This window comes from Anopheles merus, unplaced genomic scaffold (genome assembly GCF_017562075.2).
Source record: "Anopheles merus strain MAF unplaced genomic scaffold, AmerM5.1 LNR4000173, whole genome shotgun sequence".
Classification (NCBI taxonomy): Eukaryota; Metazoa; Arthropoda; class Insecta; order Diptera; family Culicidae; genus Anopheles; species Anopheles merus.
Window position 1 is genome coordinate 1 of NW_024427753.1, and position 68,654 is coordinate 68,654.

Consider the following 68,654-nt stretch of genomic DNA (forward strand, 5'->3'; position numbering starts at 1 on the left):
AAAGTAGCTGCTGCCGTCGTCCCCGGACACTATTAGCCACACTGCCAGCGCTTTCGATTGCAATTTAAATAGCATAAATGTAAAATTCGTTGATTACTACTCTCGTCCCGATAGTCGCGGCACGGTGTCGAGCAATTTACCTACAGCCACTAGCACCGAAATGGAAAGCTCCGTGCTTGGCCTGTGGATCCCGGCCTGTGGATCGTAGGCATAACATTTACAATCCCACTCCTCCACCAGGGTTCGAGTGGAGTTTTTATTATTAATTAAATTTACAAAGATAGCACCGTCGGTGCGATGGGAAAACCGGGTGTGATCGTGCACTTGCTTAAATTAGAGCATCGAGCCGAGATGCATTAGGAGCGGATGGAGAGGGGGTGGCCTCGGGTTGAGAAATGCTAAAGACTGTCAAATTTGTCAGCACCCCATAACCGGAAGGAAGCTGCAGAGAGTTGAGCTGCAACCGGGCGGTGAAACCGGTTGCAGCATAACGCAAGGCCACTGACGGTGCAACACACAAACGCTTCAAATCTCACGCGCTTACTTAATGCCACCCGTTGGACATAATTTATACGAAACAGTTTCAAATCGCACACCCGTCGACCCGGACGAAAACGTAACGAGCCTCCGGAATCCCGCCCTCCTTCGCCGGCGCACCCCAATCGGGTATCGGGTTTAATGAAAACTGATCGATCAGTTTGGCAGCAGTTGAAATCGTATCCACTCCCTTAGGGCAGCTTCGAAGGCCGCCCGTTTGATGAAACAACTTTAAACGAGTTGAATGAATATGGATATACACTCGCACACATACACATATAATAAACACACACACCATGCGTAGATAGAGGAAAATCCGGCGTCAGGCTATCTGTCGTAATTTGTGATGACAATCCTTCCCTTCCCGACCACCGAAACCGACAGACCGGTAGACGAAAATTAATTAGTTCCCGCCCGTTGTTTCGGTACCGTCTTACAGTAGCCCTTCTCCGCGCTGCAGGTGGCACAGGGTGGAGCCCCTCCTGCAGAGCCAAACAACCATAAACCATAGCGTGATGATCGGCGATAGAAATGTTTCGATGCATTTTTCATGTTATTTTTCTCTCCACTTGCTTTTTTTTTTGGGCGATGGAATCCACTGGCTAGCCAACACAAATGATGCAATCGGTGAAAGGGGGCACCATATTAGGCTGCCATTGCTACTGCTGTGTTGGGCTAAGTGACATTGTGTGATTCGAGCCTACGAACCTCTCGGCAGACTTGGGTGTCAGTTTTCTCCTCCTCGTTTGGCGCCTCGTTTGTGCAGGTCACCATTATGTACAATTAATAAACACAACGATCGGTGCGATCGCATTACCGGTGGTGCCGAAAGCAGGCTTGTTAATGGTTTGTTGCAGTAAGAAATATTTAAAATCGATCGAATAACCTTACGCATGGACGATTAACTAATTTAGCCTCAATATGGTGAGCCCTCTTTCTCTCTCGCTCGTCGGCACAGCTTACAAGAGGGGGCAATTAAAACGCCGCCGAACATTATTCAATTACACCGAGCTGATGTGAATACGTGCAACGAGACGTCATTTCGTTTGCCAGCCTCTGCCTCCTGCGGTACGCCTTGGCCAACCGCACTTGCCGACGATCATCCAAAGCAACTCAAGATGGGCTCCATCTGCGCACCGCCAAACCTTCGGGCCGCGCGTAACTACCATGTGAAGCTCATCCTTCGTACCCGCACGCTGGCATAGGTAGGTTAATTGTGCAACCACACGCTCAGACCCATGCTCATCATTATTATACCCATCTCACACGTGCCGCGGGGCTAATCTTGCGCATCACCCGCTTCGCTACGGATCGTCCGCAAGTCGAGACCCTTTTCGTTCGCTCCCATGCTCCCACGTGCGAAGGAAAGGCACCAAAAATTGGCCAGCATTATTTAATCGCTCTGTCACCGACTCCTCCGTGTGGGGTTCTGGGCCATCAAGATCAAGCTCCACAGCTCCGCACGGCGTCGAACAGAAAACTGCGATCGCGATCGAAGCGTCTGATAGCTTTGCAAATCGAATTAGCTGCTGCAACACGACGCGCGGCCCGGACCAGCGAACCAGCGACACCTGCTAGCCGAAACCTGCGCTGTTAACCTGGTTTCGGGTGGATGAGCCCGAGCCAAACATTGTAGCATAGCCGAAATGGCACAAAGGCAGACCAACAGCAGAAAAAAATCAAATCGCTCCAAGTTACTCCCACTCTCGCGTGCCTATCCAGCGCCATGCTCGGCAGGGGTGGTGGAGGAATGGGCAACCAGCGTTGGCGGGCCTGGGGAATTTGCGATCCTCAGCCAATTGCGCTAGCGTAATCTAATTAGAAAGAAATGAAATTGTGGCTTTCGCGGTCAACACGTTTCGTGCGGGCGTTTCGAGCGGAGCCTTTAAAACGGGCCGTACTAGATGAGTGGTGGTGGACCACAACTGGTTCGTTCCAATGAGTTCTATTGGTTCACCTGCGCGTAGAGGTTGCAAAAGTACGGTGCGTACAGCAGTGGTGCAGTTTGGAAATGGTGTTTGGGCTGTATTTTACGAATTTCTGGCGCTTTGCTAACGATATGGGGGGCTCTAACGGTTGTTGCAGAGCTCGAGCGGTTGTTGTTAATGGTGATTGGTTTGCTAATTTTAGTGAAATATTTTTAATTAAATTTAGGATTGCGGGACAATAGAGGAGCTGCTGTGCGCACTTCTTGAAAATTGAACGATAATTCACGTAACAACCATTTTCAACCCGGGCCTATCAGAGCTCTTTGTGGCTTCAGAAATAGTGACTGATTTTCAGCATCGTGTACATAGATGATTGATTTCATCTTCTCTCCAAAAGCAAGACACTAAATAGCATTTTTGAAAACGAAAATCGATCGCATAATCAATTGCCAATGGTGTGTTGGGGAGGGGGGTTGGTGCATTGAAACAACAGACATGCATAAGAATGCAAATAAAAACACACCCACAAACAAACGCACCGATGGGTTCCGATCTACGATCGGTTTCACCAGCTACCACGCACCGTATCGTCGAATTGATATGCTGTTGCGCATAAAATAATTGCTATTTGCAACAATGCACGCAGCCCATAATTGCAACCCTTAAACACAACAAAAGCCAATCATTTCATTACTTTCACCGTTCATTTCGTACAGCTTGCCTATACACCGATTCCCACTATGCAATCACCTGCTTGGCATGATATTCGGTGCAAGTTTAAGTCAATTTTACGTTTATCTTTGTAAAAGAGCTGCACTTGACTTTGTACACATTGCCCACTCTGTCACAAGATCCACATAATTTTCTCCCGGAAAGGCTCTTTCGCACACAAAACTTTCGTTTTGACTGTAAAAACACACTCACACACGCGCACATACACGGGAGTCTGGAGATCACGTCGGCGAGGTCAGAGTGTGTGATTTATTTACTTACTCTCAATCGTCCACTGGTTCCAGTGGAACGTACAAATATCCACGACAGTGCGCAACACTCTGTGCTTACCTGCGAAAAGAAGCAGAAACAAATGAAACGCCATTAGAAAGATAGCTAAAAACCGATGCGGATGACAGCTCCACAGTGACTGGCCGTAGGTAATGATCGTACCGCCGCCCTTCCACGAGCGCCAACTACACGGGCTTTCATGTTCCGTGGTATGTTTCAAGGATACCGGGATGCTCGACACTGCACAAAGCCGGCGGCAATGTCAACTACAAACAAGTCTGGATCCCGATAGCTTTCCAGCTGATGCACGCTTCTATCAACGTTCGCAGCAGCAGGTACAGGTACGACCCAAGTCCCATAGCTCCACCACTGTATGCCCAAAGAGCGACCGTTCAAACGACGCCTCCGATGAAACGAAATTAACATCAGTCAGGGAAGGAGAAGGCTTTCACCATGTGGCAGTCGACATTGATCAGCCCGGCGCTGTGTAGAGTGAAGTGAAATTACACATTCATTGCAACGCGGAATGGTGTTGATGCGAGCGAACCGTGTGCCTTATGAATAATCCGCGACCGGAACCGTAGAAAATGCATAATTGATTGGCATTAGGTACATCGATTAGCCATCACAGTCGGTTTGATTTACGCGCGAGACTGTTGCAGCTTTAGTGGCAGCAACTCATCGCTCAAGGCAGATGTAAAATAGAAGAGAAAAATCAACCCTATCCCTACGCAGGGTGGATATGTGTTGCAGCATAGCAAACCAACATCAAACGTTCTGAAACAAGCTATTAATAATTGTAACGGAAAGATTTTTGCCTCCACTCAAATGATCAGTGACCTGATAAATTATGCTTAAACCAAACACTCCGACGCAATTGCACATTTATACGACGCCTGAGCGTTTCGACCGAAGCCTTCTATCGGTAATAGAAGTTTACCCATCAATTATGCAACTGGACGATAAATTACGTTAGCTGTCAGGGTAAAACAGTTTTCCGATGCGGCTGCTCATCACTGTCCGCAAGGATTCATTTATAATCTTTCTAATCCATTCTACCGTACACGCGCTCTCTCTCCCTCTCTTTGCAATCTTCCTGTCGCTCACTACACCTTCTATTGATTTACAACAGAAACAAAACATACTAAACCGGAACAGTTCATAAATTCATCAACCACACCCACGGTGCGACCCTTTGTGTCCAAGAGGCTCGGATCGATCCTTTATTTTTAGATCCATACACACTCAAAGAAACACACACACATACACTCGTGATGCCACGAACGCATTGGAATGGGTCATTAAAAGCTACCTCCTCCCGGAGATGGAGTAACACCCACATCCCGACCGAGGGGGATGCATCCAAGGAACAAAACAGTAAATGGTAACCGCTAGCAACAATGTTTGTTGACGTTCAGCAGTCCATGGCGTTCTATTGGCCCGTTCCTCCATCGTCTATCTCCCGCCTTCCACGCGGTTTGCACATTCCTTCCCAATCTTTCTCCAAGCACGAACAAATTTGCAATCGATAACTGCCGATTGATTGATGACCGCAGCCTTAGCATCCCCTTTCGAGGCAGTGGCGGTGGGTTTTGTTTTTAGTTTTTCTACCCTCCTTCTAAAAGCCTGTCTGCCCTCATCGCCCTGATCGTGTTGGCCATTTGTTCGCAAAAAAAAAAACACACACACACACACTCGATAATGATGACGAGCGGGATTTATCGACACAGAAACAATTTTCCCATTCCCGAGGTCGCATATGCAAAGCGAACCTGGAGCCTACAGGAAGTGATTGGCGCGGTCGAAACGCGCCGGCCAACGCCAGGGCCCTGGCCCTGAATGAGGGTCAAACCCAAGTTTCCGGCCATTTTCACCGTGACATTCACCCGCGCCAATTGCTACTGGTCGAGCGGGCAGAGTAAACGGAGCGAACCCTTCCTGCCAGCCCGACCGCTCTTCGCACCTACCTTGGCGAAATATAGGCCACGGAGCCATCGTTGGAACATCATCTTTGCGCGCTGCAAGAGCGGGTCGGGCGCTCGATGGAGGACTTCGCTAACGGCAGTCGTCGTCGAGATTGCTTTCTTGCCAGCGCGTGAAGGATACTTTTAGCGGACACCTTTATTGCTAGCACACATTTTTTTTTAGTCAGGCAGCGCGAGCCACGGTGCTAGAGAAACTGCGCCGTATTTCTTCGCCGGGTAGGTTGAAACAGTACGCACAAACAAATGGACCGTCGCGTCACTACCGGAATGCTCTGCTCCTTGCGAGCCACGACAAACTGATGGAAATTTTTCGGGCGGCTCCAAACGTCAAACTGCTGCGCATGGCATTCTGAGCAAGTGATTGTTTTTATTCGCTGGTTCGTTTGTATAGTATTTCCATGGCAACGTTTGTTTCATTAAACAACGATGTGTTTGATTGAACCAAAGCCCGGTTAGTTTTGGTTTAAATTGGCCGTTAAGTTTTTTTCCAGATGTTTCATTGCTCATAACAATGCACATTTGGTATCAAAAGCATAAAAATCTTGACAGCAACAGGGCGCTGTACTTCAACCGAAAGGCAAACGAAAGATTTCAATGCGCCAGTAAGCTGCAAAACGATAATAATCATCTCAAGGTGACGCTCTTCAACCCCATACCAACGGGAAAAGGTCGAGCAATCGATGAATGAACTTTAACAGTCAACCCAACAGTGCAATAACCGTTTTTCACTCCACACGATAACAATCTTGCCAAGTGTACGATATTGACCTTAAATGGTGCGATTTTGACCATTTACCGTAAGCGGGCGGCAACGAACCGGGCCGAAAAATATCCAAGCGCCGAGGTGGTGCCTTTCCAACAATGTTGCTGCGAAGCTGCTGTCGTTGGAGCTGGTGGACCTACAGGCTGAAATGGCAGACAATGTTACTGGGAGAATGTGTACGTTGTTGACATGCTCGTTTGAACTGTAGGTGGATGTCCTAGTTTGTAAGTCTAGTACAGTTTCACACAATGTGCAGCAATGTCTATAGCGATCAATCGCGCTGCAGTCACAAACACTAGCAAACAATTCAGTTCAAGAAGCTGTTTCAACCGTTCATCGAACGAATTACAAGCAATTGTTTCATGAAGAATTGAAATAATGACCATACGCAGAAGGTCTAAAACAACATAAAAACTAGGGATTTTGTACTATTCTCAACCATGTGTGTGCATGATACAGTATACTCAAAACGAGCCGACGAGCCCTAGTTAGTGAAACCGATACGATACACGTTACCCACGAGACATCGAGTCTCACTGCCCTACCGTCAGCTCCAGAAATGGTTTCAAATGTCAACTGGACCATGCTCTCCCGGTCTACCTACCCGTGCATATCGATCACGTCACGGCGTGGTCGAAGTTTATCTTTCACACATTACGGTTCAGGCTTCACCATACCGTTCCGCCCAAACTTTTGCCCCGTGCCAAGTCACACAGCACAGCGTCACTTGCAAACCCCAAGCCCCAAGTTGCTCCAAGACAAAAGCCCCCTTCAAGTGTACCACCGTTCGCAGGGCTGTCGTGACCCAAAGGTGGCAACGTGTTCTAGCGATCGACGGCCTACTCAACCTGTTCGCCCTTCCTCTGTGTTGTAGGTCCTCAGATTCGATTTTATTTCGATCGTAAAAGGAGCACACGCATGTGTGTGTGACTGTGTCGGCATGCTACCTCGCCATTTAACTTCTCGCGTTGTTGGCGAGAAGTCTTTTTTTAATTATTTTGGGGGAAAGTGAAAGCTGCCAAAATAAAAAATATCAATCCTGCCGAGCGCCCATTATGCTGGCAGGCTTTCTGGCCGTACCGTTGCGACTTTTCGCAATTCATCTCCTTTTGCTTTCACCAGCGCCTGAAACTTGCCAAACAAGTGATCTCGGTCCATAACCGAGCTCACACACACACACACACACACACACATACACACACTTTCATATACACGGTATCATACGGTTGGGTTCACGGATGATTGGAAGAAGGCGACTTGTTGACCACCCAAAATGAGATTCATGCTACACGTACGGGTAAACTATGCACCGAGCGACTCTATGATTGGGTTAGACACAAGTAGCATTGGACGGTCGGTTAGGGTCACTTGGACTTTCGCATGCAAAAGAAAGTTCAATGAACCACCCTCACTACCTGTGTGAGTTGACATTGGATAAGTCTCAGTTGGTGTGGGATGCGGTGAGGCGCACAGTTTAGATTCCGACATAAACTATTCGATGCCATGCTATCCAACTGCCGTTATATCTTTTACATCTCTCAATTAGACCACCACTCAGACCCACTTTTCAACCATTACCATAGATGGTGTTCTGCGGCAGACGACACCATTTGATTCGTTACACTTTCGATAGAGACAACAGAATCAGCTAAAAAACCAACACCGATCAGTGCAAGGTGCTGAAAGATATGCCATTGGGGCATACGCACACGCTCAGCAGAAATGCGAGAGTGGCAAGAACGTACCAGCGCCACACTGACCCCATTGGCTTTATTTGGTAGGTTGCTGATGACACACTACACCAAGCGCGGTCCCGTCTTCTAGCTCTCCGACATTGCTTTGTTCGATAAAAGCGACCGTATCATGTGGATAGGTGTTAGGCGAGGAACTGAAGATGATAATGCCCACCCATCCATCCATCAAGCCAGCCATCCATCTAGTCATCTTCCTACCTAAGCATGGCAACTTGTCGTTTTCCGCCGGCGATCATGTTTCGTTATGAGCTGCCAGCAAGCAGTAGGCCCGGGTGATGTATAATCACATCGTGCGCGAATCGATCACCGTGAGAATCGTGTGGAATTTAACGCCACTCGCCCGCCAGGTAGGTTCCGTTCCAATTCAGTACAAACGAACCGAGATGCCTGGTGGTATTCCAAATGGCTGGAATGATAAATCGATTACCCGCAGCAGATGCGTCGACGATGCCCAATTTCTTACGTAATTGTGCGATCACTATCATGTCGGATTTTTGGGAAAGGGTTAAATTCATGGTGTGATGAAACGGTTCCACCAGTAACAGCAGGTGTCGCTATGAAGATCGCAAGCCTCCACCGATCGCGCCGACTGTCATGTGATCTTTGCGAGAGTGATCGAGCAAAAAAGCTTACTGAATCTTCTGAGCGTCTCGTCAGCATTAGACGCATTGGCCATTGAAACTGGCACTGACGTTTTTCATACGCACGAGTGCGTTTCCGAGCTTGCTGAGGCTGTTTGTATTAACGGGATTGTTTTATTGCTCTACATTGCTTCGACATCTAAAACGCACCAAGAAAACCAGTGATGGCAATTGAAACTGGAGTTTGTCCTCCGCGCACACCTCTAACGTCCTCCTTGCCGCTCCATGCACTCGTCTACTGGCGAGCGAGGTAACGTAACGAGGTTACTCGCTTGTCCAGCATCGAATGCATCCGTCACTTCGGAGTCTCCGCATCGGAGTTGTACGCGCGCGAATAAGCTAATGAAGAGTGAGAATTGTTTTTACCTTGCATGGCAAAGCGTGAGAAAATCGTACAAATTGTCTGCTGTGGCCACGGAGAGCTGTCGCAAATGCAGGGAAGCTTCGTTTGCTGTTTACCAGTGAGCCACGTCTCAAGTTCAAGTTCCGCTCGTCGCTGGAACGTATCAATTACCGAAAATCAGATATTTGTTCTGCTAATGGAATCGATGCAAACATTGAAGGGCTTTGCGTGGTTAGAAGTGGCATGAATTTTGGTTGCAAATTATTCTTCCAATCAATTTGTAGTCAGCACACACAAAAAAGTGCGTTTGAAGCATGACACAAGTAGCAGATCAAATTGTTGGTTCGATCTCACGAAATTTTGGTTTTGAATTCTTCTTTTCATAGTGCCAGCTATAAGCAACAATTTAACCGTATAGCCAACAAACTCTCACTGGCTGAACATGAAGTGATCAGTTTCCTTAAAACATCCGAGCCATCCATCAAACGATCGCGTGGAAGTCTCCAACATCCTAACATAAATGCTCACCGTCCCATGAGTAAGCGATCCGAAAGTGTTCGCCAGCACCAACGCTCTTAGCGTGATTCTAATCGTGCCCATTAACATGACTATAAACAATTAAAACGTCTTACAATTAAGTTGTTGCGGCTGTTCGTCTTGTGGGTAGGTCCCGCGATCGTGGTAAAACATTTCATCGCCGTTCCCATTCTTCCGCTCGATTTTCCGTTAAGATTCCGAGCCCGTGGGCATCTTTTGTGTAGAAGAACAGTCGCGACCCCAAAAAGCCCATCGTGACTAACGAAGGTATAGTTTCTTGAAGTTTTTAAATGAAAGCTAGATCACACAAAGGGGTTTCTTCCGACAGAGCCAGAACTCCTTACGTAACACACACTAAAGCATCTGTGTACGATCACTTAATGAAACGTTAATGAAACTGTGGTGTGTTCAATTGTTACGTGCTTGTAGCGTCCAGTGGGTTTGCTGGTGTGATGCAACCGCAATGCATGTTCTCAGCTTTTAGTAAAAATAGATATGTGCTGTAAACTTCTAATATACTGAGTGAGTAATGCTATGAAGTTCATTTGAAGTTCAACCGCTTGATTCTCAAGATGTACAGAGCGTTTTTTGCAATTAAGCCTCAGGCTAGTGTAAGTAGTTGACCGTACAGTAATAATGACTCGGTAAGACTAGATCATCTATTCCGCCCCCTTCAGAACGGGAACGAATACTAATTTGAATACAATCAGAATGATGCCCTCTTGTTACCTGTGCGACAACCTAGAACATGGAAAGTGTTTTAATTGTAGATCAGTGTTTGTATACAATGCGTTGCATTATCTAACAACATCAACGGTCCTTTCAATGCTAAAAATAACCCCTACACAAACACACACACACACACACACACGTCTGCATTACCACACCTAACTACGTATTTCAGAAGAAAGGTGTTTTTGCACTGATCAAAGTGAAGGTAACAAACGCGCTCAATGCAACCAGCCACATTACATCAAAACACCTTTAAAGGTCAGGCAAAATATTAATCAGCAAACGATCATTTGCACCACACAATAAGCCCCGATCTGCCAAAGCCCGAAAAAATAGTACCGCTCCAACATATCACAACAGTGAAAGATCACACAGTTTCGGCATCGACCGAGCCCGTACGGTCCATAATGTCGCCGCCGCTAGATCGTCGCCGTCCGCCGTCGCCGGCTTTGATCGCGATCGATAGCTGTCAAAGAAAAAAAGCGCCCGGAGTGCGATGTCAAAATTTGCAGTGTATGGAAAGTATCCATTCAGCCCGGCTACTTCCCTGCCTGGCCGCAATATACGACCATTCGTCCATCATCGCGCGCGCGATGTAATTACGTGCACTATAGTGACGGTGGACTCAGCCCAGCGAACGATAGTAGATCCTGCCCTCGGACCGCGAGCTGGAAACAAGTCAATCAACTCTCTCGAACGCGCGCTCGCTCGCTGGCGTTGCGCTAATGTCTAAGCTAATAACTGCCACGGTTGCCTGGTCACAGGCCCGGCATCCACTTCGTCAATAGGTCAGTGGGCTTTCACCGTGGGCCGTCGAGCACCGGGGCCCGATCGGATATGTAAATAGGTCGGAACAATTTGTTTTACTAGACGCATGTGGTTTCCGTGCCACCTTGCCCTGGCGGAAAGGATCTACAGTGGAGATGACTTCCGATGCCGACAATTGTGGCGTGCAAGCGCCACAAAAGGGTTGCTTTTACTGCGGCTCAAGAAAAAGGATGTTTCATCGTCTCATTTCCATCTCGGACGGCTTCCATCGGCACCGTACATCGTGCAGGCTAATGCACTGTTAAGGTTTAAATTGTAGAAAAACATCGATTATTTATGGGAATTGTCGCGGTCGGAGAAAATGGGCTCCGATCCATATCAATACACACGACACGCTGGCAAAGGGCCGGTTAGGGGTCGCTGTCAATCGTAGGGCGGCCACATCACCCCGCAATGCGAGCCCTTGGGTGGATTTTCTAAAACGCCTCGGTGACTGTGACTGACGAGCTACTCCTACCGATGACACTGACGGCAGGGCGGCGATGCTGCCTTTTGATCAGAACCATAAATTTGTAGCTTAACCGATTCGGTTGCATTGATTGTGCCGGTGCAGTGGGCACCATCGGCGCGCGTTCGTCTCACCGCATCACGAACGTCAGCATGTGAGTCGTTTTCTCTAATACGAAACGTTCGTCAAGGTTTGGTCAGCAAAGATGACTTTGTTGCTACGTGACGTTCCTCGAGTGGAATCGATTAACAGACCCCGTATATGTGCCAATTTAAAGAGGCAATTCGAACGATAATGTAAAACATCGGATCCACGATCCATCCATTTTGCAGTAGAACAAACGTGTACGTTTTCAGGAACATTAAGCGCCAAATTCCATGATGAGAAATGAAATGAAAAGTGAAATTATGAAGCATAAAACAAAACCAAACATGCACCACCTTTATCCATTGTACCCTGCCGGCCATTGATGTTGCGCACGGCACGATAAGGCTAAGCAAAAGGGGCACATTATTTGTTCACTTCATTGCATTGGCATCGTGAAACCGCGCAAACCTCCACGGCATGATAAGGCTGGAGAGAAGCGACCGTTATGCTTTATACCGCCGTTCGTGTTTGATTTCCCTTTCGATGAATCGTTCGATGTTGCGTTCGGTGGGTTTCGGGCGGATCAGCTTCGGGTGAGGGAACTGCGCTGGAAAGCTTCATTTTTGACGATAAAGAAAACCGAAAGCTACCCAATCATTTTGACACTTTCGTTTTCATGTTTATCGCTCTCAATATTGGCATCATTCCTTTTTGGGCGTGCCGTTTCATCGGCGGTCTTGATTTTTGTGGTTTCATTTTCATGTTTTGTTTCACAAAATACAAAGATTTCTATTGTTTCTTATCATCTTTGACAAAATCGGGTTTAATTAACACACCAGCACGAAACAATAAACGTTCCCAAAAAAGTTTAATTTTACCGTTCTACGTTTGCGAATATAATCCAAAACCAGCATTTCTAACCTTCCTGTTTGAAAAGATTCATTTTCCTTTATGTACCTGTTTCTTAACGATGTTGAATGCTCACCTAATTTCGTTGCGAAAACTAACTGCACCGAGGGGAAGTCATCAAGGAAGGGAAAGCTCGTGCTTCTCCTGCCACAGCAGATAATTGAGCAGGTGCTGAAAGTTTTCTTACGACTTAAAGTTCTCACCGTTACTTTCCTGTGTGTGTTGTTTCGGTGTTCGTATGTATTTTCTTTATTTTACAACAATCCATTTAGCTTCTCAGGTTCCCGAAGGTCTGGATGCGATCACGGGAATGACACGGTGCAAACGAAAGAACCGACAATCGTAAGATTCCCTCCCTTCTCCCCCCTCCAACTCCCTTGCATCGATTGATCTTCCGATGATGATGATGATGAAACGGGCGCAAATGTTCACGCAATTAAGGTTAATTAACAAGTTTTTAGTAACGCTCACGCGTGTTCATAATTTTTGCTTTTCTCTGTGTCGGTGATTTGACCACCTCCCATCGTAAGAAACATGCTCAACACAGGAGTGCATAAAGCTAGAGGCCGCGTACTGAGGAAGTGAAATGGATCTATTAGCTAAGCAGAAGAACAAGTAAACTAAGGGCACTTAGAACTTCCCTTTCTCCGATGCAAGCACGCACTGTTTAAATGGGAATCCATATGCTTTACGGAGCCAACCGACCCACCGACATTGCCCACCAATCATCGGTAAGCGCAAAAGCTTAATTGAACTTCCCCGCTGCAAGATAATCATTAACTAGAAGATAATCATTTGCGTTAAAGTACCGCAAGGATGAGATCGGCCGAGAGAATGGCTTGTCTCGGGTAGAACCTTCACACCGCCCCACGGGGGGCGTAAGTGCCTGTCATAAACCATAAATTATCGGGCATTAGCAAACTGGGCAACCGGTGTTGTGCGTAGTGTTGGCAGGATTTTCACCAAAAGATGTTCGACCAAGAGGAAAAAAACAGCACGTTTTCCCCATTGGTAATAAGAATAGGTGGAGTTGAGGTACCGACCAAACGGCTAAAAAATCCTAAAACACAGCCTTAAATGCGCAATGACCGGAGTCGCTGTGAGCAGTGTGTTTGGGGCGGCGTACATGTGTGTATGACCTACTTGTCGAATTTTATGGGAGTTGTCCATCGGTTCCCCTTACCAAATGTACAATCCCTCTGCGCCGAAACCCGAACCAAATCACGCCCTTACCGCAGGCAACCGGGCACCCCCAAATGCACTGATGGATCGATAGGCTAACGAACGTACCGGCGCACGCAAAGACGGGAGTAAAAGACCTAACCTCAGAACCAGCTGGTGATTAAGCTGATTGTGTAACGATGATTGTTTTGTTTTGAATCATGTTGTTGTTGTTTTTTTTTTTGCAACTTCTCGCCCATGAATGAATGGGTAAGGCGAAGGGATGTATTTTTTTATTTTTTCTTCCACCAACTTAACACACTCTTTTCGTAGACGGTACGGGCGCTGCTAAATAGTGCCAAAAAAACCGACCCCACATGAAAAAAGCACACACGCCAAACGGTACATGGAACGGTGCACGCCTTTGTACGATGCGGTGCCGCAGCCGATGCTAAATTGATGGCTGTCAGAACTTGAACGTACGGAGCGGAACCTGGGACGGAATTTGCTTGATCAGCACCACCAGCTGGGGGTAACCTTGAGCATGTTAAAGTTTTGTCATAAATCTTGCCTGCCTGGCCAGCCTGGCTGCTAGAACACACCGGAGTGCGGGATTGATCGGAACGCTTACACGCTTCTTCTGCCCTCCTTCCCGCTGTGCTGTGGCCGAGGTCAAACGGTTAAAAGCCAAACGAGCATATTAAACGGCTCATGTTTACACTATCTGATGTTTTAATCACACGCATTTAATAAACATTACGCAGAATTTTCGGACGAATCACCTACATGCTATCCTTGTCTTCGTCTGTTAAATTTAGCCCCAATCTGGCAGTATTTTTTATGAATGTAATGGATATGTAATGTATATTAGAGGAATAATATTAAATGCCTATCTTTCCTTTCTTGTTTAACTTAAATATTTTCAGAATTCAGGAAGTGCAGCTGATATAAGTAACAACTGTTTAATGGGCTAACCAGTTTGAATTATAATTATCGTTCGCAAATTAATGTCAGATTTAAACATTAAAATTAAAACGATCTGCTTCAAAGCTATGAATCTTTTGACAATTATATACGAAATAAAAACGTATTGTAAAATGCGGGACTTAATGCGGGAGAAGAAAAAAAGATATCAAAATTAGCATGCTACTACCTACTACAACTGCTACCAGTGCTAATATTTCACCCTAATCGTAATCAATATTGCATCAGTTCCCCAAATCTTTTTCGATTATGTAATAATAATAATAACACTACCATCAACATGTTTTCCCTGCTAATTGGCTTCGTTCAAGACGCTTCGATCGATGCCACTTTTATTACACCTTCCCGAAAAAGGCACCCGAAACACCGCGTGAGAAAATTTCTCTCACACCCCGATGATTTCACAGGGAAGGCAGCTCACACACAAAAAAACTCCCGTTTTCTGACACTGATAATGTGTAATGCATACACGCTCCGCTGGATATGTAATATGCGAACGTGCTTCACACTCACATTCCCGTTTTCGGTGCGTTATGATGCCTTCAACCCCCCCCCCCCCCCCCCCCCCCCCCAGTGGAAATCATCCTACCACCGGGCCCATCCCAAACTCATCCATCATAATTAATAATCCTAATGACCTTTTCCGGAGCGCTGGGTGGTGCAATCGGAGGAGTGGTCCAAGCCTTTTCTATCTTTTTGCGTATTCGGCACATCAAAATCCCCAAACGCTTACGCTGCTCCAATAGCTGCCCCTATCTCCCCTTAACTTTTGCGAGAAAACGAGTGAGAAATGCATCAAGCAAACCTCAACGGACCACAACAGAGCAATGTCTGCGTTTGTGCAAAGCTAGTACTGCACGCATACGGACCTGCTATGTTACAGTTTTTTTTCCGTTTGGGGTCATTTGAAAGTATGCCAATGAATTCGCCGCCAAGGTTTGTGGAGTGCGAGAAATTGTTTCGCTTGCTTTTTTTGTTTTGGTTTTCGGCATCCCGGCACCTATATAACCGTGACCGAATGTGCGGTGACTTGTTCTTTTTGTGCCTGGTCCACACACATTGCAATCAGCGGCAGGTTTTGAGGTGCACGTCTATGAACCATATTCATGCGGCCGGTGGTGGCGTTGAGTTGGCGAAGGTGTGCCCAGACAGCTGGACCGTACGAAATTAGGTCTAATAGATGCTGTTAATGTGCTAATTTGTGCCTCTCTAGTGGGTACGAATGTTTGGTGAACATTTTTGCGGTATAATTTAAGGATAAGAATTGAATTAGGTATTTATAATGGTTGAGTTAGGTTTTGGTAACTGCAAGTTTTCATCACTCTAAAACTTTTCTTTATCATGTATTTTATCATTCTCACAAAAATGATTGGCTTGAATATGCTGAATAAAATTATTAAAATTAAGTCGAGTTTTACTAAACAGATTTCAAACCCAACTTTATAGATATTTGACCAAGACATATTTTGCAGCTAATGTTTATTTATTGGAAATAAAACTAGTTGGCCATTTTCAGAGGATTTACATTAAACTTCCACTAGACCATTTGAAATGTTCAACGAGCTAACACTAGTCAGGCATACAATTAGCCATACTTTTTTAACAGAAAACTTATAAATCATCTGATCACCTTATGCACCTTTTGAAAGCTCAATTTGCCACGTTGCGCAATACATCAGCGCACACACGCCCCGTAACAAGTGTTCGAAATTCCGCCACACAGCCAAAACATCACCCACATTTCACCTAATGTATGCCCTCTGGACAAAATGCATACCTTGCACCTTTGCGGATGTCATAACTGCCAAAAACTCACTTGTGTCCCGTTTTTCTGGTTCTGCCCGTTCCTCCATAGCCTACCGTCGAGGCCACCAGGCACAGGCGTCGTAGTTTGGCATCTTTACCTGGTCCATTTGCAAGCGATATGCTGGCTCTACTGGACTGGCTAATGACAACTTCATTGGCCCAAAAGAACCGTGATCGAGCCGACCGATCCATTTCCATGCGCCAGCCGTTATTTTGCACGCGAAAAAAACGTGAGTGAGTGCATACTCGTGCCTGTAAGATTTCATCCAACTCACATAACACCTACCACCGCATTAAAAGATACGTGCCGCGGTCGAACGAGCGGAAACATTAAGGCATCGCAGCTCGTTTGCGAATTTGTGGGTGCTGGGTTGCGGCAAAAAAGCCAAAACATCACCGTAAAGGCAACCTCTCTGAACCTAGAGGTGCACCACAATTAGCCTAATGAGATACTCGTGAGAATGGGGATGTCGGAGGGATCTTTGTGCGGCGTCGAGTTGAAAGGGCTGTCGCCCAAACGTTTTTTTTTTTTCTTTCTTTGCATAATTTATGATCGTCTATCATTTGACACCATCTCATACGCCGCTAAACTATTTCCTGGTAGTGTAAGTCGCTAATCGTTTGTTCGTGAAACGGCTTCATTTGCCGCAAGCGCATTACCTGCCACGGCTTCTACACAGTCCAGAATATCTTTCTCGCTGACCAACAGTAACCTCACTACTAAATACATATTCCCAACAAACGTCTCGTGCTTTGCAGTTGCTTCCAATCTGATCAACAAGGGCTGCACGGTCGATCTTGTCGCAGAACGGATGCGTAAACAAAAGCGCTATAAATTGTTATTACCTTGTTGTTGTTTGTGCTTAATTGTAGGTAATTCAAACATGAACGCTTTCCCTGCGCCTCACAAAACCAATCTAATGCTCCGGAAAGCAAGGTGAACGGTTTGTGACGTTTCTCGTCCAGTGCCGCGCCAAATCTTTCCCATTTTTCACTGCCACCCGAATCAGATGAAGCTGTAAACACGCTTCAACCTCTCGTCGCCAGCAGTGCCCGTTGTTTGTTTGTGTTACTGTGCATCCATTTAGCCGTGGCGAATAAAACAGCAAAGGAGAGAAGCTCTTTTGAATAATAACTGCGCGCGTTAATGGGATATCATTCGCACTGGTTTTTTTTTTTTCATCTGCAACCTGCTTGCCGTCACAGTTACAGAATTTGCTGCAAATTATGAGTAAAACTTTTGCCACAGCCACCGCTTACAGAGCCATTGTCAAGATCATGAACACCCAGAGCGCAGGGGCAAAAGTGTCTCACCGTTAGTAGACGGCCGTACAGAGGTACGGCAAAGGGTAAATGGGAAAATGTTATTTGATTTTCCAACACAAACATGACGGAAATGGTGCTTGTTTAGGGGAATTGTTTTGGCCGAAATTATAGGTTTGTAGGTGAAGAAAGTTGATTGTTTTACTGAGCATGGGGCTTCCGAAGACCTCAGACGGTTAGTTTGGAGTTACTTGGAGCCACCGTTTGATTTTCCTTTTATTTTGTGTTGGCTAGAGAGTGGTTTGGCTAGTAACACGTGTAGTTACATGATTGAGCTTGAGAATGCCACTATTTAAATTTAAGATTAATTATACTGATTATGCCATATTGTAAATGATATTCTTTATCAACCACTTTTATTCAGAACGATCGAAAATATCTAGAACTTTGCCTCGTTGATCTTCTTCGTTTGGCTCAGCAACCGTTGTCGGTTAAGGCCTGTCTGTACCACTTGCACGGTCTATTTGGGGCTTGAACCCATGGCGGGCATGTTGTTAAGTCGTACGAGTTGACAACTGTACCATGAGATCGGCTATTGCGTCATTGTTATTGCTTATATATCAACAAACCACCTCGCCAGAACGACATATTTCTATATTTGTAATAATTTTTGAATAAAACGAAACAAAATTCAATTTTCTTGGTAGACAGGTCCGTTTTAAGAGTGAGAGCACGTTCTACAAAAAAAATCTGTAATTATGATTACCACTTTTGGCTCAATAAGTTTCTACTCGTCATAAAGAAGCAATACTAAACACAAACAGTTTAGTAGTTACAGATAATGAAATATTCATAGCCTATGTAGCTGATGTCTATCATACTTTCCATCATCACGTTTGTAACTGTTATGAACAGACATTTGGCACCACCGGTTTGTGTCTAACGACCCATAGGTCCCTAGAACCATCACTGCACCTTGCACGACATACCTGGCGAAAATCTGACCCCGGAGGCATATTTTCAATGTCATAATAAGGCTTTGAACCCTCCCACCTATGGCACCAGGAACATTTTGCAAACCATATAAAATAGCTCACCGAACAGTGCAGTAGTATCAAACAGTCAGCGTTCACAGCCAGCGAAACACATCGCATTGCAAACCAATCTTTCTTCGCAGTAGCAACAGCACTCCCAAGCTTATCATCATGAAGGTGATTTTCGCAGAAAACTAGTGCCTCAATCGTAGCCTCAAATAGCTAACACTTGTCGTTTTCTCTTCACAGGTCTCCTTTGTCATCATTCTGGCTCTGGCGCTCGTTTCGCTCACCACTGGTGCACCGCTGCTTATCACCAAGCACGTCGTCAAGAAGGCGCTACTGAGGGGTGCGGTGCTGCATCATTTCCACAAGGGAGCAGCGGCCAAGACGGTACATGAGGTGCATTACGTCGCAGTGCCACCGCCGGTGCACACCGTTGCCCACGTGCAGCCCCTCGTGGTGCCTAGCTCTCATCATCACGGCTACAAACATTACTAAGATTAGTGCATATTCACCTTAAGAAAACACTGCCAATCAATAGAGTGCCAAAAAACTAAGCAAGTTTACTTTTTAAATTGTGAGTGTGAACGATGATGAATAAATTGACAACTACTTTTTTCTAAATCCATGTGTATTGCCACCAGCTTCTACAGTGATGATCTCAATAGAAATTGTGTGTATTCGTACTGCTTACGTCCATCCGGATGGAAGTCATAATGTTTGTCACTTGCTTCCCTCAACCTTCGTCACGCAGGCCAATTAAATCCTTTCACTTTTCCCTCATTATGCAAAGTTGACCACGAAACGCGTCAATTGAGTGGCTCCTGCACTCGATGGTTGTGGGTGTGTGGGGATGGATGGGAAAATCTAAAGCAAAAGCAAACGAACATGGGACACAAAAACCACAGCTTCCCCCAATTACCCGTTCACAACGGACATCGGAATAGCTGCTAGTTAAGCATGTGTCCTGTGATGGTAAAAACTACATCACAGAAAGCAAACGAATGACTTGCTCGGAAATAAACATGTTCCGAATGGACCAAAACACATGAACAAACGTTTGGGAACTCTGCCAAGCTAGATGAAAGATATGCTTTAAGTTATGCAACTTGTCACTATTGAGACCTAAAATAAAACAACAGAGACTAAACTCAATTTAAGGGCTCGGCACCTACAATTGCTGCGGGTATAAAACAGCCCCCTAAATGGCAGAGCATTTCATCGCCACACATTGTTATCGAAAAACTAATCTCCAATTTTCTGATTGCCAGTGAAGATAAATTTAAATTAATTAAACGTTGCCTAATGGTGATCAAGCAGGGCGCATTTAATAAGTGCTCCCTTTTTGGTTGGCACTCAAAACAAACCCGAAGGTTGTCATCAAATCCGAGTGTAGAAAGGTTCCCAAGAAACCTTTTTTGAAGAAAAAAGAAAAACAACACTTATCTCACTTCATACAACTCGAGCAAAAAGAGCAATAAATTAACAAACGTTATGTCATTCATTAGGGGGACAAATTGTTTCAAATGCTGAACGCGCGATAGATCAACGTTCGGTGCCGGTGAGCTTCCCATGGACACCTGCAATCCAATCAAAGCCCCATAAAAAGAACACACAATGGCACACACAGCATTAAATGCTCCTAACATCCTGCCCACTTTCATATAAACGGTATGGATTTTGTCTTAATTTTCTGCACCATCATTTGTACCCCACGATCGTCGGCACAATTCTCATAGCCTTGCGCCGTTTGGTCCATCGGCTGACGGCCGGAATCGCTTCCCTTGCAAGGTTTCATCGATTGCATCGCAATGGTCACCATTACTGGTTTCCTGGCCCTGGATCAACCGTGTTGTGGCAATCGATTTTCGGGCCCACCTTAATGATCAGCACCGTACATCACCTGCAGTTTGCAGGTGGGCTTTGCACCCAACAATAGGCAATTAGTAAGGTCACGTTCTTGCGATGGCTTGAGAACTTTCGGTACGCGTTAATCAATAAGGTTAGATAATGGGGCTAGTTGATCTTCTTTAAGTGTAGCTGACGTGCTAAAGCGCTCATTATTTCGGTCCACAGCTATTGACTGTGCCATTAATTATTTTAAACTAACAATCAAATGTGTTGAAAAGCACATCCATGGCATCGCAACCTTACAAGACTGCTAACCCCAAACGTACATACCACCGACCGGAAATGTGAACCTTTCTGTGCGCGTGTGTTTGTGCTTTTATGCGTTCGTGCCACAAACCATGGCAGTAAAACTGTTTGCAATAAAGTTACTCCCACCAGCCAAAACGGGAAGACCGATCCGAAAAAGCCTACAAAATTGGGCTTGGAATATGCATCACAACTGTGCGGTGTGCATCTGCCGTCGGCGTGGAAACACACTTTCACCCGTACCGCTTGCATCGTCTGTAGGTGTTAGATTATCCCCGATTTTGACACTGCTGGCTGCTGAAACGTTTTAGATTTCTTTCAACACTCCCGTCCAATTTTTAATTGGTTTGAAATTCCATATCATTTCTCCCTTTGGTTTGGATATGATTTCTATTGTACCTCGTAGCAGATTACGCAACGCCGCTTGTGGTGAGGACCAAACGAGAAGGTTCGAACCATTTTGAGAAGCCCCGGGTATATCTCACCTGGAAATGAAGTAAGAAGAAGAGAAAAACAATCACATTAGTAGGATAAATAAAGGTGCACTGTTTCAGAAAAGAGATTGTTTTAGATACGAAATGATCAATGATGTGCTTTTCAAATATTTTAAACCGATTAATGCGAACGAATCAAAAGACACGAGTCATCTAAAACACCAAAAAACCAAAAAGCAAATTCAGAAAACGTCAGATTTTTTACTTTTAACACAAAAATGGCCAACATAATTTTATATAGGGACTCATGACCCAAACTCATTCACTCAACTAGTATAGTTTTATAAAACATGAATGTTGTATTCATCAGAAATATTGACATTTTAACAAATAAATCATTTTTCTAGAAGTTAACTCATAAGAATATTGGAATTTTTTATCAAAAAATATCACTAAACATAATCCTTTGTTACCAAGATGGAGATCCTTCGTTACCAAGATATTGCTGAAATGAGGATCTCTAATAATAACCACTTTTATATTTGAAGCCAAAAAGCCGAAATTTCAGCCAGCTCAGTGGAACTATATTCATCATCCGGGTTGTTTCCATTTGACACCTATGTTCCGTCATATTGGATTTCATCATTTGCGGAGGAACAAAGATGCATTTGAAAATAATTTTTTTTTTCTTAAAATGAGTTAATAGTTAATAATGAGAGTAATACTTTTAATGTATTATAAAAAATCGTTTCAAATTGTTTTTATCATCTCTTGACAAAATAATTTTGCTTCAGTAAAAAAATCCTTGAAGAGCTCCCACAAATCGGCGTTTGTTACATATTTCCAGGCTGAGAGGTTGAGAGTTGTGGTTTGTGTGAAGTGTGTTTTTTATGAAGTTTTGACATGATTTGAGTCTTCAAGTGTCAAACTCCATATGAAATGCTGTGAAATCCCCCAAAGTTAGTTTTGCATACTGTTACATTACAATACGCTTACTTCAATGTGAATTTTACAAATAAATACTATTTTTCTTGAGATATACAACTATACATCATATTAAACCACCCGATGGATCATATCCCTACATTTATCAGCTTTGAATCGACCATCATGCCAATATTAATATTAATACAATGAGCAACCGAAAATTTTTCACCATTTAATGTTGCTCCCTTTGCCAGTCCAGTCCTCAACACTAGCCACCTGCGACTTCTTGCACTAACTGCAGCGATACGATCATTCCCGCCTAACGGACTGTACACATCCGAAAGGAAAACAGTTCGTTGTGATCGAACATTAACATCACCATCAACGATCACGGTGTACCTCCTCCCGTAACGCTTCTCCCCTTCCGACCCTTAGCTTCGGGAGACTTCCCTGGCAAGCTTGAATGCACCGTACCGGAATGTTATTAATAAACCAATTACAATTACATCTAGTTATGCCGTTATTGGTGGCCGTGCCTTTGCGCCATCCAATTGTACCACGGTAGCATCGGCTATCGGCTTGTATCTCGCCCTCTCGGTACTAAAACCGTACATCGATAAACACGCACCGAACACACACGCCCAAACGGAGCAGCAGTACGCGAATGTTGAGGCATTTATCCCATCCTCCACCGCGCCGGCGTGCAATACCGTCCGGTCGGTCGGCATGCCTATCACTAGCAATGGGCTTGCAAAATCGCACCAAAATCGGTTGTAATTTTGTAATTATCATTTTCTAAACTTTCCAGTTTCACTCACACAGAGAATTTCATGTTGCGCCATGTTTTAGCCCAAAGATTTGATCGTAATCCGTCTAATTTCAGCCCACGAACGATCACCTTACACCGTGAATGGTATACATTGTAGCGCTAGCGACACACACCCGTTTGGGCAAGGGCTTTCGTGTGCAAGAGCGCACTTTTCTCCGAAGCCCCGTCACCCCCGTCTCGGGGGTAATCTGTCCTTCAGCACGCACAAACAAGTGAGGTCAGTTCACGCAGGAGAAAAGCGGTCACCATTTCCCCCGAAAGCGCACGAGCACGCACACACACAAACCCACACAAACACAGTCACCCATTGCTATGATTCCACACACCCCCGTAACGCGACCGTTTCCTCGAATGACCTCGCGTGTACTACGCTGCGCAGCTCTATTGTTTTGGAGGAGAAGGCGACGAACTTCAGCCCTTCTGGCCAATCATGACTATCACAAGCGGGAGGGGGTGTTACCTTTACAAAAAAGAATAATAATAATGTTTTTCAATTATAAAACTCAACCCGTTCGCCCCAACCGTCCACACGATTGCGGTCAGAGACGGCCGACCTATTTGGGAGCAGCTTCTTGAGCACATCACGCGACAACCCTCCCCTGGTGCAGTGCCCCGGGTTTGGTCCGCCCGGTTTCCCATTCATTCCACGAACCTGGAGTGTTTGGTATGTTGGGAGGTGTTTTTTGTCACTTGTTTTTTTTATTGTCCACTTCCCATCCTCGTTTGCTTATTGTTTTACGTTTAATTATGTACACACACAGACATCCCTCAGCAACCTTCGCTATCAGCTACGAACCCTCGTTGCAGTTGGCGCGCGATTCGAGGACAGTGACCGGGGTAAGACTTGAGTACCTCGCTAAAACTTTGTCTGTGAGTGTGTGTATGTTTTTCTTTCCTTTACTAATGTGCACATTTAATGCATTCCATATCGGGATATGCACAAGGTTCCGCATTTGATGTGCTCAATTGTTGACACGGCCGGGAAGGGGCTCCCCAGCTTCGTCCCAGGACGCGTATCTTGCCAGCCGCCTGCTTGGATTGTGGAACGTGCGGTGCTCGATTTGGATGGGTTGGACCACACCGCAAGCCCTGGCGGGGGGACGTTCTCCGATGGCGCTCAAGATGTTTTGAAACCGGGACACGCTCCAGCAGAGACAAAGCAAAATATGCGAATGAAAATGAAATTGGCGATAGAAACACAACAGCATTGAAAAAAAAACTAGTCAACAAAAAATACAGACATACCCCCACACACACAGATCGACTTTGTTGACGTTCTTGGGTGTAACTATTTTGTATGATCATGGTTCGCTGCACACGCAAGAGGGAAGGCTGATAAGCGGAAAACTATTAAGTGTGTGACGCATATAGTTCGTTTATTGTTTGATTTGTAATATTCCTGATATAAAATAAAAAAAAATCCTGAAAACCACTTTTTTCTTTTTACATTTATTTGTGTTTACATTGTAATAATTGACATTCATCGTTTGAGTTTACAAATTATAATAATAATTATTATTATTATCTTGTATTTTTATTATTATTGTCATGATTATGACTAAAATCATAATATTTTTATTACATATTACATATATTTCGACCATACAAATCAAGACTCAATCAATTAATAATGCAAAGTTTGTTTTTTCGTCTAAGTCAAACGTCGGTTTCCCTTTTGTAAGTCCATACCAGAATGCTCCCAACAACCTATCACATGGCTTAGAATCGTCAATCAGTTCCGACCTTGGAGCGCCCAACCACCCATTACCACGGATCACTGACTTTGTGCGGTACCACTCTTTGTCGCATCAAAAATAGCAATACCAAAGATGCGCTACCCTTTTTCCCATGCACAAGTAGCCCTCAAGTGTTGCCGTGCATAAAAAAAAACCAACCGTCGCGCATTTTGCGCTTAAAAATAAATCACCCGTGACCACGGCACGTCCGTAGCGAATCACACACCGCGCAAAAATCATAACCGATCAGCATACGCAAAAGAGACGCGATAAAAACTGTAAGCATCCATAAAAGGGTATGTTTTGCGGTGCGGTACGTTGCACAGTATACTTACACACACGTTGCATAAGAAACACGAAACCCTGTGATCTGCCCGAAGGTACCGGAGGGAGGATCAGCAAAGGATAAGGATTAACCTCTGTAATCCCATTTCATCCACCCCGAACGGTGAGACGAAGTCGCTTCGGTTGCATAACTTTCCCAACTTTCCCAATAACTTTATTAATTGAGCACACGCTTTTTTTATCACGCAGCTTTCAGCAAGATCGATAGAGAGAGGAAGAGAGCGAGAGAGCGAAAGGTTACAATCGCAGCCATACGCCGCTCGTTACGGTTGTGTCCTCTATTGTGCATGCCGGATTCAACCAGATTTAACCGAAACACTTGCAAAAATTCGAACAAAAAACAACACACACGACAAATTAACACTAGCCTGCCACAACACAACAACCGAAAAAACACAAAACTAACAACAACGAAAAAGCTTCAACAACTTCATCAATCAAAACGATCGAATCGATTATCGGTGCGAGCCGGAAAAGAGAAATTGTCGATTTGGCCCGATCGTCACCCGGTCACCCCCAGCACACGGTGCGCACGGAAAGAGCAATCCGCACGACAGCATAACTGCGCATAACTGAACGTAACCAATGAGCATAACAATTTTATCCACACTTCAAGGGGAGGAAGCGTTTCTGCCTCGCTTTGTTTTGCAGCACGAGCTTCGGCTGCGATAACTGAACGGGACGAATCCATTCCATTCCCCTCCGATCGCTCCGTCAGTTTCCAATTCGATTGGTATTATTTGGGACCAATCGAAAATTGCAGCTCCTTGCGCTGGAGCAAGGTGCGGAAAAGGTAAAGACGTTGTCTTTACGAAACGATCAAGCCCGCACCACCCGCAAATGATAGTTGTCAATTAATTGCGTCTCATTAGAAAAGGCTTTCGTTTGCTTGCGGCAAACAATGAAAAAACCTTTCACAGGCGCGAACAGCTCAATCGATGTGGGCTCTGCTGCTGCTGCTGCTGGCACCACCTTACACCACGGGAGGATAGTATTCGGGGTTCGAAATTACATGTAATTGATTTGTCTGTGCGATCGACGCGCTTTTTCTCGGTCCGTGGAGTTCGGGAAGAAAAATCAGGTCACACGTGCAGTCAAGACTCACCACACACAGACACACACACACATGTACAAATGACAATCTTTTATGTGTTGGCTCCCGAAGCCGGGTTTGTTCCTTCCGCCCTTTTGCGCCGGCGGTCTAAGCATCAATCATAGCGTTCTTCCCACACCGATGGACCACCGTACACCCCCCACAGGGCATAACGATCGCAAACGTGCTCACGATGTCGCCGCACAATCACTCCAGGAAATTCCATCCGCGCGCGCGCGCCCGCTCACACTTGAAGCTGGACACAATCAGGAACGATGAAAGTGCAGCTTTTCAACCGTGCGCCAAGTCCGCCGGGCATGGCCTTTTTGTTTTGAAATGCTTCTTCGCTGTGTGCGTATGTGTGTTCTTGTTTTAGTAGGGGAAGGGAAGAGAAGGGAAGGAGTGTGTGGAAGCTGCACGACAAATTCCGGAACGCCGTCGAACCGTTGGCCAATGCACAATGGGCATTTGCCGGGATGAAATTCAAAAAATCAACTTTTTAATAGAGCAATTCCAAACAATAGGTTTTAATACTAAGGGTTAAACTAAAAAAAATACCACATATGAGCTCTTTATCTTTTCTGGTTCTCTAGAAAAGACCTCTCAAAGTCGAGATTTGTTAAAAAAAACGCAGAAAAATCTTCACTTTTTGGAAAACTTTGAACCTTTGTAACTTTTTCAAATATGAACCGATTTTGATAAATTTAGACATTTTATAAAGGATATTTAGTACCCTTTATAAACACACGAAAAATGTTTGAGTTAAGTTAATTTTATGCAAAAATATACGATAATAACTGAAGAAACCTCCTGAAAATTTTCATTATTTAATTTTTGACTTGATGCCATTATGAAAGTGGCGTAGAGTGGCGTTGTCTCATATTTGTCACATAATAGTGTAATATATATACTATCAATCTGTGAAGAAATATTCTGCGAAAGTTTGCGAACGCGAATTTTATTCAAGTTTTTTCACATCAACTTTTTCTAAAAACAGACACATGCGTAACTAGGCGGCTCCATAGGTGCCTAGTATAACGTATGTCGTGTTTTCTACAAAAAATATATTTTACGTGCTTCTGATCAACTTTTATTTCAATTACGATGCTGTGTATCTTAGTTTCAGCTCATGTACTTATCTTATATATAAATTTCTATTCTAACCTAACTTTATTATTAAATATAATGAAGCAAATCAGAACCAAATACCTTTTGGTCCTACTCCAGATTACAGACGGCTGTAAGGAAAATAATTCCAAAATTATATGCATAGCAGGAAAATGTTATGAATGCACTAGCATCTATTGGCATTTTGGGAGAAGAAACTCCCAAAAGTCATGATAAACTAAATATAAGGATAGAGGGGAGTATGCTACAAAGAATAGTTTGCAAGAAAAAAATGCATCCAGAAGGACATTTTGTATAATGAGCTGTATTCCTCTGATTCGTTAATCAGTTCAATAACAGTAGTAAATACTGAAGTAAATACTTAGTTTGTAGCTATTGTTGAATTTTGATTTTTTCAGATAGTTGTAAAACCAAGAACATCAGATTTTTATTTTTATCATCCCTTCTGAAGGCAGTTCAGGACTTGGAAAAGTATTGGATGATATTCAATATTGTGATATCAATGCCCAGGAAAATGTGTAATTCCTATTTTTTTAACAACCGATTTAAAATTTTGACCTTCAAAGACAAACAATATGTGCTGCTTTTCATGACGAATTAGGGAACTACTTTATTTCAATGTACCTGCTCTAAATAATTATTTAAATGCCTTTATTAATGTCTTTAGAAATGTGAATTAGACGTTAGGAGCTTGTAATACCTTCCACCTAAGTTGTGTATGTAAATTTTCAATATTTGTACTACGTGTGAGTAAAAGTGATGAGAATTAGCTACAATTGTCCTATACAAAGCGGAAAAAATTATCTTATTCAAAATTATTATGTTTTGTTCATATATTATGGAACATTACAGTATATTTTAAAATGGTTTATACTATTAGCAACAAATAATACAAGAAAAAACACACAAAATGAATAAAACTAAGCAAAGATCCCTTAAAACACTATTTTAAGTAGCGCCACCTAGTGGTATGGATACGAACTACGTATAAAATGTTATTTACTATCATAATACTTTACTACAAACGATAAAAACTAACAATTTCTGCAAAAATAATTTTATCCCGCAAATTGTTCTAAACTGCCCATTGTGCAATGGCCGGGATACTGGTGTTTTGGGATGTGCAAGTGCTCGAACTGGGTTAAAGTTATAAATAACAACAACAAAAAAAGCTGGGAGAGTGCCACTGCCGCCGGCCATGCGGCCATTGCTGCCGGTTCAATTTCCTGTGGCAAAGCGGTGTGGCGCGCGCATTCGTTGTGCAGTGGCGCGAATTCCGCGTCTTGCCCTCGCGTCGTGCTCGATGCTTTCGGTTTCGGGTTCAAATTCGTGAGATGTGCAAGCAGGCCCAAAGCATTCCGAACGCAGTACGGTTTGCAGTGGAGCAGAATCGAACACTATGTCACGTGTGGGTTTTTAATTGACCAGAACGATCTTTTTCTTTGTTGTTTTGTGTACTTTGATTTAAGATTTAAGATAATAAATTTGCTGGAATGTCACTGGCCCGGGCAAATCCTGACTTCAGGAAATATTATGGAAAATTACACAGTATGGATTTTTTGTCAGTTGTTTTCCAATAATTTGTTTTAATTTTTTAATTTAGTACTCCTTTCCCTATTACAACTGTTTCAAGTTCCTCATTAATAAAAACATGTTTTCAGTCACACGCATTTATCAATGAACCACAAACGCTACTCACAGTGTCAAGTGCGGCTTCTTCACTAGATCGCCTTTTACGCACCTGTTTCATCGTTGTTGTGTATGGTGTGGCTACCAAGTGTCCAGTTTTCTCCCGCCCAAAAAGAGTATGAACAACTTCTATCCTCTCCAACCATAAACGGCGCACCCCACATCCAGAGCGTCTCATTACGCCCGCTCCACAAATGGTTCGCCCATTCATTGGCATCGAACCACCACCAGTTGCAAGACCGGGAGCAGAGGGTCATCAACACCCAGACCCAGGAAATCCTGCTACAATACACGCTCATCCCATCACTCAATGGTGCAAGGGAGTGTGGGGATGAAATGAAAAAGTGCAGAAATCGAATCAAGCTGACTAACATCCATCCAAGCAGCAGGAGAAGCCACCGAGGGTGACATTTACGGTGCACACACGTCGCAACGCGGCAACGGATATGCCACCGCACTTTCGCAAAGCAGCATACCAGTATGTTGTGTGTGAGTGCGTGTGTGTGTCCTTATCGCCAGATCGTTTGATCATCGCAAATCTTAACGAGTGATCTTTTCCGCTCGGTCCGCGAGATGAAGGTGTAATGAAGCGTGCCCCAGATCGCGATGTCTCAGTGATGACAGTTTACATTTATCTAACGAACAGACACCGGGTTGCGTTGCATTCCGTGTGCTCCGGCGTGTTGCTATTGCAAGCGTGGCTTGGCGTGGTTGGATAAGCATCTCCACGCGATCGCCAGCGGGAAAAGATGGATGGCTTGAAATGATGACACGGAATGTACAACCATTTTATTGGTTGCACTCATAAATCGTCCAACAAAACAATGCTGTGTCACTTTATGGCTCTCTGCACCCTAAAAACGCGGTTGTTTCGGGTTAGCTTCCCTTGTATTTTGTGTTGGTTTCCAGCAGGCCGGGTTTTGTTATTTCCACTTCGTAACAAATCGACTGCACCAGCCACTGTTTGCGGTGTATTGCTTTTTTATTTGTACCCTCAATAATAATCTTCCCGACAAATGTGCTGTAACAAGCGCGTATCGATCACTGCTCATAAAATCTAACACAACACACTCACACACATCAATCGATCGATGTTTCATGAAAACGTGTTGAAACAAATGTTGTCTGCTGTTATCTAAACAAATAAATACCTGGGCGCTTGGATAACATATCTCTCAGCACAACTCCACTCGAAGGGTCTGAACGGCAGCAGCCTCAAGAAAGCATGATGAACTTTTAGGAACAGTACTTTTGAGAAGCCATCTCATCTATTTTATGTCCCTCTACATTAACTTGAACGATAACTCGCCTCATCGGGAAGGTGTGCCGGTAAAATATCGTTAAGCACAATTTGCAACACACCCATCAAATGGAGCGTCTTCAGATTTATGATCCATCAAACGTTGCCGGTCCCCACCCCCATTTCAATGTCAAGGGTTTTCGAAGGGATCGTCATTTCCGTCGCACGACAAGTCTTCCTATGCTTCTCTTTTTTCTCTCCATTTTTTCTCCCTCGATGCACATTGCTCCATTCGCTCACAGCAGTTCTTCCCACAACGCCGGCAAATGCTAGACCGCTCGTAAATAAACTAAAAAAAAAACGCTCGCAGGCAAACGACCAGCACCGTGGTCCGTGCTAATTGACGGTGACCCTTTGCGGCCGGAGAATGTAAAGGGCGACACGAACGGAAATTCCACCACCATTCCCCGTCCGACCGCCTCTGCAACCATTTGCGCGCAAATGAGCACTCTCACTCTTGTGGCGCGCGTGCACTCTTGTCTGGATTTGCTTCGGTCGCTCTATCGGTGTCACAAACGTGGTCCCGTGGTCCCAGAGTGTCGTCGGCCGTACTTCACATCGGTGCATCACGCACCACTCCCGGCCCCCGAGTACGGGCGGGCAGCGACGGTAAGGTACGGTTCGCGTGTAACAAGGTCAAAAGGAGCAGAGAAGCGTATGAATTATGGCTTACGCTTAGTTGGCGGCGCTTGCGCACCTAGGCTGGCATTTCCGGTCTGCTCCCTTTCTCATGTGCTGAAATGTGTTCGTCTTTCTACCCTGAAAGGCGAAAAAATGTGCCATCGGAAGATTCTCATGGCTGCGAGTAGCGTCACGGAAGAAGTTGTGTGCGTTGCGCTGTTCGCGGCACATTATAACTATTATCCTGTCGATCGTCTCGCATCCCAATAGTGCACTTGCCATTTTTTGCGAGTTTTGTTTCACTTTTCGCCACATCGACGAGCTGCCCTGGGGTCACAGCGGCAAGGCACACCACGGGGAACGGGGTTTCATTCATGCGGAGTGCAGACAGAACGACGAAAAAGCAGCAAGAGCGAACTCTTCTTTGGGCTTTGCTTTCTAACACCATCCAGCAGTATCTTTGCTTTCCCAGCCACGGTGTCCCAGTTCACATCGCGCTGGAAGGTTTTTTTTTTGTTTTGCTTCGTCGCCGTAACCTCACCGCCTTGGAGTGGGCCCGAAAGTGCTGGAGGCACTTTGCTCAACGACGCACCCTTTTGTTTAATCTTCTTCCACCTCCAGTCTCACTGTGTATCCGTGCCGTGTCTGCTGATGCGCAATGGATGCCTCCTCCAGGAGGTGCTGCTACGGGGTAAAAGATACGGGGACACACTGATCACATCCCTCTGGCGGGACCAAAAATGGACCACCGAATCGATCGGTCAGTATTCCAAACTAAATGCTGGGGGGATGTGTCCATGTGTTCACCGCGGGATGTGAGAATCGTGATCACATTTCACCGATCAATCAGCCGCCGGGTGTACCGGCCGGCCCCGAACACTTTCCAATCACCTACCCCCCTTGTACTTCCCACCCATCGCTGATCAATTGTGTGCCGAGAAATGTGTGACCCGTACCCGTGTCACGTCTGCTCGTCATCTTTAAACCCCTCGATGCGTGATCATCGGGCAGAGGATGTCGTTTCAACTTCACCTCAAAAACACCTGAGCATTGCATTAGCGGTTTGGGAAGACTTCCTCAAGATTCGGAACTCTGGATGGTACTGGAGTCTTTTTGCCACACTTTCTTCCCTTTGTTGACTTCCTCCAGCTGAGTTAATGGAATGGATGATAGCGCGCAGCGCGTCTGTATGTGCACTAGCTAATGGTGTCGTCTGCACAGCTTCTCGGTCGTTAAGTAGAGTAAATGAGGTTCTCCTTTAACGCTTCTAAAGAGATGACGATAAATTGTGTTTCCCAAAATGATGCGCCTTTTATAGCTTATCGTATGAGATGTAGTTTTTAAATTGAGAGAGATCGTTAGAAAACTAATAGAGCCAAATTGTACAAAAATAAATGCTCTTTTTAAGAAAAACTGTTGGTAAATGAGATTCATCAATAAAATGAAATGAAACGGAAGAATCTCCGATCATTTGCTTCTCACATTAAATCTAAAATAACAAAACGATCCAAGCACTCGATTAACATTTGAGACTAGTTATCATTCCCACTTGCATTCATACATTGTATCAACTTTCTAAATGCATCTTTAATACATTCGATGTTCTGTGTGTACAACACCGCTATCAAACATACTCCCGAAATAGTCGACGAACGTTTTCTAATTTCCTGTGCATTACACTTCTCTGCTACGCACAGCCACACAACAGGCAATGCACCAACTGCATTCACCCGCGATGTATACACGATGTTCATACATTCCACGGTGCATGGTAGCACGCTACCATTCTCCAAAAACCACCATCACGATGAGTCAAGTTCACCAACATTCCAGCCGTACAGCAAGCCCCACCAACCAACAGAAAGATGAAACCCTTGTGCCGAATTCACTTGGCAAACGACATTCACTCTCATAGACAAGCCACAACCAGCCAACGGGGATGCTCAAAGGGGAAGAAGAAAGTTTTGTGACCCTACTAGTTCCGTCTGCCACCATCGTAAGTGACTTCCAAAGCCCGGCATGCTTGCTGCACCCCCGGGGGAAGATCTTTACAGCCAAAGTAATACAAAACGGCAAGCAAGATAAAAACAAAAACACACCCATGAACATCTAATGGAATGCATAAATAAACAGCATCCCTGACCCGCGCCCGGGCGAGGGCGACAGGGAAATGGGAAAAACGCGGCATATTCAAGTGCACCATGTTCCATCCCTCCCACAGGCACCCAGCTCCCGGGCACCCAAGGGTTTTGAGGGCAAGCAACCATCTTCCGGTGGTTGCCACGGTCACGAACACGGGTTCGCTTTGAGCGGCACGGTAGCTGGCACAACTATAGTTGAAGGTAGGAGTTTTCATCGTACGAGCCGACATGGTGTCACTTTCGCATATTGTCACCTACTTGGCCATCGGTGCACAACGCAACGCGCACGGGACGGATCCGAAAGACGAGGTGAGCGATCGAGGGATAGATCTTCGCGTTTTCATCTCCACGAGTACAATGGAGGAATCTTAAAAAGCAATTGCTTTTGAGAAAGAGTTTCTTCTGCTAGATAAACACATACACTAACTAGTGAGAGGAAATAAGAAGAAAAGGTAGAAGCAAAACACTCGTCACTGTCTCTTGTTTATGGAAGTGAAAAGAATGAAAATGAAACTGGCAGGTGTGTTGAAACGTTTCGTTTATCAATCCCCACTGCCTTATCAATGGGTCGCAACGGAAAGGCTTTTTTAGGAATGCAATGTGAGGTACACTAAGAGGTTTAAAAAATAAAACTTCATTAAAGCAAAATTTAAAAAAAAAATTATAAAACACTACAGTAACATCCAACAAAACAACTGTTACGAGCCTGCCATTCATTATGCAATATTTCAATGTTTTATCAACTTTATTTTGTGCTGCGCACATGAGATTCTACCACTCTTGAAGAAATACTGTTTTGTATCGTTTAACCTGTCACAGACTCGTGCCACTGCAAAAACAGACGTCTATCCTCGAACAAGGCAAACAAAAAAAAGCACACAGAAGCAGCTGCTTGACGCTGCCGAACGTCACAATTATGGTGGTGTATTTTTTTGTTCCTCCACCTTCATGCTTTTCTGCCATCGGAATCGAACGGCAACAAAAAAAACGCCAGCAATCAACCGCATAAAGGGGACATTCGCTTGAAAACAGCACACGTACACGATCTGGCGAGGATCAAAGAAGCATCATCTGCAGCTGTCCCCAGTTCAACCCCCACGTTCAATGGTTTAACGGGGGACGACCAGAAGGGGGCAGAATTTTTTCCCCTCGGTCCTCTTCCATAGGCGTTCAGGCACTCCCGGCAAGCGTTACGTCCGGCCTCTAATGACTATGCCCGGATCGGAAGGATGTCATCAATTATGACATCGTCGTGGTGAAATGGTGCTACGTTGTTTTGCTGTTTTGTTTCACTTCTCCTATAAAATGACTGAGAGATGAAAAAACGGCGTAACCTACCACGTGCGCTAATTATCTGCATCGCAACGGTGCCTTAAGAGCGATACCGCTCTTCGGACGTTCGTTAAGGCAGAATGCAGAGGGTGCGTTCAGGAGCGTCTAACACCTTATTTTCCGCATCAGCATCCCGCTTCGCTCGAGAACACGCCTAACTCTTCCCTGCTTATATCCGGTCACACATTTCAATAGGTCTTCAAGTGTTTTTTCCCCGACTGCAGTTCGCTGCAGCTGCCGCGGTGCACAACCATTGCAGTGCTCATCAGTATGCACATATATATACTGCTGCAACTTCCTGCCCGGGACAACTTCCCGTGGTATCATATTCAGCCAGTCCAAAGGATATCATGTCTGGGGCGGGGTTCGCTTGCGTCGGCCAGAATATGAGACCGGCGCAGAACGTTGAATCTCACAGCCAGAACTCGATCGATCCCAGGTCGATTGCAACCGGTTTTGCCTGCCGAGGCCGATCGATCGGCTCCCACAGGGTTATGGGCGGATACAATTGAACGTATCGAATTACGTACGCACCGGCAGGATGTGTACGTCTAATCATGGGAATGAGGCGCGCGGCTGATGGAAACCGAGGGAAGCTTTCTGGAAGCTGGCAGTGGCTGGAAGCCATCGAATTGGCTAAAGAAACAACTGAAACATTTATGCTCCCACCACCGATAGAGAAAGGAAACGGCTCAAGTGCAGAGGAAAGTGGAACGAAAATATCGTACTTAATCCTGGATAGGGTTGGAGTGTTTCGAACCGAATCGAAACGGACGAGAGTTTACCTTTGCAACGCTTGTCATAACGTTCACCATCGATCGCACATTAACTTCACACACTTTGCTGCAAATGCCGCAAACACACGCGTAACACTCGTAACTGATTAGATAGAGCTAGCACTCGGGCAAGATTCGGTTCATTTCCTCAGTCGAATTGGAATACCAACATCCCCACCGGACGGAACTAATCAATTCATCTCACTGTAAAGTTTTTATCTACGACCGGAAACCCAAATAAAATCCGAACAGGGAAAAACGTTTCGTACTCTCTTCCAATTGTAGACTCTTTTTGCTTGGTATTGATCAACTCTCCTCTCAGTAATTGATTTCGGTGTTGTTTTCACACTCTACCATTCCTTTCGAACGCGTAAGATTGGTTTAAATGACACAGTGAGCCGATAGGAACACATCAAACGAAACAGTTAAATCCTTCCTCCCCCCGTACCAGAGTGTATCGAAGCGCATGTGACTAAGTGCCAAAAGTTGGATTTTATTGCTATTGCTTCAAGCTACCGCTAGCCGGCTGACAGAAGCGCAGGTGCGTGAGAGGAACGAGGAAGTGACATTTAGCAGATCGTTGCTGTGTTGTTTTAGCGGCAACCTGTGAATGAGTGCTTTGTTATGGTGTCCAAAGAAAATAGCTTTGGAATGGTCTTGGTCCACGCAAAAGCTCATTATCTAAGCTAGCGGATTGCAGGGTTGAAGTAGTTGTGCATAAAAAAAAAACGGAATGGCCTTTTGGGTGATAGCAATTGAAATTGCTTAGAATAAAACACTTTAGACACTCTTTGTTTCTGACACCATTCTTTTTCTTCGCTTTTTTGCACCTTTCACACCAACCAAATCCAAACAAATTGCTCTCCGTCGTGCTGAACGGATGTCGTTGGAAAACTAATTGCCCGGACATTAGAACATAATCTACCAGTCACGGTCTTAGATTCTACGCCTAGCTCTAGCTGTAATGTGGCAACGAAAAAAGGAGTTTGGTTTGAATGATGCTCAATTTGTCCCCGTGCAAGATAGGTCACGCTGAAGCCGTCAGTTTTGTCATTTCTTCCTTTCGGCTCAAATAGCGCCCGTTTCCCGTTAGTCATGCGCGAACGTCCACCAGCAGCCAGCGACAATGGGCACCTTTTTGACATCAATTTTGTAAGACGACGAAGACAACCGACAATGGACTTTCGAGGGCTTGGTGCACCGGGTGACTGGGTAGCAGGATCCTTGTATGTCCCAGCACACGAAACAAACTGCCAGCAATTACTCTCTACCGAAACCAAAGTGCGGACGACAGACAAACAATGCTCCAGCGGACGCTGACGGGCCCTGGATCGGGTGGCGTGAATGGAATGTGCAAAGCATTACACGAGCATGATTCATCTGGCTCGGCGGCGGTGTTGTGCTGGCAGGTAAGTGATGTCATGTATGCTCAAATACGTAGCATTTACCGTAACGAGAGGTTTTGATTCGTACTGTAAACTCAAGCTTCCTATACTAATAATTTTGAAATACTTCTGCGATAGTAATCAGTCAAAATCGATCGGCCACAAAACGCAAGCGTAACTAATAATGCCAACAGCGGCTCATTTCCCACCTGTTGCGTGTTGTGACTGACAGCTTATAAACAGCTACCACATGTTTGATAGCTTCCCAGAGCAAGCCTGCCATCTTCATTAGGTGTCGTTTCATTTGCGAATTCGGACAGAAGGGGCCAGAAAACACGCCGGCAAATTGAGAAATGAAGACGTTTTTCCAATTAAGAAAACGTGTTGCACCAAAAATATTGTGATGCGATTTTAAAACGTTACCTCCGCCTTACCGCGGTGAGAATGGGGACAATGTGCGGCGCTGCGCTTTTATTGGAGGTTATTTAACCAGTCGCATAGATTATGAAATGGGACGTTTGGCATCAATATACCGGGCAAAAGTGAACTTGTGCTACTCACAACGGCATAACGGCGAGATGAAAAGTATCACCAACACATACCTAAAACGAGAGACATAAAAAACAATTGGGTTAGAAATGTGCGGATAACTGAAATCGAGCCAACAGCTTAAAATTTTATTAAAGTAAAAAAACGAATAATGGAGCTTCCCAAATTCCTGCCCCATAATTGAGACAACTTGTAGGATAATAAGAAAAAAACATAGAACTTGATATAGATATTGCTATTGCTTCAAAAAAACTACTCCATTGCTCGAGTGCCACTGACCCTTTTCGTTATTTCGTTGATGCGCACGGGTCAGACTCTCGATCCGCCCACCACAAGTCCCGAAATTCATCAGCAAATTTAATGAACCAAATCACTAGAACCAATGCCTCCCCTTTTCACCAGCACGTTTTTCCACCCCTCGAAAAAAGACAAGCCCCCACGGCCAGGAAAGTGATGGCTAGATCGAACACGCCGGCACGATCTAATGATTAGGTACGCCACCATCGCTACCAAGGAAATTTCGAAGTTTTACCTTAACGGGCAAGTTCTACGGACAGTTTCCTCTCTTTCTATGGGGCGGCACCGACTCAAAGCTGACAGATGTGGTAGATCTACTGTGAGTCTGCTAAATTTTGCTGTAAATTCGTCCAAGCGAGCAACAGGCCCCCTATGCACGAAACCAGTGATTTCGTTTCATCCATTTTCGAGTCATTTCGTTTGATTTGATCATTTCCGATGGATCGAATTTGCGTTTGACCGTTCAAAGGGAGGACGCCCTTGAAGTACACATGCACATAAAATTGGAAAACGAGCTGAAACTAAGAATTACGTACTTCCGTATATTAGGAGAAAAATAAAGAAAAACAGAAATGCTATGCCCGTACTAATGAGGACACTACCTCTATGACGATTGATTGCGTTAAGAATTGCTAAAGAAAAGCGATGCTGTCCAATAACATGAGATGAGTTTTATTTTGCCTAATACCTGCTAATTTGTGAAAATTTATCAAACTTCTAGCATGTTCCAGAATCGCATAGTGGCAGTTCAAAACATAAGCAAAGCCATCATATGCTGCGAGGCAATATAAACCAGCAAAATTGGTACCGATGATCTGTCGTATTTCCGATTCCATCTCACAGACCCGATATCTACAGTGTCCAGCTACGGCCAAACAGGCTAAGGCTAAGGTGGAGGCAATCAACAACGTACACCTATCAACTCCAACCGACATCACTCGCATGCGTAGTGCACAAGCTTACCAACCGCAAGTTCAACCGAAGGCACAAACTCGCCGCTTCGCCACACTCACGTTGGTCAATTTTGCTCAACAAAGCAGCGAAGCGATCCGCATAAGCCGGCGTTGAATTCGCAACCATACAAACGCCTTTCCCGCCTTTCTGCTCGCATCTTCGATCTTGCCCCTCAACTGTAACGCAACAGGTAATGCCAACATCGGTGTGTGCACTTTAACAACAACACCACATGCTTCACGTGCTCACACGATTCAAGTGCACTTGCACCCAGCCCACCACTTGGTGATGGGGACTGGCAACATACGCAGGAGTGCGCACCGATTCGTAGGTGCACGTTTTTCTACAGCCTACCCGGTGCTGCGCCGAGTCCACCGTGATTGATGTTGAACGTTGAACGATCACCAAAAACCCGCACCCAGCGGCTTCCCGCGCGCGCGGTGACTGTATGGGCCTTTTGGAAAATTTTCGCTTTCGATTCAGTTTGACCAAAAGTGGCCACCGCAACCCGACCACGGCACGGTTGGAAAACCGGTTCTGGCTGGTCGGTGCAATTCTGCATCGCCACTACAGCCGCAGCCGTGCGATCAAGGGGCAGCATTGAATTCAACACGCTGAAGGAAGGAATTATTTTGTTGAGAAAAGGCAGGCAAACGATGCCTCTCCACGTACACGTTCAACAGTACCGTGAACAGTACAGGTCGTGAGCGAAGAGTAAATCAACATCAACAGCAACAGCAGCGCGCAACAGCTCCGAAGCAGCATCGTCATCATGATCATCATCCATGTTAACCTGTTCAAATTCAACAGCCGCGCGGTGAAATTTCAGGGTTAATGATTTATGGTTTCCCCCACCCGCCTGAGGCGCTGTCCCGAGTGAGATCGGTCAAAATGTATGTGTGTTTACGTGTGTGTGTCTGTGGAGGTATACAGCAAACCATCGGAGACTGCTGGCTACCTTTCATCCCTTGACCCTGTGGATCTAATAATAGTTCTAGGTGCACTTCGGGTTGAATTGATTTCCGATGCTGATTGCTTTATGGATTTTCACTTTCGCATCGTTTCTCTTCCTGCATGGATGTAATATTTACGAGAGATTTTATGTTTTCTTTTTGAGTTCTCTTTTTAAAAGTTTGTCAACAAAACATAATAATAAAACAACAATAAACAAACAAAACATTGTAAGTAAAAACTGCCAAACTCTGGTTCGTCGCTTGCTGTCGTGCTTAAGTCTTTCCCTACGCTAGTGATGCCAACTGCTAACAAAATAATTTGCTGAGCTCCAAAAGAAATGCTGTCGCTCTTTGTTGCCGTTGCTGATAAGCTGATGCCTTCGCTGATGCGCTGAGCATCACAAAACATCACACCAAACAAAACATCTCTCCGTGATGGCAGCCATAATGGCCGTACAAGGCAAAAGTCAATTAAAATGTATGAGATCCTTTCTGTCGTTGTTGCTGCTGCTGCTGCTGCTGCTGCTGAAAAGTGAAGTTCGTTCGTTTTTGCACGTTTTTATTGTTTCGAGCCTGTGACGCCCCAGGGCCTACCTATCCCTCCCCGCTCGCTCGAAACCTTCGGACCCTTTTTGTTGTATTTGCGCACCCCGCAGGTCGGTGTGTGCGCACACACCATTTTCGACTAAGTAATATAAGTGTGCGCAACTTTAATGTTGTCTTCCTTTCCTTGTTTTTGCTTTGGTCCGTTTGTTTCACTTGCTATTTGTTTTGCTTTGCTTGCAAAACCGAACCGCGATCCGTCCGTGTTTCGCATGCTAGTGGCTGCAACTAATGTCTATGTCCATAAGAGGAAGCAATACAGCAGTGCGAACGGTCGGTGGGGTTTTGGAGGGTAGGTCCACTTTCGAGGGCGATCGGTAAACCCGGTGCAGGAGCGGTAGCTAGAGGGAGCGGAGGCAGTAGTTTTTGTTTTGCTCAGTTGCCTTTCTTCCTCATCCTTGTCGCGGTGAATTAAAAACACCAGCCGCCAGCCGAAAGAGCGAAAGGGAAGGACTCGGTTGCTGTGCGCTGGGAGCGGTTGGGCGGAGGCGGGTGGATGGCCAGCTTTTGCCAAATGGGAAACGAGAAACTTTCTCCACCAGGGCCAGGCGGCAGGTTTTGCCCGGGCCGATCGATGCGATTTGCGAATACATATTTTTGACACGGTCGAAAGAATTCAACTCCACCGACCGCCCCCACCGTGTTTTGCTGCGGAACGGTATGCAGTAAGGTGGAAAACCAGTCCCCAAAACTCGTGGCTCGTGTGCCGTGCTGGGTGCGGAGGGGATCCACCCGGGTACGGCTGGTTCGACTGGTGTGCTACCGGTTGGCCATTAGTGGCCACCGCAAAGGATTGGCAGTGGCAGGCTAGTGTCGGACTAGTGAGGCCTATCGGGGCGGAAGTCGGGGCTGTACGCGGACGTAGTTAGGATGTGCGATGTGCCGTACCCATTATATTGACCAACGGAGGATATCGGCATCGGTTTCTTACCCAACACTGACCGCACCCACGGTATAACACGTAACGTCTATCTATAAAACACTTGCATGACACAATGAAGAAGAGGAAATAGCCGCTTTGAAAGCAACCGAGAAAAGTTGAAAAGTGCTGCAAGGGGAGGAGTGGAGGATGAGTGATCAAATGATGAAAAGCGTACTATCAGGTTGAAAGATAGTATGCCTCAAAGCCCATCGTTAAGATTACGGAAGGGTTATTAACGTACTGCACGTACTCGTGGTGGATTTACATACAATTCCGATTGCATAATATTGAGATGAGTATAGCTACTTTTTAAAGTATTTTTCTGAAAATTTTAAAATGTTTTCAATCCCATCAAATAAATTTCAGCAATATCAACTGTATCATGAACAATCCGTCATTGTTGAATTGGATCGACTATCAAAATAGCTCAAACAAAGCAAACGATTTTCTTTTAGAATTGAAGACAAACCATTATACCAATCTATTGCGTTCTTTTCAACAGTAGGTACCTTTACTTAACTCGAGATTCGCAAGAGGATCGTGACTTTGTCCGGGGGAAAAAAAAACCCCAAAAAACAGTGCGTCTTACCCGCAGCAGCACTTCCATAAACCTTGTCGGAAATGTACTTCGCCTTGCGCATGTCTTCCGAAACCCAAAGCGAGCCTCCGAAAGCCGATTCGGCCACAGCACGTACGAACCAGACAGAAAGCAGCAACCGCACACCAAACACAGCCAGCGTGACTTTGAAAGTGGCCTGTCTGTTTGGTGCATTTGGAAGCTTGGAAAGCAAAAGCAATTCAACAAGCCGCCAACGAAACGCCATGGCCATCGATCGCATGTGTGGGGTCTCACTCTTTGTGTGTGTCTCTATGGTGGCGCAGCATTATTGCCGAGCGTTACTTCCCGCCCCGTCTCCCCCAATCGTCTCGTGGCGACGTGCGTCTAAGCCGGCAGACTGCGTGCACTATTGGATGTGTCTGTGCAGTGATGCGTGTAGGAGAAATGTGCATCTTTTTCTCGCCACCTGTACACCCGGACGGCAAATCAATTCCTTTTACTGGTCATTTTTAAACTTCCCGTCACTAGTTGCTTCTTTCCTTTCTTTTTAAATAATCCTTTTTATTAAGCATCTCACTCGCACAATCTCACAGTTTGACAGAAAGTGTAACAAAAAGCGGAAAAGTGGACCCTAGCTTTTTAAATGGAATATGATTTTCAATATGAACTTGAAACGCTCTTCCTTCACATCCTCGGAAGGCGAAGCAAACAACAACACGCGTGCACCCTCGCCCCATTGCAAATGTAACATTATACGCTTTGGCTTTTTTGCATTTACACGTGGGTGTTTGTTTGTGTTTTTACACTTCCTCCTTTGCATATATCTCACCACTCCCCCCTCATTCAAAACATATCCACACTCCCACACTCAAACAGCCACAGGCACAATGTAAACGATTACCTTTTCTACACGGCGGGAAATGCTGTTTTTCGTGCCGTTTTAACTTCGTTTCCTATCCGTACGGGGGATACTTGGTTTCCTTTTTTTTTGTAGTTGATATTAGTTTTCGTTGCTCACTGCAGCAACACGGCTGCTGATAGCTGGTTGGCGTTTTTTCCTACTCAACGGCCAGGCCAACGGTGCTGCATGCTGTCACGCCGGAGCTCTCCACTTCACGCTTGCGGGATTCACCTGCCCGCCACGCACCACGAATTGATCATTAATCCAATTAATTAGACGCGTACACCTCCTAATGGGCGAGGCACGACCCTAGGGCTCGGACCGTTTTGCCGGCCCTGTTTCGCTTGCTTGTTTTTTTTTTTTTTACTTGCTGCAAGGGCCACCGCTCTTCGGTTGTTTTGTTTTCATTCACACTGTAGGGGCTGTTTTTGCTACCACTTTTTACGTTTGCTTTGCTTGCCGTTTTCACAAAGTTGCCAAAGAATGGGAGCTGTTTTGCATGCCCCTTAGATGATTAGTGCTGGGAAAGGAGGTGTTAACCCTTAACCCTCCCCAAACGGACGCCCAGACGCCCTTCAGCGGGTGTCTGTTGCAAACAGTACACTCATTCACAGACACACACGCACTTTAGAAGAAGAAAAAACACAAGATCAGACAGCTAATGGCACCTTGCACGCATAATAATGCACCTGGTCTTCCAACGGGCGCATTCGTTGCTTTCCTCAATTACTGGTTATGTTTAATTTTATGACTTTTCCCCTTTCCATACAATTGCACACACTTTCAAAAGGGGAAATAGCAGTATTTAAGGTATTTTTTAACCTTCGGGGCGAAAACACAAACCTTTTTTAGCTAACATTTCACTAGCCACACAAAAACACTACCTCCTCGTCTGTCAAGCTTCACTAACTATCCATGCATTATTGATGTGTCTTCGCTTACTGCTGAGAGCTCTCAGCATTGCTTCCGTTAGGATGGTGTGATCAATTTTGGGTCTTCGAATTTATCCACATTCAATTTTAACCAATCCAATTTATTACCATTACTGAGCTTTCTTGCCAGCGTTGCAAGGGTTTCAGACCTTGTTTTTTTTTCTATAAATATTTCACCTCAGTTTTCACTTCACATAAATGCTCGCTAGGTAGCGGGTTACATTGCCTTTTTCAAATGCCGTATTTCGTTGCACTTTGCTGCACTTGAATGGGCATGCAGTTTTTAAACAACTCAACGCACAAATCGACGGTACACCGTCGAGAGCTCTCACGTCCACACGCGATCACGAACCGATTCAAACTAACCCTTTGCGTCGTGTTGCATGAGCATCGCTCGGTCGGAGAGTCCACGCGCCACCCCAGCAGTACGATCGGGCCGCTTGCGGAGAAAAAAAAACATCGTGAGAGAAAAAAATGCTCAGGTTTTATGTTGCCAGAGAGGCTGCACCATCCGACCGCTCGCTTGCTCTCTCACTCTCTTTATGTTTGGCTGTGTCGTTTGCAGAATTATCACCGAAACTGACGTTACACAGCAGAGACGAAATAAACAATTAATTACGAAAAACTTTGACTTAGCAAACTGACCCACAACCGTTGTAAAAAAAACACGAATCTTTAGTGGGATAAATTCCTCTTAAAACAAAGTATCAAAACTTAAGTAGAAAAATTAAGCGCCTGCCAATTTGCAGCAAAACGCACAGTAATGCTGCTTTGGGAAGGGCGCAAAGAACATTTTTGCTCGGAAAGCCGGCGGTTCATAAGTATGCGATCAGTATGCTGTTGTCCGCAGGTTGGGCAAGAATACAAAGTGGGATTGCAATTATACAAACCCATGCCCGTTGATATAGGGGGGCTAACATTCTTGCATGCTTTCGTTCTTGCGTGAGAAACTTTACCGCTTAACCAGTGCTTTCGCCAGTACCGATGAACAACTGTAACCGTTTCCTGTGGGTGCAAATATTAAGTGCTCTCGAGCAGTGTTGTGAGGTGAATAAATGCTCCTTGCAACTTGTTGGAATGCAATTACTGGTGAAGCCTGTTTAACATACGATGTTTTATCACATCAAACCTGAACAAGTGCATTGTATCTGTGAGATATATGTGATTTTTTTCCCATTTTGTTCCATGCTCCATGCTCTGTTTTTTGCGTTAATAACGCAATATGCACTTTATTGCTCTCCTGATAATTATATCGGTCGCGTTTTACGCACTTCAATGCAACGAAATTCTTTCTCAATCGATTTTCAGCTCCCATTACCATTTCACCTTACAGCGTATGGTATGCAAAATTCTAATACGCCACCAAACAGCAACACTAGACAAATTAAAGCCCTTCACATAGAGCTCCTCTCTCCAGTGCGTTTGCCTCCACGTACACGCGTCACAGACTAAGCGCCATCACCAGCGCGAACGGGTTGTGAGCAGCATAATTACTTGCGTATGCAACCGATTAATAATAGCGGGTGTTTATGCACCCGCTCATGCATTCCCTTTTCGGGCACGATGATTAAGCCTACGGCGACCGTACCGTAGAAAAGTGGTGTCGGTACGCTAGCAGCCACCGGCAGTGGCCATGCTCACGCGCGTAAATCAAATGCAGCAGATTGATTCGGTTTCGTGTGCGCCGATCATGTGTGCCTTTCGATCGAATGGTCCAAACCGGGCACTACATGAGCAGCGTTAGCGAACGGCAACGATCCGCGTCAGTTAATGATGCAAAAATCCTACGCGCCTGTTGGTCCCCTTGGTTCCGTTGCCATCCTGGACGCTTAATGGCGTAATCGTTGATAGTGTAAAATTGTGAAGAGCAGGAGATAGAGACAGAAGCAGCGATTATAACAGTGCCAGGGGCAAGAAGGGTTGGGAAGGCTAATGAGAAAATAATTAATTACTGTAGCTACAAAATGGGCAAGTACGAATATTGCACATCACCCTCATGCGATACTACCTTCCGTAGCGCTAGTTTGCTTAGGTCCCCACGTTATCCCTAGCTTCAATCCAAACATACGCCATTAGCCGTGCATTGAAAGCTGGTTTGGGGAAAAGGATACTCCCTAATCGCATGCAACTGGGTACATTAAACTTTGCTTTCTTCGTGGACATTCTGCTGTGTCAGAAGTCCAACAAATCAAGTATGTTTTATCAGCAGTTTTACTGTAGGATAAAGGTATCGATTGTTTAGTGGTTGACATTTCTGTTTTGACGAAAAAAAAAGTGTTTACTTTAAATCACAGAACACATGCAACATGAAAACAAATACATATACTTTGAAACTATGAGAGATGCAATCAAGCGACGAACCTGACATGATCCTATCAAAACACAGCTAAAGATATCTAAACAGAGCTAAGAATATGTTTCGACCATGCATGTGAGAATCGCTGCTATTTACTTAAATTTAAAACATGCTTCTTAACAAAATATGTCTCGCGAAGCTTTTGAAATAAAAAGAAGAAATCATTTTTATGTGAACACAGCATTAACTTTGTCTACGTTATTTTACATAATCTTGAACATAAGCATTGTCACATTGCCATTCTATATTTAAAGTAAATCATATCATGTTTCAACGTAATGTAATAATGTAACACATATTTAAAATAAACATTTTTTCAAGAACTTTTCAGAAAGCCAGCACTGAAGTAAAAATTCATTGAAAGCAAGAATTAAGCAAAATATTCAAACATAGCTCATGGTTAAGATTATTCTATTCAATCAAAATATTTGACAACGAGAGTGTAACAATCAACAGTTAAAACCCATCTAATTTCAAATTAGTTGCAACCCTTTCCAATTACCCTGCGATCTTCAAACAACATCATTTTACAACACATCATTAACAGCTTACGAGCGACCTACAAAACCGTACAAAACAGAGACGATGGAAGAATAGCCCTGCTCGATAGTAACATTATGTGACGGTTGCTCACATCGTAAAAAAGAAAGTCCGATATGTACGCGCCTGTACGTACATAACCGAATGCCTCACCTCACCAGTGCCATGAGAATGGCTTTCGCATCGAGAATTGTGGGAGCTGAACGCTGAAAGATGCGTTCAAATGCGTCGCTCAAGCGGCACGAGCCCTTTGACGTGCTGGCAGGTTCAGAGCGCGGAGCTCGCACCACGGCAGTACGCAGGTTACGCGGTTCATCTCGGCCCATCGGGTGACTCTTTGCTTTGCGATCACATCACTCCGATTCTATTGGTTCACGATTACGATCCCACCGGGTCGTGATTACGCCACGCGTACGTACACCTCGGCTCTGCAATAAACCGTTCCCAAGCGTACACATTTGCCGTCAGATTACCGGTTACCCTGCCGGCTTATAGGTACACACACACAGACATAATCCACACAGTCGGAATGAAGTGTTTGAACCGGTCCGAAAAAGGGCAGCATTATGATGCTGAGGGTGGCCCGTACCGGCTGCATTTCATTTTCATCGAGATCGATGCAAATTAGCCCACAACCATTCCGTATTGCTGTCCTAGCATCGCGGGACCAAACTGGGACCCGTTTGCGTTTACGGTATGACGCAGTGGTGGCACGCGTACGACAACACTTCCTTCCCACATGTGCAACATGCGCCCGTGCATTGCAAACCGTTTCAGCGGTACGATGGAAGCTGCGATGGCATAATCCACCGCCGGCAAGCGAGTGGAACAAAAAGCTGGAAGCATTGCCTTTTTTTCGATACACTTTTCCCGCTTGATACAATACAAACTGAATGTGTTTTTTTATGACATGATCTTTTGTCTTTCAATCAAACGGTGAAGAATGTGATCTCTTTCTCAGCCTGACAGTGTGAACGCATGTCGCTGTGTACGATGGCAAGCCGGGTGCGATTGTTCGACGGTGAGCGTTCATACTTCCAGAACATTACTCAACCACCATTAGCCGGGCCGGGATGCACCGACGACACCGACATCTTCCAATTTCAGTAGACGTGCCCTACCAATACTACCGACACATGTGATGATGAAACGTTCAGGAGAAAGATCGCCGTTTCAACATTCAACGCGCGACCGGTCGGAATGCACCGGACTGTCACCGGCTGGAACACCACACAGAAAGAAGACCACTGCTCGAGCACAGTCAACAGCTCACCGACCCTGTCCCGTTGCCTTTGCTGCTGGGAGAAATGCGCACAAATGCCCACCATATCGTAATCGTTTGCTGGTCACGAACCACGAATAAAGAAAATAGTAGAAATCTTCCCAACCGAATGCAGTATCGAGCGTGGTTTTGCAATGCGAATGGCATATGCGAAGGGACAGTCACTTCAATGTGACTGATAAATTATATCATTTCGAATTCCGATTTCGATTTCGTTTGGGTCGCTGAACTCTCTGTGGCTGATCCTGCAACGCATCTGTTTTGCGACAATCCGGTGATGTATTGACATCCGTTTAACGGCAAGACAAGTATCTGCGTTTCCCTATTGCTTCTTCTTTGGCTCAACAACCGATGCCGGTCAAGGCCTACCAACCCACTTGTGGGGTTGGCTTTCAGTGACTTATTGATTTCCCCCCATAGCAGGATAGTCAGTCCTACGTATGGCGGCACGGTCTATTTGGGGCTTGAACCCATGACGGGCATGTTATTAAGTCGTACGAGTTGACGACTGTACCATGAGACCGGCTATTGCTATTTATGATCCCTATTGCTATTTATGCAAAATTTTGAAATGCAACTCTTTCAATATAAGTGCCAACAGGGGAATAAATGTTCAAGTATTTTGAGCATTGAAATAATGGATTATTTCATAGTTCATAATGTTTTCCGAATGTTTATGAAATTTCACAACATAACAAAAATAGTTAAATTTCATAATCAACTTCTGAGGTATTGAGCTTCTAAAAAGTAAAGTTTTAACATGCTCAAACAACACACTGTGGCATTCCAACAACGAATAAGATGCGTGCATGCGATAAATGTAAATGTCTATCTCATTTGCATACCTCATTACTACCGATGTCACCCATTAATGATGGGCCAGATTGATGGCAGCATCGATCGGCTGACCGTACCCGATTCGCACGATGCCAACAAATGAGGTAAAAGTCATGCAAACAAACACAGGACACACATACATAGAAAACAAAACATAAAAAAAATCAAAATCATTCGGACGTTTAAGCTATTCAAATTTTACTACTTTCACACCGACACCCGGATGGGACAGGTTTTTGGTAGACAAAGGCACGATCACCCGTTCGCATTGTTTTACCAAATGAAAACATCTTCAAACCCGGCAGGATTGAGGTGACAAATTAAGCAGCCCGTCGTGTCCACCGCGCTGTGGAAGGCTGCCAGCGAAAGATAATTGCTCCCGCTCTCATCCTCGGGGCTTCTGTTTGCACGAGACTCTCAAGTACGAAATCAGCTGGGGACAAATGGGGCTGGTAGCGCTACGCAAATGACAATCGTTTCGTATTAATGTCAAAGACCAAACGCATCAGTCAGCCGATTGAGGGAGAGAGCAAATTAACCTGGCGTGAATAAAACGCAACCGCAAACACATCTTTGCCAAAGCGGCGGAACTAATGAAGCACATGACGATAAGACCGCTCCGTTCGCTAGCTTTTGGAGTGGAGTTGTATTTGTCGATTTTTAAAGGTCCATCGAGAGGATTGTCGATGTGTATGTGGTTGAGCGTTTTGTCCCACCCCAAATTGACCTGCGTCATTTTGGGAGCAGCATTACCTCCGTTGAGCTAACTAGTGAAAGTGATGTTACCCTGCCAGCGGGATGCTTATCGACAGATGAACCCTTAAATTCCATCATACATCAATATTGTGCCGGGGAACAACACCCATGTACGACATTGTTTGCGCTAATACTTAGACACCGTTGTGAGTAAAAAGGGCACAACACACTAGCGCACACACACACACAAGCGCACGCAATGTCATAAGCAGTGCCTCAGGACGCGTCAACACATAAAAACCTTCGTCGGTCGTTAAAAGGCAAAGCAAACGAAATGAAATTGTTCAGCCCTGTGCCGAAAAAAGTGGAAGGCGGCGGAAAAAAGTGTATCCCAAGAAATTATCATCAGTGCCCCGGGAACGACCGCGACAGAGAGAACGACCACCCTGCGGAGGTTTCACTTTCCACCGGCGGACGCCAACGAGCCCTACGCAAGGTGGAAGCACTTCATCGCATTCGACCAGGTACTTTGCGCGCTCAACGAGCACTTCCGCTCACTCATCGCCCGTATCGAAGTGTCTCCGGGCGGAGACCCTGCAGGAAAGTGTTGCGAAAGATCGACTCAGCAATCGGCCAGCCGAAACTGTACCTTTATCGAGCGGTTTTTCACACCCAACACACCCAACCGACTCGAGAGCGAGCCAAAAAAAGATTGTAAAACTAAAGCTCGACTCAACTGTTTCTTTACCGTATCATATTTCACCGGAGATTAAACAAAATCTTCTTCGATTGACGGTCCCGGTATCGGCACGAGACCGCTGCGCAGCTTACTGCGGAAGACCCTGTAGTAAAGGGCCCTCAGCTCACCGGAAGGAAGTTGCATCGGGCACCGAGATGGGACGGCGCATGGGCCAACTTCACCAATACGAAAACCACTCAATTAGAGCGACACAACGTGTGACCAATCGGTAAATGAAGGGTATCTCACTTTGAGATGATTGGCAACCGAGCGCCGGTGTACAACGCTTTGGAAGCGATCGATCGCACCACTACGATGGGGTTTACGGTGGGAAATGTTGGCTGGCATTTCTCATGCTGTAACTAATTTGTAGCATATGGGAGGATGTAAAGTAAATGTCAGTATTAAAAGGAAAGCGACAGGCCCACACAGTGAGCAGGACTTATTAGTGCTGTGATTGGACATCAAATAGGCAACAAGCGTATGATAAAACAAGCTTGACAACTGTATTAGTTGGGGAACAAAATCGCATCAAACAGAAAATGGTTTGCATTTGTGTTCATTCTTTGTAGTGTGTTATTAGTGTGTTAGATTCTTTTTAAGTTCCCATTTAAATTTAAATATGTTCAATATTTCTATTTTAACACATTTTACTTCTTCCACTCATCATATGATGCTGTGGCTGATGTGCCGACGTTGAGTTTACTTTCGATTACTTTACAACATAAATTATTCTGTAAAGCATATATGATAACATCCATCGTTCCTCATCTGCTTGAATCGCACTAAAACTCCTAATCTGCTCACCAGCAGAACATCCTATGACAGCGATCGGCAAAGCGCATATCGCGAACCGCATGCAGCTCTTTAATATCGAGATGACGGCTCTTAACAGTTCATATATTTCATAGAACTTTCACACTTTTTTAATTTTGGTTTAACAATTTAACTATTCACGTGAAACTATACGAACATTATTGCAGAATTTGATTCTTTCGGTCGTAAAGTTTGCTGATACTATGCTACTGAGTAGAAAATCCGCATTAATAACGTCAAGACCCAAACATTGATTATCCCACACCGTCTGAGGCATCGGCTACTAAAACCGACTGGTCATCGCTGTTTGTGGGAGGAACAACTATTTCTTGGTTCCAGAAAAATAAGATAGCAATCTGTAAACAAATAGGAAGGAATAGAAAGGGTGCAAGTGGGGTTAAATCGTTTCCTACAACTTATTGTGGATGCCCCCTATTGGAATAGGTAAGAAGAGCTGTACACTACTACCAGTACGCACCCTATTTAGCGTCATTGTAACAAAGGACTGAGGCCTAATACCATTCCCAAAAAAAAAGTGAAAATGTCTCCTGGCATAATCCTTTACAACGGTAAAATGCGAGCATTTCGTTAAATCTTGCAAATCAAATTTAACATGAACTATATAAATATCTAGTCTGTTTAAACTGCAAGTACTCCCAATGTCGTCCATTTTTTGTGCAAGATATGTACATCAAGAGATTTACGGGGAAACATATTAGTATTGTATGATATGGCATGCTATTGCAAGTAGAAAACAACGCTATATATATTCTAAGACTCAAAAATTGAAACCAAATCCACAAATGTGACGTCAATTATTGCGGTTGCTCACTTATGTCTCATGCTCGGGAATAACACCATTTAGTCTCAATCAACATGTTTTCTTTTCTACATTATTACGTATTTCCTTCTCCCTATGTGCCATGCCTATTCCCCATCTACACCTAGACCCTATTGCGGTCAAGTACCCGGCGCTTTGTTACAAAACTGTGACATACCTGTCCTTCCCCCCGTTGAGTGCGATTTTAATTCAGCAATCACATACTGCCTGGGAAAATGCTTCCCTTTAATGCTCGTATAAAGTCATCATCTTTCACGTGCGGTACCACTTCCTGCATCAGATGTATGATCGCTGCACGATGACCATTCCCCCCGACACACCGTTACACGCTCTAATGTGATCTGGGCTGCGTATGTGCGCGGTTCCGGAATGTCCCGGGCACAAGTTGTCCCACTGCACGTCTGCTGGACTGCGCATGTGTGCGCATGTAGGAGGAACACACAAGATCGTGCTGCTGATCGAATGCATCCCATCTCGCTGTCAACTACCGGCACCGGGGAAATGATTTACCGTTTGGATGAAATCGTGACAACGACATCAGCCCCACCGATGCGTCCCGGGCGGCGAAAGATGCGCAGCCGCGGACACATGCGCACAACGCTTTTGACTAACTTTTCGTGATCTGCATGTCGCTGGCGCGTTTGCTCCCAGAACGGTTTAACATTAAACAAACGGCGCGTTTTGTTTTGTTTTTTTCTCCAAAATAAAACAAAATCACCGATTGAAAGAAACATTTGGACATCGGTGACAAACGGTCACCACAAGTCACTCACCTCGTGCGATTGCTGAGCGGAATTTTTAGCAGCCTTTCTCTCCTTGCGACAACCACCACCGGCTCCTGCCTGGGCAGCGAGCGCAGCCTGGAGCTCCTTCTTGAGCTGTGCTATGCTGCGATCCTTCGATTTCAGCTCTTCCAGCTAGAATAAAGAAAGAAAGAAACAAGAAAACATTAAGAACAACGGCAAGAATTTGGATTTGGGTCAACCTTTGTTGCGAACACAGCGACTTGTTCTTCCCAGAAATCAACGTTTGGTGGCCAATCCCTCGACACGAAAAATAAAACGTTTGCCATTTTTCAATTTCCAAACCCTGGCATTCCGCGACCCCGAGACGGTTGACCAAGTTCCCAGTGGTTAGCGAAAGGTAGATTAATTAGACCCTCATCCTACGGCGGACCATTGTCTCTATGGTGACAAGCTTTAGAATTTCGAACGGTTTGCTTCATTTTCATGCAGCAAGGCACAGACGATGAAGCAATAAACCTACTTTGATTTGTTGTTTTTTTGCTCCCGCCATGAGCTATGAGCGGAAAGTTGATCAAACACTACGTTTGTTTGTAACGTTCTTTACGCAAGGTGGCTAGAAAAATTGCACTTGTTTTTGGGGTTGTATCACGTAAATGCCAACAGTTTCATTTGCGTTTCCATTAGTTATGCCTTTAAAACAGCAAATCCTCCAGCTAACATTCCCAAAAAGAAAAGATGAATATTTCTAATGATCAGACGCAAAGTATAGCAGAACCTACAATTTGCTTCCCATGATTCATCATCATCCATCTTCAGCATGAATCGAAAGTACCTCGCCTGACGCAGGGCAGCCGTTTTAATGGTTGCAATTCTCGCAACGAAACTACAGAGTGGCAGACGGTGCTGCCCCAAAAATCCATGGGAACGCCCTCGAGGATCGTTTTCGAGGGCTATCGTCCCTGTCGCTTCCCGTTGCTTCTCGTTCGCGCGGTCCCTAAGGATACCATTTCCTGGAGGGATCGGAATTCATTCAAAACGCCTCACAAAACCATAGTTTCCAGTGTCCGTGCCAGCTTCACCGTTTGAACGATACTGGCCGGACCCAGTAATCGCTTACCCATCCGCTTCGTTGCCCCAGTCGAACCCGGTCGTCGCTGCCATGAGCCGAACATTATCTTCCTGAACTGTCCTCAGGCTATGAGCGAATTGTGAAGCTTCTGCCTCTGAATGAAGTCGTACGGGAGGCAAAGCAAAATTATGCACACTCGAGCTCGTTCATGAATTCATTTCACCATCTCGTGTATAAACAATTAGCTCCACCTTCGATGCGTTGCCGTTTGCTGCTGCTTCTGCTGCTCCTGCTGTTCCTGCTACTACAACCGATCTTTTCACCGAGCTGCATGAATGGAGCAAAAACTTAATTTGATTGAGAAACAGTCCGTAGGGCGACTTAAATTGTTGTGCTGTTGCTTCGGGCGTTACCGGAGGAATTTTGTGCAGAAACGTAAATTGCCCGACCGGGTAATTACAGCCGTTCACCGATTTCGGATAAGCCTCGCGTCGAGACTGATAACTCGCACCCCGTTTCTCACGTTGTCCCGATGCACCGATCGGGGCACAACCATTTCCGATCGTTCATGCTGTTTCTTTGTACCCATGCACTAGCCAATGATCATAGGGTAGCAAAGAAAGGTTATCTCGGGTTGTGAGTGAGGTGAGTTCACAGTGCTTAAAATTTTTAACGGCACGATTTTCGGGTGGCATAAAAAAAAACATTGGAGCGAACGCTTCTCACAAAAAACAACAAAAACGTTCCAATCGGTAAGAGGATTGTGGATTCCGCATGGAATCTGCATGGCAATAACTATATCGTTTGGATCCGGGAAAGAAACCTTCCAGCCCAGACATTGGCCGTGCGGTTGGGCATAGCAGAAATGCAACAGAAATAAACAGCGATCAGCGGCTCAACGCGTCCAAAACTGAACGAGATGAAGCAAACAAATGTTTTACGATCGTTAGCTTAAGATACCGCCATCGGTGGTTTGAAGGTGGACCTTTTTGATTCTTCTTTTTTGTTTCACTTTAGACTGATTATGACTCATCCTTTGATATTTGTGAGCGGGGCGACCCTAACCGTGTGGAGAATCGGTGTAAAGGGGGGGAGGTGAATCGGTGAAAAGGGTTTACTACAAAAACCACCCGCAGCGATGCCGGACTTCATCCGCCCCGAGGCATCCGTGCTCGCTGAGGAATGTTCGTGGAACTGGGGAGGGTCGTTTGGTGCAGCAACAAAGACCTTCCGAAAGGATGGGTTTTGTGTGGTTTTAGCAAAATAAAACACAAATGTCATACTGCCGTGTGCTGATTAATATTCTGTCAGCGTTTATGAGTTTATCTGATCACCCATTTCTAGGCGCCGTTTTTTGAAGCTGTAAGACATTTCAATGCCAATGATGATGTTACATAAATCAAACATATTATCCTTCGTGTGCATTATGACTATTGTGTACAATGTAGTACTGAAAAAAAACAATATTTAAATCATAAAACTGTGACCTGAAAGCTAATTTTGTAGCTACAATTTAACTCAGCTGAACCACAAACGAGTGTTTGTGGTTTTTGTTTCTAAATAACGAATTCTTTCACTAAATTTCATATTCAAATACTTTTAAACAGGGGTAGAACTTACCATGCGCTGGATTTCGTTTCTAGCTGACTTGGAAAGTTGAGTCAATCGTAGTTCGTGCAGATCTCGCTGTACGCGTATATCGGAAGCTTTCTGCCGTTCAGCCTCGGAGGAAATCTGTGAAAGAGTGAAAAAAGAGGCACGATCAAACCAACACCGAATGATGTTCGTACTCCAGCCGACAAAACATAGATAAACATGGGAAGCAAACTGCCGGTACTGGGGGAACGCTGTCAAGGTTCGAATATTTGTGCCACTGTCAGTTTGCTGTGGTCTTTTGCAGTTGATTTTGCGCCTCCTCCACAAACCGCAAGCACTGCCCGTGGGTAAGATGATCGATTCGCATCGAAAGTGAAAACAATGCACAATGCAGCGCGATGGTTCCGAAATTGCAACAATCGGTGCAACCGGTTCGGATTTGCATAACACGGAAGCAAAAACATGAAACTTTCCTGACGCGGACGGACGGTTTCCTTCCATTCTTCTTGCGCTAGAAGCTGTGGTTCGGCTCATACCGATCGACGCTAACTGGGAGCTAGAGCTGACGCTAGAGTAGGCCTGTCGGAAAGCGAATGCCATACATCCACCTCCTATGGTTGCATTCTTTAAATGCTCTCGAGAATATGCTCTCACTTGTTCGCGAGGGTGAGGGTGTAAGTGCACCAAACACAATCGCACTATAAGTCAGTCAGAAAACGGTTTGTAACACTGTAACGGTGGTAGTTGTGGGCCTGTTGCTGTTGAACATTGCAAACGATCTGCCGGGCAACGGAGTAGTTGAAAGGGGCTCTAGTAGAAAGGGAAATTCAAAGATCCAACTGCAATACAGAGATCGTCGCTAGCGATCGCTACCGATTGACTAATTATGATGGTGATTTATTCTACTTCATCGTACTGACTGCACCCGTTGGTTGGTGAAAGGAAAGGGTAGCATTTTAAGTAGGATCCATTAAGCAGGAAGTGTGTAGCAAAACAGGTACGTTGAGAATTCTTTTTACCAAGGTGTATGATTTTATAGGTGTGTTTATTAGTTATACAGATTCTTCTGCTTTAAAAAACGAATAGATTATTAGGCTCGCCTTGACGAGATTGTATCGGAAAGAATTTGTCAACTATTTGAAGAAGCATTCATAGAAACAAACTCTGCATGGATGACAGACTTGCTTTGAATCAATACTATAAGATATCTTTTACGGACGAATTAGACCATAAGTCAGTAGAGTATAGATTAGATCCTTTCATTCCACATCTTCTTCACAAATGTATCTTGTCCATAAAATGCTCATACATACGAAATATGGACAGCATGTATAACTTTGAACATTATTGTCAAGTATAGACTATCTTCATTTTTTTAGGTAGTCAGATAAAGTCATTTCATTTGTTCAAACCAATTAATGAAACATTACGTTTTAGGCACTTAGATTACGAGGTATATAATCTCGGAAATGACTTTTTCAGAAATGATAATAGAATACAAATTGGACGAGAAAATTCGCACCAAAACCATCTGCTAATGCATAACTATCTTCATCTTGCTGGCAAGACAGTCTAGTTGCAGTTTACAACCGGTTCAATTGGAGTAATTTATTATCATGATACTCTTATCTCTGAAGCTTTTAAAAACGAATAAACAAACATGTGCAAGAGCGAATGTCCAAATAAACAAATAGCAAACGGCGAATAATACTACGCCCTGTCAAGTGATATTACTGCCGAATGTATGAGCTGAACATCGCATAATATCCAAATAAAAACAAACGTTTCTCTTCATTACCGTTAAATCTTATTGCCAATCTATTCGTTCCTTTGACTGCCCTTCAAGCGGTACAAAACGCAAATTAACACAACGTGACATTCCTTCCGACAGCCGACCATAAACTCATCCACTCCTGCTTGCTTTTTACGCGATAAAGGCGATTTCAAAACCATTCCATTTCAATTAAAATGTCATCAAATCCTTCAGGGTGTCAGTTAACCGCGTCGCCGCAATCAACTGACGGACATCCACCGCGCAGAACAATAATCCTTTCAGTGCTCGCTGCGCGTACAATCACGACTCTTCAAGCTTGATTCGCAACAAATTCAATAAATTGTTTACCACATAATCATATCGTGCGGTAGGCGCTCGTAAAAGGCAAACGTTGTCTGCCCAGTAGGGTAGCTTCTCGAGGATTTTCCCCCACGTGCCATACGTTAGCCTAGGACCTCGCGGTCAGGATGGTATATCACCCCGTGTCGAAGGACATCACACCTCTATGATGCACCTTCGTTGCTGATGTGTGCGCGTTGCTGCGATCGTTGTTGTTTGCATTCTCCTACCCGCACACGCATAATAATTGTTCGCAGATCATTAAGTAATTCCGGCGTCTCCATTGATTCGACACAGTGCACGAGGTGCGAAGCGTTACCCCTGCCCATTCAAAGCGCCATCGTGTGCCCTCCATTCGGGACACCCGTACCTGGGCTGAGTATGGGTGAAGGTCTACTGTCCAACTGATTCCTAGACCGACCGAAGGTCGCTGCCGAAACACAATTAATCGTACAGATTTGCATGCATGTCTTTGGGATTGCGGGAGAGCTGGTCATGTGATTAATGTGTCACACATCGCTCCCTCCCACACCGCCCCCCAGGTGCTAGGTTTTGATTCGGGAAGAAACCTTCCATAAATTGGCATTATTTATGAAACAACGATAAATAAAGCCCCGTGACGCTGAACGCAACGAAAGGGAAATCGAACTTTCTACGGTAATGCAGCCGCACAGCCTTGCGTACTCGCACCACGCGCACCGTTCTGGTCGCGAAGATGATGCCTTTTTAAGGTTAAATTTTGACGCACGAAAGATGTGCGCGACGGGCCGCGCGCGAGTTCTCTACTATTGGCTGGCAGCCACTATCCCCACACAAGCGGAGCCTCAAGTTCCAACACTTGAAATGACAATCAAATCAATTTATTTCCTTTTCTGGCCAGAGACCGCGCCACACGCCTGCCCAACGGACACCCGTCCGAATCGTTTCGTTTCGTAATCTTCATGCGCGAAATTTTGCATTCCAGTGTTCCACCCTTGACTGACACCGATCCACCGAGATGATGAAGATATTGCGAGCTCGAATTGATTGCTATCTCGCCTTTACAATGTCACAACTACGTACCGTGCAGCGCGAAACGTTTAATTCTCATTTTTTTCCGCCCAAATGAAAAAAGGCGCCGTAGTAAACCAATCGATCGGTAGCTGATCGGTGTCCTGCATTGATGGCAGCGTACAAAGTGGGGTTTACGCTTGTATTGGCCCGAAACGGATCGGCGTTGACATTGACGCTGGAGGCAACACACATTGCACAGCCGTGACATTTTGCTAAAGAATCGGATCGCCAAGCTTGCCGTCAGATAGTGCCCACCTCGTGGTGTTCTTTTTGGCAACAAATTAATCAGCGGTAATTGAAAACAGGACAAGCTTGTCAGTGAATATCCATTCATCGAAGCTTATTGAATGTCTTACGACCCTCGCAAGTACTTTTTATCTACAATGTTTGCTAATGATCTATTAGGCGTAAGAAGAGATATACTTTTATCGAAAAAGCTGCAACGCCCTTTAGAGATGTTGGTGGTACGCAGCCAAATCGTTTGCCTTCATGACGCAGCCACTTTGCGTACGAGAAAAGCATACAAATTTCCGTACCGTGTAAAAACTTGCGTGCGATTTTCAAATTTTCGGTTCACATTTTCCTTCTTTTCATTTCCACGTTGCGCTGCTACTTACTTGATATTTTTCCTCTAAGAACCTGTTCGTTTCCCGCAGGGCAGAAATCTCCTGATTCAGCTTCAGAACTTCCAGACAACATTGCTGCTGATGTTGCTGCTGCTGCTGACCGCGCGACTCCGAACCCCAGCCGCTCGTGAGTTCATGTTCCCCCGACCCGCCCCGGTGTGCCCGCTTGGCCGGTGTACCACCACCCACGGACACACTCTGGCACTGGGCCTGGGAATGGCGTTTCTGGTGCTGCAGAGCTTCCTGCAGTTTCTTGCATTCGGATTTTGTCTTTCGCAGTTCGGACTCGTTTTGGGCCCTTGGGTGGGAAAGAAAGAAGGAAATGCGCGAAGAGTAAATTAACCAAATAAACGTCTAAGTTTTGATCATGCTACACTCCACTTACCTTAACACTCTGACGGCATTCCGCTCCGCAGCTAAGCTCGTTCGGAGTTCGCTCAGTTCCAGCCTCATCTGTTCGTTCTGTGCCAGCAGCTTCTGGACGGTATGGGCATTGTGCGCTTCTGTCACCTGCTGCTTCTTGCAGCCCTTTGCTTGAGGCGTGCCGGTCGGCGAAATGGACACTCGCTGTTGCCCCTGGGACGGTGCCGGGATCGTCCTTACATCCGGTTTCGGTGGAATCGGTGGTTTGCTTCGGACGATCACTTTTTCCTCGTGCAACAGCCCTAGCGGTGACGTTGGTTCCGGCTTGTGCTGTTGTTCCGGATGGGTTTTCAGATCCAGCTTAAGCCGTTTTCCGTTTGCTTTGGAAAGATTTCCCATCGCTTCCGAAGATGGGGCGGGGTGGGAGGATACGATCGATTCCTTGCCCACCGATCGATGATCCAACGGTGGCTTGACATCGGTAACACCGCTCGCATCGATCTTTTCTGACGCTTTCTTACGCTTTTGTCGCACGTTCGTTTCTTTCACGTTGTCACAGTACTCCGCTGTGTCTGCTTTACCTTCATTTTTCGCCACCTGTTCCGAAGTGGAAGCATTTTTGAGCATTGTCTCCACCGTACCAGCCGAGACGCTCGTGGGTTGTTCAATTTTCTCCATCGCTAAGGTTTGATGCTAAATCCACTGCTTATTACAGATCATAAACGTCCTGGTGTAGCTGCTGCTTTTGCTGCTGATACGTATGCTGAGACTCTTCACGTAGGCAGTACATTTAAATTTTAATTTTAACACTAACTTCCTCGCACTGGAGTTTACTCTTGTTTCTTGTGTCCCTCTCACTCTCTAGTGGTGGATAAATTCAATGTTCGGCACACGATTCATATGCACCGGTGGGCTTTGTAACTTTAATTTCGCACCGTTCCAACAGGATGGATGATGACTTGTCCTTGTTGTTGTTTTTCTATAGAGCTCAGTGTGTCGTGCCGAGGGTGTTGGACTTTTGGGGCGTTGTGTCGTGGACAAATCGATCCAATTTTTTACCTCCGTCCACCGGTTATGCTGGGTGTGGTTGGAAGTAACCTGAAACGAAAGAATGGAGAAAAAATCAACAATGAATACATTATCAACATGAATGAAACAAACACACGGATAAAAACACATGGAAAAAACACTATATGACGATGAGGATAAGCAAGGAGCATGGAGGATTAATGAGGAGCGTGTGTGTGTATATAAGGGTGGTAATGTACACATCAGTGTAAAAGGTTGACTTTATAAATTGCAAGCCAGCTGTAGACAAAAATGTGTGACGAACGATGATGTAGACTACAAACATCAACTAATTGGGCAATTGTCATATTTACATTCATTCGTAAGAGATGCAAAATAACATTTTCGCAAAAATGTTGTTGGAACTATTTCAAGCAAAAAAATATAAAAGATATTCGGAATGACGAATTATTTATAGCTTTCACAAGAACGAATGGTGCTTGTTCCAAAGGTCATAGATTTTATATCCCAATTTTCTCAACTGTTTAGTCTAACAATTGCAAGCTCAAATGGACTCCGCTTTTCAGTGCAACAAGTCCAGCACAGATTTATACTCCTATTCATACTTTACCGCTATGTACAACCAAACCCTGCGCTCTCATTCCTCCTCCAATCTTGCGTCGCTGTTATAAATTTCGGACATGATGTCATTTAGACATGCACAACCATAAGCTGTCAGGGAAGGATTTACGAAAAACTAGGTGCGGTCCCTCCACACACACAAACGTCGTGCCCGGAAAAGACTCGATTAGATGTTTTGGTGGGGATTTCAATGATGTCAACCGCCATGAATGGCCAACCGAAAGCAACCGAATTACACATCCTTGTAAAGAAGATGATTAATACCATACACTAGTTGCCGGCAGCCGGCAAAGTCCTCATTTTGCGTCAATGAAACGGTTTCGTTTATCTTCTTTTTTTTTAAATAAAAAGAAGAGTGTTGGTCTAAAAAGCGTTCAAGATGATCAAAAGAAAATGTTAAACAAGTATTTAAAAACTCAACCCTTCCTTTGATATGTTTCGGTATTGTTATGTATCCATCTTGAACGAAACGAAAACATTATTAGCTGTTTATGCTATCATATTCCATTTATGCCGCACATCAACGAATCGCATCCTATTCTAACCTTCCCTGCTGAGCTCCACGTGCTCCATTGATGGTGTTAATGATAAATCGACTGTTTAGATACGAGTATCCCACTTATTTCCGATTCATGCACATGCACACACACAAACACACTCAAGCGCAGAGCAACATTAGCCCTATAACCCATCAATCTCCGGCAACACTCTTTACCGGGCTGAAGTGTTTTCCCAATCTTCTCAAACGCAAACTACTTCTCGCCTGCATCAATCGACTGCCGGCCGACTTCCGCCTATAGTACGTAGGGAGAGGAGAAAAAAATCCCACACTAGACGGAAAGGAAAATTCTGAACCACGTCTTCCTTTCCCACCTCACCCTGCGGCCACGCTTTGTGCCAACGTGTATCTGTTGCTTACGCAGCTAATTTGTGTGCAACCAATCGAGCGGCAAACAAAACAGGGACACACGAACACACAAACACACCGTGGGAAGGGGGTGAGAAGGACAAGAAGTTTAACAACCGTGCACACCCCGTGATCAATGCTGCCCCCGGGGGGTGGGTTGTGGCGGGGCTGACACTGAGCTCAAAAAATCTCCCGCCTAGCCAGTTGCAGACGAGATCAGCGCACAGATCGCACGCTTCGATATTTATAGCTGCAGAGTAAAAGGGTGGCAACAGCAGCGCTCTGTGCAGCTGCTGAGGCTGGTTTTCCGACCGGTCCGTCCGATCGCATCGGGCCGCAGGAAAAACAAAGCACATTTGATTGAATCTCGCGCACACGATGACATGCGTTTGTGAGGGTGGTTGAATTTTGCGGCACCATCGTGAAAATGGTCCCAATATCGTTCGGTTCTGGACCACAAAAAACGCGAAAACGCACACAGCGCGTGACCTCATTCTGGCATGGATAATCTCTCCAAAGAAACGCAAGTGCGTAAGAGGGTTGCTTTCGATTGGTTGTGTAAAGAATTGGGCAAAACTGATAACCGTGTGGCTTCCAACTTCAAATTCATTGGTTTCGAATGGATAAATAAAACCAATTTACACTCTGATAAGTAGTCGGCATATGAAAGATCTGGTATTACCGCCAAAGAGATTGTTGACTCGTAAGCTTTGTTTGCTCTTTACATACCATTTGCTGTGATAAAACATCTCCTTATCTAGCTTCCAGTTTTCTAACTATTTCCTACTGTTGAATCGTCCAAGTCTAAAGCAGTGATTCAACAACAATTCCACCCTGTCTTTTTTGCGTATGTTGGTACGCTTACGCATCTGCGAATATTATTTTTTCCTCCATTCCTTCCACCCCAAAAAATCGTTCCTATTTTCCTGCTTTTTACAGTGAAAAGCGATATCGTGATCGTGATATTTTTGGACCGCTCCGCTTGGATTTATTCGCACCAGTATCATTCGCTTTAGCTACCGCTGCACTTTCTCACAGATGATGAAGTATTTGTGAACATCGGCTCATCCATACGGCCACCCCGGTTGGTATGTGGGTGTAATAATTTTGCGCATCGTTATATTCCAAACGCTCGGCGGATGCAAACGAAAGCAGCACTGTGCGTTTGCGGTAGCAAGATGGCGCTGTATTTTTATTTAATAAACAAGTGAGCAAGTGTGCTTAGTATGAATCCATTCAACAATTTCCTCATTCATGTTAAATCGTCCTAGAAATGGTTTCTCGCTTACGGTGAATGATGTAAATAATGCTTAAATCACACGATCGCTTTTCGGCGTTGTTCTGCTTTCTAGATTTGTGACCATAGAAACTATGTTACGGCCCAAAAATCCCAAGCAGCATCCACAGTATCATAAACAAGAGCAGCAGCCTAACCCACGCCGTTTATAGAACGTGCCGTAAATTATCGCACTTCTCACAATGCATCATTGCGCTAGTCAAATTCGGTGTCGCAGCTAAATGTGCACGGCTTGACCTCAACGCAGATGTGTCGGCCCGTGTGTCAACCCGTGTGTCCGTTGCATACCGCGTTCGCCTGATTGCTGTTGATCTTGCGGTGCACTATTGCGGAATTAAAATTAATTGACCGATTACCATGACGAATGGATTCGACCCGCTTCGAGAGGGGCGTTGTCAGCATGAGCATGACGATACATAAACCATTGACGTACTGGCACAGATATCTAACGGCTGGCCAGGCACATCGGTCTTGCTACTGTAAAGAGCCGGAAGTAGATTGTACGTGTTTTGAAAACAACTCCCAAAACCGTATCGCCAGTTTATGCCACTGGGAGTAGCAGTCGATCAATCGAGTATCAAACTACACGACGATCAACACTACGCGAAACATCGTCGTTGGCGCCTGCCGTTTTACGACTTCTACTAGCATCGGATGGATATTTTCTCCAAATTTAGAACAACAAACCCCAGGCGTGCAACCAAAGACAGCAAAGAATCACACACACTCACACATTATAGGCAACAAGTGCGCCGAAACCGAACGACATTAGGGCATTTGGAATGGTGTACATCATCAACGCGACCGTGGTGGCGTCTTTCGCGCCATCACGTCTGACGTAATCTGGCAATGGTTCTACATTCTAGCGGCCACCCGTGTCCGTGTTCCGTTCCCTCTACCAGCGAACCATCGTACCATGTGGGTGCGATGTCCACGGAGAAGGAGAAGCGGTGCGAGCTGTCAATCGGCCGCTCGTTCACAATTTGCCATAACCGTTCGCCCTCTGGCTGGATCGGTCGAGCCGGGCCAGAAGTGAGCAAATTAAATGGTACGAAGTGTTCTTCCCAACCCCGTTCCAGATGGTCTCCGCCACCGAAACCGATCACTACCCATCTTTGTATCATCGTTAGCGCTGATGAAAGTTTGCTTCTGTTCGTTCTACACTCGGCTACAGCGTTTTGGCATAAAGATCGATATAGCTCACACCTCCGTGCAGCACGCGGTTGGGCCATTTTTCGTACGCTTCTCTAGAAGGCGTGAACGTACTGTGGGAGTAAATCTAGCAACACAACAGGGCGCAATCCCATTGTGTGTCATCGTGTCACGATGCGAAGGTGGTGTGGTCATCTGAAAAAGGGTGTCTGGTAAATCAAAGTATTAGAGAGAGGTGGGAAAGAGAGACAGAAAAAAGGGCAGAGGAAACGAAACCATAGTCTTATGGCAATGGTTCGATTGCGAGCTAATCATTACACGGTTAACCTATCTTTCTTAAGTGGGTTTATAGATCGGCATTTGAATAATGAACATCGCAATTTAGTGCATAATATAATCGTAAAAGAATAAATAAGTGTGACCATATGATCGTAGTTGAATAAATAATTCAACAAAAACAACAATATACTAAAAAACCTGTCTTAAAAAATAAGAACAATTCCAACGGGATTGTAACCCACGAAATGCAACTTAAGGAGAAACACTACTTTTAATATATTAAAGCATATTCATACACGATATTTAAAAATAAATTGCAGTAAAACACTTAACGTAGTCTTCAATTACACCAAACCCCTGGAGCTCTTATTATCGTGCAAGTACGAATAGTCCAGCGTGACCGATCCGGAAAACCAAAGCATTTATCAGCTCAATTGTCACCACATGGCCATTTACACTTGGGCTAGTGAGTGAGTACATCATCGACGCAAAGAAATTCCCCACCCGCCCTAACAATCGGTTGGCCATCGGCCAGAACCGTCCCCATCATCAGGACCTCGCCCCGCATGCTTAGGCGACGTAGAAAATATGGCAAGGAAGAGCGCGCGTGCTAGAAAATAGCATTAGTGTGATGCGAGGAAAAACAAAACGCCAAACATAACTACCTATTAACACTTCACAATCGGTCACCAGAACAGATCCAATGCGTTTGCACGTTTGCTCGCAATCGCAGGGCCCGGGTGGTACGGATTTCAATTATTTTTACCTAAACACCACCGACGACGACACTTCACGCACGCACGCACGCACGGTTGCGATTTTTTGCTTTAGGTTCTTTGCACCGTTGGGTTGGGTTTTTTTATTTTATTTTGTGTTTGTGCCCTCTTTCAGCTCACACCCAACACTGCCCACCTTTGGTCAATTGCGTGCTATTATCACAGTTCTACACACGCGTTTTTTTTTGTTTTATTCTATTCCTTTCTGTCTGTCCCGTCGAGAGAATCGCACTTTTTGTCACGGTGTATTCTTTTTAAGTAAAATGGTTTGTAGTTGGAAAATTATATCCTTTCTTGAACTTATCACATAAACAGGATGCTGTCACACTGTTGCTAGTTTTATTGCGGGTTGAAGGTTTTCACACTCACTATGTATTAGAGGAAGTTACTAATACTTCCCCCTTTGCTTGCAGAGCTTTCGAATTTCGCAATGAATAAATGACAAAAAAAGAACACGTACACTTAAAATCGTAATTCGAAAAACTGTTCACCAGAACACTTGCACTTGCTTTCGTATTTCGTTGAACGTTTGTTTCGCAGTTAAATTGTAGTAAAAAGTGTTTCGTTTGCTTTTTACTTCGAAATTAAATTAAAAGACCGTTTGTCCTTATTTTTTTCTGTGCGCGATTCCCCGCTATATGGTTTACTGTTGGGATGATTCACTTTGCACGGTTTGTTTCTTCAAGGGTTCGTTTCGTTTCAATTGTTCGAAGTAGCACATTCAATATGCGTAGCTTTTTTTAGTTAAATTTCTTTTTGTAACTCTTCGTGTTTCGTTTGTCTGATTTTGATGCTGATTGATTCTTGCTTGACTTTCCGTTGTTCGTTTGTTCGTGTTATGTACACTTAGAGCTACTTAAATATTAAAATTAAAATTAAATGTTGCCTAATGCTCGAACGACGACTGACTGAGCCGCGAACCGAGCGCAGAACGTCGCAGGCCGTCGCTGCCGTGTCCGCGCATTCGTCGGTAGTGTATGAGTGAGGTCGCGCGCGTGTGTGTGTTTTTTCATACATCGGACCATGGCTATGGCGTGCTGCGTTACCCGCGATGCCGTACGCAAAGGTACGCGGAGACAATATGCGCAAATACCACTTGCGCAGCATCCGAAATTGGTCGCGTAGTGTTTAGTGGGTGTAGTGTACGTCGTGTGCGTAGAGGAGGAGTGGGGGTCGGCTGGCGCTTTTGCATTGACTCGAACGCATCGCGATGGTGTGGTTGGTTTATTTGTCCTTTCTTTAATTCTTCGGCCCGATGGAAGATGGGAGAATATGTTTGACCCTGTCAAATGAAGCACAGTATGTGTGAACGTGGCTGTGATTTTAGTTTTTATTTTTTATCTTTGTTTTCTATTTGCTTTACCACCCTTTTGAAGCGTGACTTAATGTATTAATCAGTTTTCTCTAAACCCACGTGGCTGATAATGGATGCTTTTTGTGCAAATTTCGCACACGATACAAACGTTCACCAGTTATATTCACATAATAAATTTCATGGTCAAAATTTCAAACATGATTTTTTCTTTGTATATTTCCTGACACGAAGATAGGTAATCCTTCAAACGTAAAGGCAAAAAAAAGTGAGCTCAAGACAAAAATGGCAAATATTACCATGTACTACAATCACCGGGGAACAGATTTATGACGCAAGCTTCATTCCTTACGACAAGCTTAACCTTCGCACCAGACAGGATAATCACAGAGTTGTCCACGGATGGATGTAACAAAAAAAAGTTTACAATCTTTAGGCTGTAGACTGACCCCGACAAAGTTCACCACGCCTTGTCAGTAGGTCACACCGGTAATTGCAAGTATTTATCGTGTCACCAGGTTTCGATTGTTGGTCGCTAGAGTGCCACCGGAAGATGGCAGGGTTACGAACCGACAGGAGGGGGGCAAGGGCAAGGCAGTATTCCCTGCACTTTTGGTTACCTTCGAGGATATCGAACAGCTCGTACGGCATAAATCATCCTTTAAATCAATTTCTACACTTCCGATTCGATCTTACCCAACATTGGAAAGTTGCGTTTACTCATAATTGTATCACTGTAATTGTCCACAAAGATCGATCAACACTGTTGTTTCACTTCAAATCACACTGCTGAATGCTTTTTTTTAATTTGAAATCAACTGCACTTTAATTGCACCACCATTTCAACGATGCACCGCCTGCCAACGTGCGGAGTCGACTGCACGCTACGCACTTCTCCGGTAGTCGGAAACGCACTGAATGCACTTTTTCGCGTTGTCGACACCAGATTCACGGTTGAAGGCTATTGGCAGTGTTTATTTCGGGACAGCGAGCCAATCGCGATAATCCATGGGTGTATAAATAACATCCCGTTTCCCGTCTAGCATTCAGTTCCTGTTCGGTGACAATTTAGCATGCGTGCATCCGTTTGCAGTAGGTGCATTTTTTGTTTTCTGTTAGCCACTTACTCTATCCACTTAAAGGCAACCAATACGAAACATGTTCTGTTAAAATGTGGCCGTTGTAGTGTGCAACGGCACGTTCGATCTAATGGATAGATGGGACCGAAACCTTTCCATAACGTCTACACTCCTTGAAAAAGAGATCATTTGATTGCATTTGGCGAATGTTATTAATTGGAATCAATAATACCGTAATAAGGTTTCCATGTGTTGTTATAAATAATCAACCGATTCGGAATGCTTTTGTCAAAGGCAATTAAACTGAAGTACAAGGGACAAAGATAAACGCCTAAAATAGGTCTGAAATTATCCATTGATTAGAATTAGCCACGAATCCATCAACGCGCCCAGCTTTGAAACTAACACTTTGAAAGATTTATCTTCTTTTTTTAAATTTGTAATTAATTATTTTCTCATTATTGAACATAACATTTTACCGTTTTCAGGGATCATTCATAGATATTCCTTAGATTTTAGAGATCTCAGTATCAGTCCGCACAGCCACCACCACTGTTTCATATGGATCATATGCCGGAGTCTCATACGACGTTTAGCAATGGCTATGGTGTGTCCGAGAAGAGCTTTGCTACGAATAGCCCTCTGGTAACCTGGATCTAGTAATAAAATATGGAAATGGGGCTAAGGTTCATACTTCAATCTTTGAACTTCATCCAACTTCAGGATAGGTCCATATCCTACTCCTGCTTCAGAACAAACCCCCGTTGCAGTTCCAGTTACGATTAAGAAACATATCCTATTACTTTCACTAAAACTTAAATTGAAAACAGAGCCGAGACTAAGGACAGTATCTCATCATGCCAACAAAATTGCCGAGATCAAAGATATATAGATGAAGCTGAGCAACAACACACGCTGGAAACGGGCATGAAACTCAAAACAGTTATCAAAAAGGTTAATATTAAATCATGTGTCCATCATCAAAACGATTTCTCTGTCTCTCGATGCTCGATGCTCGGATGCTTGCTTTTTATGCCAAACTTATATTCAAAAGGTTCCTTTTTATCGCAATTTCTTATACGGACGTCACACGAAGCGTAAACTCAAAAAGTTTACGCGTCGTGGGTGTAGTAAGTGGGTTGCCAGGCGTAAACTTCATGTCAAAAAATTTCAGGTCCGAGAGGTGTGAAATCTTGAGCGTAAACTTTGAGCGTAAACTTT

The 68,654-nt window shown here is 44.8% G+C and overlaps 1 protein-coding gene and 1 long non-coding RNA gene across 3 annotated transcripts; both read right to left on the bottom strand.

The window, feature by feature from the left end:
- Window positions 1–3,458: 3,458 nt before the first annotated feature.
- On the bottom strand, window positions 3,459–43,739 carry LOC121601768. The gene is made up of 3 exons (XR_006006185.1): window positions 42,377–43,739; window positions 21,302–21,387; window positions 3,459–3,527 (listed from the first exon to the last, which is right to left on the bottom strand). It is a non-coding gene; the product is annotated as an uncharacterized LOC121601768 (long non-coding RNA).
- Window positions 43,740–52,155: 8,416 nt separating this feature from the next.
- Window positions 52,156–65,963, bottom strand: LOC121601767. 2 transcript variants are annotated; one of them, XM_041930574.1, is made up of 5 exons: window positions 65,033–65,963; window positions 59,004–60,079; window positions 58,610–58,916; window positions 54,851–54,964; window positions 52,156–52,332 (listed from the first exon to the last, which is right to left on the bottom strand). In XM_041930574.1, the coding sequence occupies exons 2-5, from the start codon at window positions 59,657–59,659 to the stop codon at window positions 52,171–52,173; spliced, it is 1,239 nt and encodes a 412-aa protein (XP_041786508.1). In that variant the 5' UTR covers window positions 59,660–60,079; window positions 65,033–65,963; the 3' UTR covers window positions 52,156–52,170. The 2 variants fall into 2 exon arrangements, with proteins under 2 accessions (XP_041786508.1, XP_041786507.1); XM_041930573.1 differs by having other exon boundaries at window positions 64,932–65,963.
- Window positions 65,964–68,654: the final 2,691 nt, after the last annotated feature.

Excerpts from the sequence above, each read along its gene's own strand:
- LOC121601767 (XM_041930574.1), bottom strand. The coding sequence starts at position 59,659 with ATGGAGAAAATTGAACAACCCACGAGCGTCTCGGCTGGTACGGTGGAG. Across the intron at positions 54,965-58,609 it reads TCTTAGAGGAAAAATATCAA|ATTTCCTCCGAGGCTGAACG; the intron begins GTAAGTAGCAGC and ends ACTCTTTCACAG. Across the intron at positions 52,333-54,850 it reads GAAACGAAATCCAGCGCATG|CTGGAAGAGCTGAAATCGAA; the intron begins GTAAGTTCTACC and ends TCTTTATTCTAG.